This window comes from Triturus cristatus, chromosome 12, assembly GCF_964204655.1.
Source record: "Triturus cristatus chromosome 12, aTriCri1.1, whole genome shotgun sequence".
Classification (NCBI taxonomy): domain Eukaryota; kingdom Metazoa; phylum Chordata; class Amphibia; order Caudata; family Salamandridae; genus Triturus; species Triturus cristatus.
This window is the reverse complement of record NC_140595.1, coordinates 532,089,527-532,161,615: the sequence shown is the minus strand read 5'-3', so window position 1 is coordinate 532,161,615 and position 72,089 is coordinate 532,089,527.

Sequence of the window (72,089 nt, the reverse complement as noted above, 5' to 3'; positions counted from 1 at the left end):
AAACATGTCTTTTTTTGGGGACGGCGGTTTATAGGATAGTTCTTACAGCTCGTTGGAAGGATTTAGATCCCCCCAACTTTCAGGTCTGGCTTGCTCGGTTGTTAGGCATGTACAACCAAGAGAGGGTGATTTTTGCCTGTAAAGGCAAGACGGCTAGAGCCTTAGGTAACAAGATTTGGAAACCAATCGAGATTTGGAGTAACAATAATAGATCTTTATAATTGAATTATGTTCAATTCTGTTTAATCATATTTAATGAATTACTCTTCCGAATTCTTTGATTTTCTGCATATAATTTTTGATTTGTGACCATTATCTATGCTGTATGTCATATGTTTTAAAACTGGAATGAATTTTCAATGTAATTTCTAAAGGTTGCAATAAAAAATATAAAAAAAAAAAAAAGGAAATTCCAGCTTTTCGGTTATAAATGGTTTCTACTGGATTAAATTGTGTCAATTGGATTTCGGACACTGAATTTAAACGCCCAGTTATAAAAAGGGAAATTCTACTGGTTAAGGAAAATCCAAAACAATACATTTCATTAGACACAAATAACCAGTTTGTAGATCCAACTGGAATCAAAGGAAAATGTATCCATAGTTGTTCAATAGATGTCCAAAACAGATGTGCTGCAATTACATCTGGCAAAAGCCAAATGCAATCGCTAAACAGTTTTATTCCACCGGGAAAGGAAATATGGCATATTAAAGGATCTTGTTGGATTCAAGAGGTGAACAGGTACCCACTGTGCTCAGTGAGAGGAAAAGTCAAAACAGACTGAGGTCTTTCGCAAGATGACAAGTCAGAAGAAAGTTTTGCAAAAACAAAAAATGATCAACTCTAGTAAACTTCACTAAAATAACTTCTGTTCCTCTAAATGAAACTAATCAAATGTATAATTTAATTCACCAACAAATTATCTCCCTGTTGCTATTGCTACTAAAGTATTTAACAGTTTTCGTTCAATAAAGCAAGGCTCATTCTAACCAAGCAAACAATGAATGCAATGAGCTAGCACTGTCTCATTAACTTCCACAGAACAGTCTTGCATCCAAACAAAGCATTAGAAAACCACACATGGGTCCTACACTGCGTCAATATTCAGTATCGCTGACTAGGACCATGCGCACAACACCACTAACCATTAAGAAGTAACACACACAAAACACCCAATAGAACGCAGAGAAAAAAAACACTCACATTACCAACTCAGCAGTGATATGTCGTATAGTCAGGGATCGCCATGCGCACACAGACAAGAGCAGTAACGTAGATCGCTACCAATAGATGTGGTAAGCTCTCCGGCCACATCCATCAAATGCCATAACTCTCAAAGGAACACTTCTTAAGACAAATGGAAAGAAGTGGAGGTGGCACCAGGTATGAAGTCACAGTCACGTGAAAATGGATTGGTTCACTGTGGTACTTTATTCTCCTTCATATAACATGTAAAAACAGCCAACGCGTTTCGTTCCGTTTAAAGGAACTTCATCAGGGCAGAAAGTAAATCCAAAGGTGAACGCTCTGTGTAAGTTTTTTCGTAAATATCTGAAGAAAATAAAGATCCGGAATGGCAAGAGTCAATCAGAAATGTAATTCCGAAAGCGACCTTATGTTCGAAAGCTTCTCTGTACGTTATCCAGAAAAAAATAAGTGTCAAAGGTTGACGAAGTCTAATATGTTGACGGCGTTACGATTGACGCCTCACGATCACAGATTAGGCACCCACAGTCCAAAGGAGAAGCCATGCGCACACAGACAAGAGCAGTAACGTAGATCGCTACCAATAGATGTGGTAAGCTCTCCGGCCACATCCATCAAATGCCATAACTCTCAAAGGAACACTTCTTAAGACACACTAGCTAGAAACACCAACAAGATCCCAACCACATCACTGACTATATAAACTAGATCAGAAGGTACCAGGCCTCTGTTAGTGCTGCAAAGTCTTGCTAGTAGCAGCATCTACACTGATATCTTACATCTGTAGGCAGGATATGTAAGTTGCACCACCTGCCAGGAGCACAGAGCAATTTTCCCAAGTGCGGCCGGTACAGGTAAGAGTGGTGAGGCGGGAAGTCGACAGATGACGGAATAGGGAAAATAAAATACATAAATAAAACCACTTACCTTACGCTCGCCGCATTGCTGAGTCAGCGATGTGCCAAGCACAAGGTGTTTTAAATCTTATTTTCCCTGTCTTGTCGTCTGTCGACTCCCCCTCCCTCGCCCTACCGCTCTAACCTGTAACAGCCAGACTGAACTTTCCTTTAGGAATGCACTCTTCCAAGCGGACCATCCCTATCCCCTATCAAATTATGTACGCCTCTAGGACTGATCTGTCCATGTCAAGTTTGTTTTTGCTGTAAGACTTGCTGTTTCCTGTCAGGTGCTGACTGTCCTAATATTGTTACTTTCCAGTCAGATGGTTTCTGGTCTACCTGCGGATGAAGGATGTATTGTAAATATACCAGAGCATCTCACCTTCTTCGACCTGCTGCTGCTTTCTGACTAAAGTTCAGCTCCAATCCAGTCAGCTAAAGTTCTGTACCAGTCCTGCAACAGTCAGTTTTGCTCCAGTTCTGCCTCTGGCATGTACTACAAGCTCCAGTACCGTTTTTTTTAACTACAATATTTGGCAAGGCAAGAAGAGTCTTGAGTCTTGAAGTTGCCACTCTGTACCTTCGATTTCTTTTGGCCTTTGGGCTTTTTTTATCCAGTGATGTTTGCACTGCTTTTCAGAGGGAATCCTCTCTGTAGAGAAATGGCATGTACAATGCTGAGCCACGAGTACCGTTTACCCGCAATCGTCGCAACACTTGCCTGAACCACACATCTGCCTTAAGCACCATATGCGTGGTTAAGGCAGGTAGCGGTCTAGTGTTCTGATGGTCAGAGAGAGGAACAGGAAGCCCCAAAAGCGGACAGGTAAGTGGGGCTGGGTTTGGGGGGTCATTTTTAGGGGAGGGGGTCGGTTTTAGGGCTCAGGGCGGTGGGCGGCAGGGTAGTTTTTTGAAGGGCACTACGGACGGGGGAAGGTTTGAGGTACATTTAAAGGCTGGGTTGGCTCACAGAGGGAGCATCCCCAACACAGGTGGCAAGAGCAGTGCGGTCCTCTCACACATGCAAAGAACAGGTGCAGCGCATGCAGCAGCAGTTGTAGCATCCCTAACAGAGGGAGCAGGCACACCACAGGTGGCAAGAGAGGGGAAGAGGTGTGGCGCCGCGGCCAGAGCGACTGACTCCCGAATCTGGGGATCACGGTTCGATCCCCGACGCCGGCGGCAGGTTAGCTCAGCACCATGTGACTCTGGGCAATAGCTTGCTTAATCTTCCCAATGGCCCACAGCGCCTAGAGACGCGGGTGAATGTTCGCGCTTTACAAATGTGGGTTATTATTATTATTAGTCCTCTCACACATGCAGAAAACATGTACACAGCATGCAGCAGCAGTACACATAACCCTAACACAGGAAGCAGGCACACTTGGCAAGAGCAGTGCAGTCATTTCACACAGAGTATAGGTACAGTTTGGACTGCAGCAGAGCAAGCATCCGTAACACGGGGAGCAGGCACAGCACAGGTGGTAAGACCAGAGCGGTCCTCTCACACATGCAAAGAACTGGTGCAGTACATACAGCAGCAGTGCAACCCTCCCTAACACAGGGAGCAGGCACAGCACAGGTGCAGCTAATGCAGCAACAGTGCAAATTTGCGTATCCTTAAGCATCTGTGAGTTTGCACATTGGTATCCTCAAATAAAGAACATGGCACAGTATTGGAATAGTGAAACAAGTACAAGAGGTAGTATACCAGCAGAAAAGGGAGCCTGCATTACAGCTCTAGAGATTGCACACCGTGGGTAATGCCTCATGGAATCCTTTGTCCAGCTCTTAAGAGATTACCTGGAATACAGTGTGCATCTTTCAACGGCTCAACTAGAGCACTGCTTCTACTGTTAGAGGCTATGAGTGGGGTATTGTGTCCTTTTCTGGAGGCCAGACCCAGGGTATTGTGTCTATCTTTGGATGGCTCCTCTGGGTTACCGCCCTGAACATGAGGACCCGTCTAAGGTACTGAATCCAGACCTCAGTGCCTCAACAGGAGCACTGCTGCCTCTTTAAGGTGCCAACGTGGCTATATTGTGAACCCATCAGGAGAGCCCTTCTGGTGCATTTGGTTGTACTGTGGCCACATCTAGAGTGCTTTGTCTAGCCCTGGAGGCTACCTCTGGACCCATATGCCACTTTTGGGAAGTATTTAGTCTGCAGAACAAGTCTGGTGCATTGTCTCCAGTTCTGGAGGCCTTATCTGGTGTGTGTTTATTTGGTATTGAAAGCTCCATTTCACAATAAGCAAAAGAAAAACAAAAAAATGAGGCGACTAATCCAGGCTTGTCTCAAAACTCTTTCTTTGAGGTCCCCCGACTCCACAGCCAATCACTCTAAAGCAAACCCTAACTTCCGGCTCACTATGTAACTTTACCCACACAACTAACTCATCTCTTCATCTCTCTCTCTCTCTCTCTCTAAACTCTCCCTACTCCACAGTCAATCGTGAATCCTAACATCCTTCTCACCATGGAACTTTACTCACTGTACTCGTCTCTTCATCTGTTTCTCTATAAACTCTCCTTACTCCGCAGCTAATCACATTAAAGCGATGATCAATCCACAGTAGTTGCTGCACGGGACTCATCTGCGCATGCGTAGAAATACACACTCTTCACTACTACTGGAGAATTCTCCCCGTGGGACATCTTCCTTTCAAATAAGAGTCCCTGCATCATCCGGCCTGGGGACGTGTTCCATAAAAGACACTTAGAAGCTGGAAATCACGTCAAACTCATCTTGATTATGTACTGAAAATGCATGAGCATGTTATGCAAAACCAAATCATTTCAATCTGTCTCAGGCAATTTTTGCATTTCATAATTTAAGCCCCACTTGTAATCGGTCTATTTTTAAACCAACTTAGAATTCAGTTTTTAAAAAAAGGTTTTGAATGGCACACTGAACTTTGAGGCATTTCTAGGTCTGGTGTAACAGCACAACCTGCTTCTTTAATGATATTAAAATGTAAACAGAACGGGTCTGGCTCCCCCCAGAGGATTATGACCCTCTCACCTTCCAGGTTCCTATTAATGTCACATTCAGTTCTTTGTCTCCTGTAGGCATTCTAGTCACAAAGCAATATTTTGTTATTTTGTCCAGATTTTGGAAAAGCCAATAGAGCGGGGTTTTATTGTGATGAATAGCAGTTGTGAATGTTACGCACGTAAACAACCTTTGTGAATGCCCGTGTTTACATGCTTTGGCACATTAAAGGCTTTGCAAATGCTTGATCTTTCGAGTAATCAAGTAATTGTTCAGTCCAGCAAAGTGATCTATCTGCCTGTCTAATATGTAACACCCGCCTTCTCATTCTTACTCAGAGCTTGAACACGAGCATGGTGAATGCTGTGTGATGCTCTCCTGCAATATGCTGTATTTTCACCATTATGTGATGGGCAACATCACACGTGAGTTGGCACCTCTCACATGTACGTTTACTCCCCACAACACTGGGTGTAAACACAGCTTTATCCCTTCGTGTGTCTCCATAAACATCCCCAGCAGATAAAAAATGGCAGAAATCCTCTTTACCCATCAATGGGATTGGAAACGTGGTAATCTTCTAACTGGGCACGACGGACGAGTCGATAAACGTCACTCCGTTTTATTACGCAATGAGGTCAGCGGAGAGAGCGTAATCCTGGCCCAACTGTTCCAGGAAATGGCAGGCCCGGCAAGTCTCACCGAAGGCATTAGACTGATGGAACAAGCTCAAATCTGAGCATTACTGGCTGCACTGACAGCACAACACTCTGGAATATGACAGGCACTGCACAACGGGGATGAGTGTGTGCAGGCCCGGTTCTAGCGGGTGGGCCAGGCCCACCCAAACATGAACCTGGCCCACCCAAACAGGAGCCTTGGCCCTTGCAGTGAGGGCTTGAAGGCAGGCGCGCAAAGCACACGTCGTGAGTGTCAGCCCGGGCCGAGACAGCTTCCCTGGCGCGCGCACACACAGTTTTAGAGATTATTGCAGCCGCACCCGAGTATTTCACAGGTCTTTAAAAGACCATTTACATGTTAAGGAGACTCGGTTTATTTTTTCACCCCTTCATCTCCACACGGCAAAGGCGACTATGTTCTGCTGCGTGGATATTTCTTTTTCTATGCAGGGCAAGAGAAAAGAAGTTTGTTTATTCCTATTCACCTTTCCTGACCCCTGCAGCTGCATATCAGATCAGGCTGTGACACAAAGTTTGACTAATGAAGTAGGTAAGAGAATGTGTTACTATTTGTTTTTCTTTTTAAAATCTGCACAGGCCCAGCAGGACACATAATTCGTGAGTGCTTCAGTTTAACAGTTTTTATCATTATCATGGCCGATGCAGGACAATAATAAGACAATAAAAGATGCCCAGATAACGCTGGTGATTAATGATCCTGCTGGAGAGCAATCATTTGTCTGTTAGTAGTTTTTAAATGCAGATGAACTGTATTTAATGTGGAAGCTCAGTGGGTTACTGCCTTTGTCACAGAGATCATTGTGTTACTTGCAGTTCAGAAGTTACAATCCTAACATAGGACAGTGACCAATGAACTGTCATCAAAGAGCTGCGTACAAACCTGAATGGTATAGTTAGAACTTCGCTTTCTATTTTTGTGATATACTTAGAACTTTCCCAGTCTTTCATTATTCTAATGTTGCTAAAATGAGTATGTTTGGGCAGATATACATTTTTATCAGTAAAGCTGACCCCCATGGAATACTCTTTAAATCCTATGGTTGTGTTTCCCCAGACCAAACCCTCTTAAAATATACTGCCCACCAGTATGGATGACATGTGATTCATACACCTTGTAATCCTCATTGGCTTATGTGACATTCCCGTAGACTGATTTACATACTTGTATGATTCATTCTCTCTGTATAATGTGTGCATGGTGTAAAGTACTGACACACACTACACTGATATGAGTTGCGCTATACAACAAATGAAATGCATATGAGAGAGGGACTACGTAAAGATGAGGGGCACTGTTGGAGGGTGGCAGTAGGGGAATCCAAGGAAGAGGTCATGGGGTGGAGGGGGGAGCTAGGGAGAGATGAGGGGCACTGCTGGAGGGTGGCAGTGAGGGAGTATGAGGATGAGGAGGGGGATGGGCTACAGAGAGATGAAGGGCACTAGTGGAGGGTGGCAGTGAGGGAATCCGAGGAGGAGGTCAATAGGGGGGCCATGGAGGGATGAGGGGCACTGTTGGAAGGTGGTAGTGAAGGTTATTTACAGAGAAAGAAGTTATTGGTGTGCTGCCAAAAAAGACTTTCGCATCAGCGCTGAAGCTGGCCCTGTCATGGCCTTTCTGTATTTGTTTATTTAGTTAGCAGTCGGGTCATAAGGGCTACTGTGGAACATACTTTAAAGTGCGTGCTAATTATATTTACCGCTATATTCAATGTTTTAAGTTTGAAGGTGATATTAATAGGAAAAATGAAAGTGGAGCCCAATGGTGCCTGATATGGGGCTGGGGCCCAAGGTCAGCTGTGAGATAAGGTGCACTGGAGAGGAGTAGTGGATAATCAAGCCTGTAAGGGAGTGCGTTGCAGAGTCCGGGGTCAGGTGGAGGTAGTAATGAAGAGGTATTCTCCCTGAAGACTCGCACAGAGGGAGTCCGAGAAGTGTCACTTGCCTGATACTCCCACCTCAGAAACCTCCTCTTCCCATCAAAGGAATATTACATGGAAAAAACACTTTTTGAGAGTGATAATATTTAGAAAGAGATTTGGAAAAGAGTGCGTTTTACTGGGCCTTGTAAGACTAAGAAGAGATAAAGGAGGGCCCTGAAGCAGGCCTGCCTAGACATATTTGCGACAAATCGAGCCCGCAGTGGCCCACCCAAAATGCACCCTTGGCCCACCCAAATAAAAATTCCTGGAGCCGGGCCTGAGTGAGTGTCAAACCAGGGAGCAGGTACAATGACATGCAGGGATCGTAGCTACCATTGGTGCAGAAGGTGCAGTGGCACCAGGGCCCAGAGCCCTGAGGGGCACACAGTGCTTAATTTGAAGAAAAAAAACAGAAGGGCTGGGGGTCTCATCAGGATGCCACTGCAGCTTTCGCCATCTATTGCCCTGCCAGCGCTCCAATCACCTACCAACACGTCTTCTAAACATCACAGTACTACAAGTATCACAATTCTGACTATACCAGACGCATAAAGCTATAAAAATGGCTTGAGTGGCAAGTATTAGTTAGATTAATGTATATATAACTAATAAATAACTAAGGTTTTGCTCAACTCTAAATTATGAAAAATGCGCCACCATGTGGCAGATTGTCATAAGCACTGGTGTTGACAATTAAGTGCTGGTGCTAGCACCGGAAACCACTGGCTCAAATTAAGCTCTGGGGGCACCCTGAATCCCTGATATTAGATCTATTAACTTACATAGTCAAAACGGTCATTTTCCTTGCTTGCACCAGGGCCCATGGCATCCTTGCTAAGCTACTGATTACATGCAAAGTTACCTGGGACAAATCATGGCAGGCAGTAGGCACTGGAGGGTGGGAAAGAAGGGAGGCACATGCATGGAAACAAAGAATCTGAACTACACAATTAGAAGGAGTAAGACAAAAGCGATCTGGGTACAGATCTATCATGGATGTGGCACAATGTTACACTCTGCTTCGCAGCTCACACTTAAGTCAGAACACCCAGAGCAAATTGGGCCAGTCTGGCGTATCGCAATAAATGCGGGATTCTCAGTGCAGTGCCTGTGCAGTGCATTAGTGAAAGACGGACTGGTGGTTTGCAGTGGCGTAGCTAGAGCTTTTGCCGCCCGGGCTGTCCCTGAGTTTGCAGCCAATTGACGGCCGGAATAGGTAAGAGCGGGGGGTGGGGGTGGAGGCGACAGATGACGGCGAGAGGGGGAGGCAACAGACGACGACGAGGGAGAATACAATTTTAAAAAAAGAAACCTTATTTTGCACTTGCCGCCACCTCCAAAAAAGTGCTGACCCTTCACCCCCTAGCTATGCCAGTGGTGGCTTGAAGCAGCGAGTCTGCTGTTTTCTGTGCAGTCAACAACTGGTCAGACTTTAATAGAGGGACAATGTTCCCCCTGCAGATGGGTACAGTGAGTGATTGAACCTGCCACTCCAACAATATAATTTCTTAATCTTGTGACTGTATTACAGAAACAAATTCAAAGAGCGCCAAAGCACTGCAAGGATATAGTGCCTTGCCATTGAGAAAAAAAATTAAATGCAGTTTAAAGGAAAAAGGTTGTGCTACAGGAGTGGATTTCAATTCCCGCACCAAAAGAAATGTCCAGCAATAGGACAACAATGCAAAGAATGCAAAGGATACAATCATTTTGCAAGCGTTTGCAGATTTAAAAAAGAAAATAAAGAGAGTTGGAAACAAGTTAACCCTATTAAAAAATAAATTGGAAGCACAACATACATAAGACATATGGAAGAGATTGAAGGAGAATCTGAGGAAGAGTTTGAGCAATCAGAAAAATTATATATGATGCAAGAAAGTGACCTAATACAAGAAAGTAGCATTTGTCAACAAATTAATATGATTAAAAGAGAAAATATTTAAAAAACTACGTCTATAAATGTATTAGTTGGGTCACAAGAAGTCCCTTTTGTGTTGGACAGTGGTGCAACATGTAACATAATGTGCATAACTGAATATATGAAAATGAAAAAACAACCTATACTGACACCATCAAATGTTAGTGTTTTTCAATGGGGTGCCAAAAGTCCAGTTCTATGCTTAGGAAAATTTGAAGAAATCGTAAAATATGGAAATACAACAAGTAAAGAAGATATACATGTGTTGCAAGGTGAAGTTCCAGGTCCCTGTTTACTAAGCAATGTAACTGCTCAACTAATGGGTTTATTGACAATGAACTGTAATATTTCAACGGATCATCCAATTTTAAAGAAATACCACAAAATATTTGAAGGATTAGGTAAATTTAAAGGAAAGGAAATGATTTTGCACATAAATGAAGCGATAAAACCAACAGCACAAACGCATAGAAGGGTGCCAATTCACATGCAAGGAAAAGTTGAAAAAGAAATAAAGTCACTACTTGAGCAACACATAATTGAAGAGGTAACAGGCCCAACACCTTGGGTAAGCCCTATTGTTATTGTGCCCCAAAAAGATACAGATGACATCAGAATATGTGTGGTCATGAGGATCCCTAATACCGCTATTGAAAGAGAACGTTATCTAGGCCCCCATTTGAATGACATGATAAGTACCATAAATGGAGCAACAGTGTTTTCAAAACTTGACTTATGTAAAGGATATCATCAGTTAATAACTGATAATCAATCAAGATATATAACAACATTTTCAACACACATGGGATTATTTAGGTACAAGCGGTTGAATTTTAGAATTTGTTCTGCAGCAGAAATTTTTCAGGAAACTATAAAGAATGTTATAAGACCAATACAAAATTGTATGAATTACAGTGATGATATTTTGGTTTTTGGAAAAACACAAGGGGAACATGATAAAGCATTGGAGAAAGTGTGTCAACAGCTTGAAGAAGCTGGATTAACTTTGAATGGAAACAAATGTGAAATAAATAAGAATGAATTAACATTCTTTGGTCATATATTTTCAGAAAAGGAGATGAGACCAGATCCTATCAAAATAATAGCCTTGAATGCAGAATGAGACCGAAAGATGTAGCAGAATTGAGATCTTTTCTTGGAATGGCAAGTTATTGTGCAAGATACATAAACATTTTTGCAACCATAGGTTCACCTCTAAGAGAATTAACAAAGAAAGGAAAAACATTTCAATGGAATACTGACTGTGAACAAGCATTTGAAAAAATAAAGATGGAAATAACAAACACAGCAAATTTAAAATATTTTGACCCACACCTGGGTACAGAACTAATAGTGGATGCCAGTCCTGTAGGCTTAGGTGAGATATTAGTACAGCATAAATCTGGAAGGGAAAGTGCAAGATGTGTAATCTCACATGCTAGCAAAAGTTTATCCGAAATAGAACAAAGATATTCGCAGCCCGAGAAAGAAAGTTTAGCTGTTGTTTGGGCATGTGAACATTTTCATGATTTTATTTATGGAAAGTCATTTGTGTTCATCACTGTCATCAAGCACTAGTTTCTATTTTTGGAAATCCTAGAACTAAAAAGCCTCCAAGAATTGAAAGATGGGGAATGAGGCTCATGGATTATGATTTTAAGATTATCCATAAACCAGGAAAAGAACATAATCCTGCAGATTATTTATCCAGGCATCCATCTAAAGCAATAGATAAACATCAGCTAGAAGTGGAAGAATAGATACATTTTATAGTAAGATCAGCAGTTCCAGGAATTGTTAAGGAAAGTGAACTAATTGAAGAAACAAAAAGAGATAGTACCCTCCAAGAAGTAAAAAAAATCTTGCATGAAAAAAATGGAGATTGATAACCAATGCAAGTCAATTTCAGAGAAATGTAAAAAAAAAATGATATACTAGCATTTAAAAACATAAATTCTGAACTATCTGTAACTTCATCAGGAATATTACTCAGAGGAACTAAAATAATAATACCAGAGAGTCTTCAACGTCGTGTGATTGATTTAGCTCAAGAAAGCCATCGAGGTGTCTCAGCAACCAAAAAAATTCTAAGAGAAAAGTTATGGTTTCCAAGGCTAGATAAACAGGTAGAAGACATTATTCAATCATGTCATGTCTGTCAATGCACAGTAAAAGAAAAATGAGTTGAAGAATAACATATGTCAGATCTACCAGATGCTGTGTGGTCAAATTTAGCAGCAGATTTTTATGGGCCATTAGACTCTGGACATTATTTACTAGCAATAGTAGATGAATATTCTCGTTTTCCAATTGTAAAACTAATATCTTCTACTTCCACTTCAACGGCACTTCCAGTACTGGATGAAATATTCTCAACATGGGGAATAGCTAATATATTGAAGGCAGACAATGGGCCACCATTCAGCGGAGAAGAATTTGGAAAATGTATGAACTATTTAGGAATAATACACAGAAAAGTAACTCCAATTCGGCCTAGAGCAAATGGAATGGTAGAAAGATTGATGGCAACTATTAAAAAAGCGGTACAAAGAGCGAAACTTTCACAAATTTCTATAAATCAAGCATTATGTCAAATCTTAAGAGATTTTAGGAATACTCCTCATCCATCAACTGGGAAATGCCCTTCAGATTTAATGTTTGGGCAGTGAATGCGAACCCGTTTACCAGAGTTACCCTCAATTCCTCCAAAGGTACACAATGAAGTCCTGGAAAAGAACAAAGAAGCAAAAAAAAAAAATTTAATACTACGCAGAAAAAGGAAAAACATGTCAAAGTCAAGATTATCAAGTTGGTGACTTGGTATTAGTTCGACGACAACAAGTAAAAAAATCACAAACCATATTTCACCCTCCACCTTTGGAAATTACAAGAATACAAGGTACAGCAATGACTGCAGAAAATGATAATAGAACAATAACAAGAAATAAGTCTTTCTTTAGAAAAGTTACACCAAATGTTGAACAAGGAATTATACAATCAAATGACCAACAAGATGAATGGATACAGAGAAAATCAGAAAGAATTTCAAAAAGACCGAAAAGACTAATTGAACAATGTTGATCTATTTACTTATCTATGTTGTTTTTTATTTTTTTTATTTTTCTTTGTTTTAGGGGGGAGGGGGTAGAATGTAATAATGTGTAAATGACATTATGATGTCAGTAGTTCCAAAAGAATGTTAAGGCTTAAGAAATGCACAAGGGGCATTCAACTGATGTACTAGGATGGACATGGAGGCTGATTTACAAGCTTCATTAAAAGATACTTCTAAACTATATTTATTGTGTCTGGAGGACTCTTTTACAGTCACCCTGCTCATTTCATCATCCTGTCAGATCCAGCATGGCTTCCTGCACGAGTGACCCGCGTCATCATTCCACTAGCAGGTGACCCCCTCAGCCTTTATGTTACTCCCCAGTAAAGGCCTAGAGTAATGGATCATGAAGCTCCATGCAAAGGGGAACTTTTTTTTACCATGACTGACCATCACCCCCACGACTGTGCAATGATGCACCTAACAACTGACAGTAGCATATGATAGTCGTGAGTTACATGCCTTTTTACCAGTACCTGAAACGGTCGCCTACTGGCTCTCCCTGGTGAATTCACAGTGTGCAGCGACTGTCCACGTCATTTTCCTTGAATGTGAGGTTTGTGTGTGAAGAGTGCCTTGTCTGGTTTAGCAGGCCTCATCAGCACAACTGTGAGGGCTGTTGCAAGATTCGCAACCTCATACCGAGGAGCTGCCCCAGATCATGGAATCACTGTCATGGCCAAGCATGAAAACGAAGAACACAAGAGCAAATTACCAAATTGACCCTGTCCTCCTTCTGTTTCACCATAAGAAAGAGAGGCCGCTCGCGACCATTGTCCCATGGAGCTAGAAGCCCTTTGTGGAAGACTGTGACATTTTGACAGGTCTGTATAGAATAGGACACGTTACAATGCAAACATTTACAACGCATGCCTTTACAACGCGTTTTTTACATCGCAACATCCATTACAATGCATGATTTTACAACGCATGCCATCACAATGCATTTTTAGAAACTACATTTACAACGCATTCCAATACAATGCATACCATTACAACGCATACCATTACAATGCATAATACCTTTAGGGCAACAGTAGGGTAAGTGTTGGATAGTGTAGGGGTAAAAATTACTATTCCAACTCCAGTGAGTGCAACAGTAGGGTAAGTGTTGGATAGTGTAGGGTTAAAAATTACTATTCCCCATTACTTACCTTATAATGCGTTGTAATGGCATGTGTTGTAGTGACATACGTTGTAATGGCCTGCGTTGTAGTGACATGCGTTATAATATATATTCAAGCAACAAGGGTACCCAAAAAAGTCAACCAGGGACCTTGGGAATTGTTTATTTTAAGCAACAGTGGTCCCTAGATTAAGAAATGATGAAAAAATGAATAAATATAGACTCAGTCGGTACTATATTGATTGGACTTGTCCAGCCGGACAGAGGTCTGATGTTTGCACACACAAATGCATAAAGTGGGACACAAGCCTGTATCCTACTATACCAACAAAATACAAAACGCAAAAGAAGGGGGGCTCAGGCAAAGGTTATAGTGTGTTACAGAAGTATCACAGTTTTTGAAACAAATCACAGCGTACACCTTTACATTTTTCAAATATAGAATCTTTGACGTATAAGGTGTTTAAAAGTGTTGACAGCATTTCGATCCATGTGGCTAGTGCGTGGATCATCATCAGGACAATGAATAAATGCCTGAATTAATAGTGCCTTAGTTTACCTGGGGTAATACACAATAAGGGAGGAAGAGAGAAGGGAGGAAAATTCAAACATAAAAGAATTAGGGGGGGGTTGTTCCTTCATGATTACACGAAAACATTAAAGCCAGTATGTAGGGCATTAAAACGCACAGTACAAAATTGGTATGCATTTCAGAGAAACAGTGACTTAACAATAAAGTTAATACATGTCAATATACCGCGTTGTATGTAAATCAGCGAATGAGTGACTTGTCATTACAGTGGAAATTGTGAATATATCGACAAACAGGTAACGTAAATCAGGTGACATATGATTCAGCAGGTTGCGATCGCTCTGTGATATAAATAACGGTCTTGGTGGTTGCGAAATTAGGCGCAGTGACACGGTAGTCATAAGGGTGACAAGATACGGACTTACTGAGTGCAGTAGCGAACGCGGAAATTATCCAATGATACATTGCATATTGCTAAAATTATCGCGTGGTAGACTTGCAGTGAAGGAAAATCAGGGCTCAGAGGTTCAGGGTGAAGTGGCGGAGCAATCAATGAAGCGATGTAAAGCAATTACTTGTGCGGGGCAGTCGCAGTGAGGGTATGCAGACACGCAAGGCAACTGGGGCTCAGGACGGAGTTAGGCATAACGCCTGAGAGCGTGAGGCTGACGAAAAACCAGTGGCTTACCGATTACTCCTGTAAAAATAGGACCGGAACGGGGGCATCAGTGTGCTCGTAAAAGTATCTGTGATAGAGGGAAATGGAAATGGTTGTTAAAGGGCTAGTGTGTCCATGAATTAACGGAGGATTGGTTTACAGACAGTGAGGCAACTCACCTGTTTGGTTGGTTTAGAGATTAACGAGTGGTATGGAGGAGCCACAGCTTGATGGCCTGAAAAAAGTGAGAAGGGCTTTGGTAATGGGTACTGGGTATGCAGAGCTGAAAATAAGCGGGGGTGCGTCGATGTTATGTTAGGCTTTATGTAATGTACTCCACTGTATGTTGCCTCGTGCTGCTTCACGTTCCATAGAACATGGAACGTGGAGCGAGCAAGAGGTTGTGGGACAGTTATTGCCTGGACGTGAGACTGACCGGTTTACTCACTGTACTCGCAAGCTTCATTCAATAAATGCCTTATTCCATCAACCCAGCTGTCACTACTTAACAAAATTGGCGACGACCTGGATCTTTGGAACCACGCTACACAAGGAGAAGATATTTTTTTACAAAAAAATAAACAACGAAGATATTTGAAATTGAAAATGAAGCAGTTGCTGAGCGCTACCACATCGTTGAATATGGAGCTGATTGAATAAGAGGACTGGTAATTATGAGCATCGGGCGTATTCGTGGTAAGCACATCTACATTAATACTTTGAAGATTGTACCTCTAAGCAGCTTCCGTTGTTGCATCGAACTCCTAAGTTCAAAAACTGCCATTGCTTAGCAATGTTGAGCCCTCGCTCGTGGCCATCCTCTCAGAGCTCCTCGCGCGTAACGTTCTGCTAGGAATAAAAGAACGTAGGGCGTCATAGTGTCCATGCGCAAACAGGAAACAGCGCGTCATCACATCAACGCACAGCGGCCATTTTGAAGTGGGAAGGTCGCGTTATAAAAAAAAAAGAATCCACTAGTCCTTTCTATGTTTAAGCGATCAACATAATTACTGGAGAAACGCTTCAGAAACGCTTTGATACCGGTCAGTCAGCGCTACGGATCGTTTCACTTCACTGTTTCTGGTAAACTGAACTGTCATTGTTTGCTCTGTCTACAATTCTGGTAAAGTTATATTCAGACCATTTTAACATTCTTGATTGTTTTTGGGTTTTAACATCCTTTTTGTTGGGATTGGAGTGGTGAAGTATGGACAGTACTTAAAACCATATCACTGAACTAGTCCACTCAGTTTCTTTTATATTATTGTGCCTGTTATTCCAAGCGAGACTTTAACATTTCTATACTGAATATCACATTTTTTTATTCTGTTCTGCCATGAGTCAACAAACATTTTCTCTCAGCCATCTTCAAGCCTTTTGGTCCTGTGGTAAATATTTCATTACCGGTACTATTTTTTATGCGGTAAAGTCTAGTAAGAATAACTCAGTAAATATAAGAGGCAGAATCCGTGGTATTAGAGGTTCTAAAAGGCTTTATTCCTATACAAAGGAATACAATTCGAATTGCAGGCTTCTATTCCATCACCACGAAAGTTCAGGAAGGAAGGGCATACATTATTGACAGATAATTAGTTTTATAGGAAATGCACTACAGTGAAACAGATGCAAGAGGCGTAACAGCTGATAATACAGATAAAATGTGCATACGTAACTAATAGAGGCGGACATATGGGCGTAATTTAATAAACGTCATTATACATGATGTCACAAGTGGGTGGATCCATAAGAGAATCCTGTAGTGTCAGCAGAAATATTTGGCAGAGATGCGTGCGCAGCCGCATGACGTGTGATTGACGTGCAACTAGAGGGTGAAGGGGACTTGACATTTAGCTCTACATGTGGAGACAGAAGTCTGGGGGTCATGTCAACCTAATCCCAAATCATATCTAATATCCTATGTTTAAAGAACTGTGTTATCCAAGAGGAAAGGTCTCTAGGATAGAATCTATTCTATACTGACTGTTAATGCGTGTACAAGCGTCTAAGTGTCTACATGAGATGCGAGGGGGTAGGAATATTCCATGGTAACAGGGGCTATGAATTACTTGCATGAGGACAGCGAGGCCTGGCCCTTTGCACGGTAGCTGGAGGAATGTTTACCTAAACTACTAGACAGGAATGCATCGGATGAGGAGCGGAGCAGATAATCTTGAAGGTGAAATACAGTTTTTGGCAGGCAACAGGCTGGATCAGGCACCGTTAGCCGCGCAGGAAGTAGGACAAAGTTCATGGATACAGATGCAGGCTCAGACTGGAGCTTTCAGAGGCAGAAGGCAGGAAAAGGCTTGATGACAGAATTCTGGGCCTACTCGCCTGAATCTGTAAAATGTGGAAAGTGAACCACATAAAGTCGGTGGCCTTTCATACTTAGGAATGGAATATCTGACCCATTCATGGCGGATCTGAAAGAGGACATGTTGACGGTGGACGCACATATATTTGCGTCTTCAAAACTGGAACTGGAGGGAACATACATGTACTTATAGCATGCACATGGAGCCGTTGGGGTCTACGATAGGGGACATAACTGATCACAAAATTCATATTTCCTCATTCCCTCCTTGTCCCCTACGGACCCTCAGGAGATATCGATCTTCATCAATCCATCGATCTGTTCATATAGCATCATTTGTTCTTCTTTCTTCTTCCGGGATCTCGAACGAAAACTTGGATGTGGGATACACGATGTGGCACACAGACCACAAATTGCTGGCCCACATTGTAGACATAAGCAGCAACTGAATAGTATGAGGAAGCCAATACCTAGGAAGGATAGGATTCTCCATCCCCAGGCTGACAGCACGCTCCAAAACCAACCGGACCAAGTCCAGGTGCCTGGACTCTGGTGTATCTGGCTTACAATCTTATGAAGGCGAGTTATGGCTTTATATACTGACGGCGAATTTTCTGGTATGAAAACGCTGCAACTTGATCCGATGACCCTACAAGCTCCGCCCCTATCGGCCAGGATGACGTCAAGGACAAGACGATTTTGAAGCACAACAATCCGCATAGCAGACTGCTCTTCTGTTAAATTGCCTAAGGCGGAAGTAGTCTCGTTCACTACTGCTTCAAGGGTTCTGGTTAATCTACGTATCAGCTTACTATTAGTAACTGTACCTATATAGGGAAAGAAACCTTTATTGAAATCTGTGTATTGCTCCCATGCTGTTTCAGTGTAATCGACAATTGGGAGATCTCTCTGCTGTCTATTGTGTACTAAATGGGTATTTCTATGATAATCAGGAGGAGCTAGGAAAACAGGTGGCAGAAGGAATGCTATGTAACAGGTACCATCCCAGTCTAGAGGTAGACGTATATATGCGGTCTGGCCACATATGAAGTAGGAATGACGGGAAGCTCTAAATGTAGACTTGCCTTGATCACTGAATTTTATTACAGTGGTGCATTTACTATGGCCCATGTGTATGGAACCATTCTTTCTTACACATAATTCCCCTTTTACTGGGAATACCGACATGGCGGGCAAGATTGGTGTAGCTTCAGATTCAACGTTCAGGATCATGAGGTTAAGTGTAAAATTACCTAATCCATATACTTCATTTTCTAGATCAGTTCCTGTTCTCTTGGGAAGTCCCTCCTTGTTAGGGTAGCAGACTTTAAGCAAAACTAGGTTCAGGTTTCCCCATACCCAGTTGTCTTGATAAACTGCGGAATTTGAATCTAGGGAATTAATCAAACTAAACCATGCTCCACAGGAGCCATTGTGCGTGAACGGATAGGGAAAGAGGGGCAAAACTCCCTTATAGTTCTGATAGGGAGGGAGTCGGCCACATATCCAACAATTTGTGGCATTGCTGGTCTGATGGGAATGATGTAACATACTAATGAATGTGTTATTGCGCAGCGCAAATCTATAGGACAACTCATGCGGAGGTAATTCGCTAAAAGAATGTTCTGCAGTTACATTGTAAGCACGCTTAAGAATAGGGTAATACATGTGCAATAGTATGCTGGAAATAATGATCAGAAGACTTAGAAAAAACAAAATTAATAATGTTACTATGCAGTGACTACGAAGTGATTTACAATACGCATGCTTTTTAAGCTGTATCTGTTGATTTCTTTCTCTATTCCGGTCTAGAGGATACATGTCAGAGACAAATTCAACCGATTCACCTTGGAGAGGACTTAAACAATCAAATTTTCTGACTTGCTAGACCTTAACTTCAGTTTATAAAGTTCAGTGTTTGTTAATTCAGCCAAGGGGAGCTTTGAGTCTGTCTGTGAGGGAATGCAGGGCTGAGCGTTCACACTAGATGGTAGTCCATAAAATTTCTTGATATGACTCGAGTGCAACCACCCTTTACGTCCCTCGATCTTCACGGCTGTCCTTGTAGTTAGTAGAACAAGCTTCGGCGACTTCCACCTAGGCTCCAGTTGGGTCTTCCGGTCGAAATTCCGGACCAGAACCAGGTCACCAGGAACCACGTCATGGGGCTTCACCTCAGTATTATCGGGAAAAGCTGCAGCTACCTGTGAACGACAAGATTGTAGTGCAGACATCAAGGAAGCCAGGTAATCTGTCAGCATATTACAGTCAACATCAGTGATTTTGCGAGGTATAGGCGTCCCCCACATATTTGGTGGTCTACCGAAGATCACCTCGTACGGGGATAGCCCTGTTCGAGAATGTGCTACCATCCTCATGTAAAAGAGCGCAACTGGTAAGGCTTCTATCCAATCGACACCTTTTTCTCTACATATTTTGGACAATCTAATTTTCAGAGTTTGATTATGGCGTTCCACGAGACCTGCTGCCTCGGGATGTCGGACACAGTGGAATTTCCATTGGTAGCCTAACAAAAGGGAAACGTGTTTCATTAGTTCGGATGAGAACGGCTGGCCGTTATCTGAGTAGACAACACGTGGTAAACCGTACCGTGGGAAGAATTCTCGAACTAACTGTTTGGCAGTAGTCGGGGCAGTGTAATCTGAAACCGGGTAGGCTTCTGTCCAACGAGAAAGAGCACAGACAACTACAAGAACATATTTGAATCCTCGACATCGTTCCATCTGGATATAATCCATCTGGAGGACTTCAAAAGCATGATCGGGAGGTTGAAATCCACCCTGCTCTACGGGGATACTTTTACCTGGATTAAACTGACAACATATCATACAGGTACGTACTTTCTGTTTAGCTGCGGCTCGTAAATGTTTGTTAAACCAGATGTGTTGAATGCTGTCTAGCATAGCTTTTTCTCCTAGGTGCGCTGGACTATGTATAGTGTTAATGATGACTTGAACCATGGAGTCGGGAAGAAACCATATAGATTTTTCCTTCGTCATCCATCCTTGATCTGTTTGGATCCCTCCTAATTCAGTCCATTTCTTTATTTCTTCTGGTGTAGCATGTGTCTGTATGTCAATTACCTCAAGGGCGGGATCCTTAACTGTCATGCAATGTGTTGGTGTCGGAACTATTGTCTTTGTCGCGTCAGTTGTATGAGTCTGATTCTGAGCAGTCTGTTTAGCTGTTCTGTCAGCTAGGTCATTACCCTGAGAAATGATATCGGTAACTTTTGTATGGGCTTTGCATTTCATAATCGATATTGCAGTAGGTAGATGAATCGCGTCTAATAGGGCTTGAATGAGGGGTCCGTGTTGGATGTGGGCACCGTGAGAAGTTAAATAACCTCTCTCTCGCCACAGTACGCCGAAGTCATGGACGACTCCGAATGCATAACGTGAATCTGTGTATATGTTGACTTTCTTATTTTTGGCTTTAATACAGGCTTGTGTCAGAGCGATGAGCTCTGCTGCTTGTGCTGACAAAGTGTTAATACAATTTGTTTCAATGACTTCAGTGTCTGTTGTGACTGCATAAGCGGCCACTAACTCTCCTGTACTTGTTCTCATACATGACCCATCTACATACAATGTCAAGTCTGGATCTGACAAAGGGATATCTGTCAAGTCTTGTCTGGGTTTCGTCGTGATAGTAATGACTTCGACACAATCATGTGCCAATGGATCTGTTCCGCCCACTGGTAACAGTGTGGCAGGATTTAACGTATTACAACGTCTGATTTCTATGTGTGGCTGAAACAATGTCAATTCGTAACCGGTGAGTCTCGCTATAGTCAAGTGTTGTGTTTGTGTGCGGTTCAAGAGAACCTCTACTGCGTGTGGTACTTGTACTGTCAATTGATGTCCTAACACTATGGCATCGCTTTGTCTGATTGCTAAAGCTGTTGCTGCCACCGATTTCAGGCACGCAGGAAGAGCCTGAGCTACTGGATCTAATGTACTAGAGAAATAAGCACATGGTTTGTGTGATCCTGCTTGTTCCTGAGTGAGTACTGACAGGGCAGTACCGTCGCGTTCTGTAACAAAGAGTGTAAACTGTTTACTGTAACATGGTGTTGCTAAAACGGGTGCTTGACATAAAGCTTTCTTTAAGCTTTCAAAGGCGTGTGTATGTTCTTGAGTCCAAGGGAGGACAGTCCATGTGGCTGCCTCCTGTGTTGTCAACTGGATGAGTGGTTTTGCTAGAAATGCATATTGAGGGATCCACTGCCTACAGTATGAAGTGAGGCCTATAAAAGCCCGCACCTCCTTTTGTGTCTTGGGTGGTGACATATTAGCAATTAACTGGATGCGGTCGGGTGTAAGCTGCCTTCCCTCCTTGGACAGCGAGTGCCCAAGGTAAACAACTCGCTGGACACAGAATTGCAGCTTAGAAGGGGACACCTTGTGCCCCTTGTCGGCCAGAAATTTTAAAACCGTCAGTGACGCTGTTTCACATTCAGGTTCGCTTCGGGCGGTGATCAGCAGATCATCGACATATTGAAGCAAGGCAGTGTTAACTGGCATGTGGATACTGTCAAGTTCTCGTTTCAGTGCTTGGCTATAGATGCTGGGGCTTTCTGTAAATCCTTGAGGTGCGCGTGTGAATTTAAAACTTCGTCCGTTTAAACTGAATCCGAACAGATATTGACTTTCCGGATCGATTGGGACGCTAAAGAAAGCATTCTTAAGATCAATTACAGTGAAAAACGTTGCTTCTGAGTCAATAGCGGTGAGTAATGAAGAGATATCTGGGACCACAGGGTATTGTGGTACAATGCATTTATTTAATTCGCGCAGATCAATAACTAATCGATATACTGGTGGTGCTTTTGGATCCGTTCTTTTAAGAATCGGAATTATCGGGGAATTACATACATTGGAGTCGGTTTCGACAACCACTCCTTGTGCAATGAGCTCGTCAATGATTTGCAGCAAAGCCACTACAGCATCTGGTGGTAACTTGTATTGTCGCATTCGTGGTAGTACTACTCCTGTTTTTAGTGTGACACGATATGGTGTAATATTCATGCAACCAACATCAGTGGGGCCTTGTGCCCATAAATGTGTAGGTAAATTCTGCAGTCGGTGATCCATGTCTCTGGACACGTAGTGACCTTTAAAGTCACGTAAAAATAGTCGTACTCCTTCCGGAGAACAACATATTATGGCTCCTAGAGCTTTCAATGTTTTTATACCTAACAAGTTTTCTGGACATGATTTAGTAAGCAATAAATCTGTAGTACGTGTCAATGGACCGACCGTAAGTGGAAGAGGTTGTGTTACGTCATTGATTATAGGTTTTCCTGAGAATCCAAGGGAAATATTTTGTGAGCCTGAGAGGGGTGCCCCTGGAACTTCACTGCGTCTTATAGTTGTTCTGCTTGCCCCTGTATCAAGTAAAAACTTTCTGTCTTCCCCTAATAGTTCACTATGTACATAAGGTCCCTCTTGGTCTACAGGAACCTCTATAAGGGGTAAGCCAACTTCCCTCTCTAGGCTATTTCATGTGTATCGCTGATAATCGGGATAATCTGCTTGTGCATACTGATACATCTGTTGTGTCGTTGCTTGTGTTGCAGCAATAGGCTGCACTTGTGGTGGTGCTACGGTCTGTTGTGGAGCTGCCTGTTGCGGAGCTAATTGTTGCGGAGCTAACCTAGGTTGTGCATGCTGAGGGATTTGTTGTTGATTCTGATCCTGTCTAGGTGGTCGTGGTCTCTCCTGGGTTCTACCTGTGGCAATATTATGTTTCAGGACTGGACAATCGTGTATATAATGACCTTGTTGTTTACAATAGTTGCATGTCCCTTTCGTAGGACCTGCGGAATCACCCTTTTGATGACCATCAGCTGGAACTGACTGTGCAACAAGCATTTTCATTTTTGTATCTTTCATACGTCTTTGTTCATGTTCTTGTTCTTCTCTAATTCTATTGTGGTGATATTGTAACATCTGTAACATCTGTGATGGGGTATTACCTTGCCAGGTACTTTCGAATTTCAATACTCTATTCTTCACTTGTAGCAGAGAATTTTCAACTAATTTTGTCACAAACAGATGTGGATATGACTCACTACTGGCTTTTATGCCACTATTTATACCAAAACATTTTTCAAATCGGGAATAGAAATCACTAGTGTCTTCATCTGGCTTTTGTTTACAGGCTGATATTGCACCCCAGTCTTCCTTTTTCGTAGTTAATAAACGTGGCAGTACCTGCACTAGTAATCCTGGTAGTGCTGTAGTCTTTTCCCCAAGCCCTGCTCCTGCAGCTCGGGCCCTTTCTTCGTTTTCTAATGCTATCCAATCTATCTTTTGGTCTCCCACCTCCCATTCCTTTTCTTTGAGTTTCTCATAAACACCGGCGGGTAATAGGACTTTTAATATTTTCATAATGTCGGGGTAGGTATACTCTCCCATGAGTAACATGTCTTTTATTTCACGGTGGAAACCTGCTGGATCCTTGTCATGGCTGGGTACTACTTTCTTCATTTCTAATAATTCCAATTTAGTTATAGGCGTGTACACAAACACGCGTGTAAAGTTATTACCGTCACCTCTGATTGGGTGTACTTCGCGTAACGGGTTCTGTCTATCTATGTGATACATTTTTCTTCCCATGCTGGGAACTGGAACGTGTTCTGGGCATACGAAAGTTAAATATTGGTTTCGAAATTCTAGAATTTCTTTAATCAAATCAGTACCTGACCCTCTCCATATATTCGTGAGTAGTTCTGTCAATATGTCAGGTAAGGGTCCTGGATCGGAGTGTTGGCTTTTATATAATATAAGGAGGTGTTGAATCATGTATATACTAGCTAAACGCTGTTCGTATGGGTCAAGATTCAGAAACGTGTGTGCAAGTACATCATCATTGTATTCGCTGGGACTGCCAGCCCATTGTACTGCTGACCTGGCTAATTCTTGTTCGTCCATGGAATCGAGCATGTGGTACCCCCTTCGATCTCGGAGTAATTTATCAGCGGCTTGGAATAGGTGTTCGGGGGATCTTGTATTTAACATAGGGGTTTGAAAATGTCTATTATATTCTGGACGTATCGGACGTATCGGATCATTGAAGCCTCTAGTATTATTATGGGGTCTTCCTCTACCTACATAAGCTATCGTTTCTAATTGTTCTGATTCTTGCTCCTCCTCTTCCTCTGATTCAACTCTGTCTGCTTCTCGTCTTTCTTTATGTATTCGTTCTACTTCCTTGCGGATCTTTCGATACATGGCTATTATACACGCCTGTCTATCATGTTTCTCTTCTGATATGTTCTGACCCCATTTGGCAAGTCTTTGCATAGTATCGTGATCTGCCCCAGGCCTGTCTTGATTCCTAATTACGCAATTTATGAAAAAACGGAGTAGTTGTCTTTGTACATCCACTTTCTGGTATTCCATAGCTTCGTTAATACTTTCTGGACCTCGCCCTGTTTGGACAAAGCGATATATATTGTCTAGGTGTTCAACCATTCCTGGTATCGTCATTAAATATAATGTAGCTCGTCGTATACGTAGTGATGATATGAGCAATTTGTCCTGTCTACCTGGTACTGGGTCGTATCTACAATCCACAAGCTGTTCTTTAAACATGTCGGATGTTGCTAGTTGGGGTGTACGTTGGAGTGCTAAATCTCTAAGGGTCTGTTTATTTCGCTGCGGTGTGGCAAACATGTCCGTCGTACCTCCTGTAGCACCATCTGAGGTGCTGGGCAAGAAAGGATTCGTTGGACGTAGGATAGAGATTGTAGATGCGGGAAAAACTGTAGAAACGGACGGACCTGTGGGAACTTGTGTAGGAGTTTGTAGTTGCGGGGATACAGACGGATGCTCTTGGTGTTGAACACCATCGGCAAGCGGTGTGTGTGGTATGGCATTAGCATACTCGGGAGCTACGTCATCTAAATAGGAGGAAAGAAAAACGTCCTTTGCTGTTTTGGGATGTGTTTTGGGATGTGCTTTTATCGGGAGCAATGGAGGAGTTAAGTCTTTTGGTATTTCCGGGGTAGCCTTAGGTAACCCTTCGGCCAGAAGAGGATACATACCATTCATAAGAGTGTTTCTTTGTCTTTCTACCTGTTCTGATTTTACTCGGGTACCTTCCTCAATTAATAGATTTTCTCGAGTTTTATTTGAATTCTCTCTACCTTTCTCTTCCTGTCTGAGCGCTTTTTCTGTTCGTCTATATGATTCTTTACGCCATAATTCAATGGCATCTTTCTGTGACTGTCTGGCTTTCTTTTTCCATAATTCTTCTTCTACTCTCATGATGCAATCTGCATCCCAGGTCCCCGCTGCGGGCCACCTCTGACTCTCTGGTAACTCTTTGGTGTAGTCCACCCATAAATCAAGAAATAATACGGCATCTAGGCCATGCTTATGATACATAAAATATCCTGGAGTGTCCCTAGGTGGGATGGGAACAGCTTCTTCGAGTACCCCTTTTCTAGTTTTGATCTGTCTTAATTTCGAAAAGAGCGGCATTTTTTAGATGGTTGCTAGAACACACTTTATACAGTAAACACAATAATGAACAATCATTCACACCACAATATATAGAACGTATTAAAACATTTAACACTTAACAGTTTTTAACGAACGATGATAACTAATAGAAAACTAGTTACTGACATAATACTGACACTAGATAATACTTATTTATATGCAAGACATACTAGATATACTGCTAAACAGTACAGATACACTGCTGAAACAGTGCAGACCGGATTTGTGTACCCAAACCCGTCTTGACCGGCACAGACTATGTGCACGTTAAATGCCTCCCCGGTAATGGTACTCACCGGGTAGCTCGGAACGGAAGGCCTCGGAACGGAACTGAAACTGGACCGGACTGGACTCGACTCGACTGGACTCGGAACTTCGGAACCTGGTGGGCCTCTGTATACCTCGGATCTTGCTCTCTCAGCTAGGCTCTGGTCGGGATACTTCGCACTTCTCACCGCCTCGTCTGGGTGTTGATCGCAGCCTCAGTCGCCTCCGCTTGGCCGGAGGGAGATACAGGAAATCTTGCAGGTACGCGTTTTTGTCCGTTCAGCTGTGGCAGGAGACCGGGCCTGCAACGCACCGCCGGCGCTTGAGATGAGAAAGTGTCCCTATTCGGGCGCCAATTTATGTGGTAAATATTTCATTACCGGTACTATTTTTTATGCGGTAAAGTCTAGTAAGAATAACTCAGTAAATATAAGAGGCAGAATCCGTGGTATTAGAGGTTCTAAAAGGCTTTATTCCTATACAAAGGAATACAATTCGAATTGCAGGCTTCTATTCCATCACCACGAAAGTTCAGGAAGGAAGGGCATACATTATTGACAGATAATTAGTTTTATAGGAAATGCACTACAGTGAAACAGATGCAAGAGGCGTAACAGCTGATAATACAGATAAAATGTGCATACGTAACTAATAGAGGCGGACATATGGGCGTAATTTAATAAACGTCATTATACATGATGTCACAAGTGGGTGGATCCATAAGAGAATCCTGTAGTGTCAGCAGAAATATTTGGCAGAGATGCGTGCGCAGCCGCATGACGTGTGATTGACGTGCAACTAGAGGGTGAAGGGGACTTGACATTTAGCTCTACATGTGGAGACAGAAGTCTGGGGGTCATGTCAACCTAATCCCAAATCATATCTAATATCCTATGTTTAAAGAACTGTGTTATCCAAGAGGAAAGGTCTCTAGGATAGAATCTATTCTATACTGACTGTTAATGCGTGTACAAGCGTCTAAGTGTCTACATGAGATGCGAGGGGGTAGGAATATTCCATGGTAACAGGGGCTATGAATTACTTGCATGAGGACAGCGAGGCCTGGCCCTTTGCACGGTAGCTGGAGGAATGTTTACCTAAACTACTAGACAGGAATGCATCGGATGAGGAGCGGAGCAGATAATCTTGAAGGTGAAATACAGTTTTTGGCAGGCAACAGGCTGGATCAGGCACCGTTAGCCGCGCAGGAAGTAGGACAAAGTTCATGGATACAGATGCAGGCTCAGACTGGAGCTTTCAGAGGCAGAAGGCAGGAAAAGGCTTGATGACAGAATTCTGGGCCTACTCGCCTGAATCTGTAAAATGTGGAAAGTGAACCACATAAAGTCGGTGGCCTTTCATACTTAGGAATGGAATATCTGACCCATTCATGGCGGATCTGAAAGAGGACATGTTGACGGTGGACGCACATATATTTGCGTCTTCAAAACTGGAACTGGAGGGAACATACATGTACTTATAGCATGCACATGGAGCCGTTGGGGTCTACGATAGGGGACATAACTGATCACAAAATTCATATTTCCTCACTTTGGTTCCGAACCTTCTCTCAAATCGACTGAATGGAAGGAATATTTTTTAAATTACATTGAAACTGTAGATTCAGATGGAAAAATGGCTGCTCAACACAAAAAGCGGATTCTTTTACACTCTTTGGGTCCTCATGGTTTGAAAACATATAATCAAATGAACAAACCTATAGTTGGTGGTGGCGACAGTAATGTATTTAAAGTAGCACTTGCCAATTTAGATAAGTATTTTGCTCCAAAAGTCTGTATTGGTATAACTCGCTACAAATTTTTCCAGATTCCAGAGGAAACAACTTAAAAATGAATCTGTTGATGATTACGTTGGAGAGTTAAAGAAATTAGCTGTTTATTGTGCTTTTGGGGTATTATTGGAAGATTTAGTGCGTGACCAAGTCGTTATGCATGCTTCTAACCCAGCCATTCAAGAACGTTTGTGGATAAATGGCGATGCGTGTCTAAATGACATTCTCTCTATTGTCCGCAAGGCTGAAACCTCCAGCAGGTGTGCTAATGCTTTAAAAACAGATTAGGCTGTAAAAGAAACAGTGGCAAAAATCAAACCTAGTTCTAAAAAAATGTTTACATTAAAACTAAATCTGACGTAGGGAACAAGTATAAACCTAATAATGAACCTCCCAAATGTTACAGGTGTGGTAGTTTAGAACATTTAGCTTTTGCAAAGTCTTGCCCTGCTAGGAAAGTTAGATGTAGTGCATGTGGTATTTATAGTCATTACACAAAATCCTGCAGGAGAAAGACGAAATCAGTTAAATGTATTCAAGATGAACCCGAATAGGACAGTGATTTAAGCCGCAATGATGATCAAATTTCTGATTGTTCTATTGCAGTCAAAAAGAAATTGATGTTAAATATTAGAGATGGATGCCTTATAATTGAAAACAAACCTGAGTGTTGGATCCACATAGGTCGTGTGCATGTTAAGATGTATGCTGATTCTGGTTCACCCTATTCAATCGTGAATGAAGAAGTATGGCAGAAACAGTTTACGGGTAAAGTTGGTTCAAAACTATTTCCCTCTGATATAGACCCTGAAGGGTACGGTGGAGAAAAAATCGACATACTAGGGTATCGTTGGTTTAAGTTTGAATTAAAAAATCATCACGCTTATGGTAAATTGTATATTTCGAAAAAAGGACCATCCGTGGTCGGGTGGAAAGACCAAAAGAATTTACATATAATTCTTAATCCTAACTCTGATGATCAAGTTTTAGTAATGGATGAAGGCATCAGAATTGGTGAAAAACTGTTAAAAAAATTTCCCTCAGTTTAAAAAAAACATTGGTAAACTTAAGGGTTTTGAACATAAAATAATTCTTAAGGAAAATGCTCTTCCCAAAATTCACAAGGTCAGGAGTGTTCCTATTTCCTTAAGGGATGATGTAGCTAAAGAACTAGATAGACTCATCTCTGCTGACATAATAGAACCCGTTGAAGCTTCCAAATGGGTTTCTCCCTTAGTCGTTGTTAAACGCAGCAATGGCAAAATTGAGACTATGTGTTGATTTTCGCAATCTCAATGAAAACATAGTTATTGATCAATTTCCTTTGCCCAAAATAAATGAAATGTTAGCTTTATTGGATGGTGCAAAAGTGTTTTCCACAGTTGATTTATCTGCGGCTTACCGTCAGATCCCATTACACAAAGACAGCAAAAAGCTCACCACTTTTGTCACACCACAGGGGTGTTTCCAATTTAAAAGGATGCCCTTTGGGCTAGCATCAGCTGCTGCTGTTTTTGAGCGCTTAATGCATCATCTGTTTTCAAATATTAAAAACACAAAATTGTTTCAGGATGATATTTTAATTTTTGGAAAAGACAAAGCAGACCATGACAAAACTCTACAGGAAGGGTTGTCCATTTTGGAGTCTAAGGATTTGACTATAGAGTATTCTAAATGTACGTTTGCAAGTGATAGTGTTTCTTATTTAGGACACATTATTGATAGCAAAGGAATTAGACCTAAGCCGAATCTCGTTGACTCTATTAGGTCTGCCCCCGCGCCAAATTGCAAGGACGATGTGAGATCATTCATTGGTCTTGCTGAATTCTGCTCCAAATACATCCAACATTTCTCATCTAGAACATACAATATCAGACAGTTGTTAAAGAGCAGAAACAAGTTTGATTGGTCCCTAGATTGTCAACGTGATTTTGAAGACATTAAAGATTGCGTTTCCAGAATTGCCTCTTTAAAAAGTTTCAACCCTGAAGCCAACAGCATAATAACCACTGATGCTAGCATTAAAGGTTTGGGCGCTGTCCTTTCACAGATTGATGCCCAAGGAGAAGAACATATAATAGCATATGCCTCGAGATCCTTATCACCTACTAAGGAAAAATACTCAATGACTGAAAAAAAAACACTAGCCTGTGTTTGGGCCGTTGATCATTTCAGAGCTTTCGTATGGGGAAAACAGTTCACCTTGCGTTGCGACCATAAGCCTCTCCTTAAAGTTCTTACTACTGAAGGCACAATAAATACGTCTGCCAGAGTTGCCCGATTAGCAATCAGGCTACAGGACTATTGTCACAAAATTGAATATATTCCTGGAAAAAGAAATTGCATGGCTGATTTCTTATATAGGATGCCTAAACAACTTGATGAGTGTGAAGATGAAATTTGGAACTCTTTCCAGATTGCTTTTGTTCAAGATTATGGTAACAGTGGTATTGCTAAAAAGAAATGGGATGAAGAATATATGAAAGATAGTGCATTGTGCGATGTCAAATCTTGTCTTACTCAATCTTGGCCCAGGAAAGTAGGTACTAACCACCCTTTGAAACCCTTTTGGGAAGTCAGATTTGAGTTAAGTGTTCATGGTGATAATGTCTGGATAAGTGAAAGAGTTATTCCGTCTAAAACCTTACACTCTCCTATTATTGCTTTATGTCACGAGGGCCATTTTGGCATCGTTCGTTCTAAACAAACTGTTAAAGCTTCATTTTGGTGGCCAAACATGGATGCTGAAATTGACTTGTTCGTTCGCAACTGTGATGTATGTAAGTTTGCTGATAAGTCTCTTCTTTTGTGTAAACCTCCTTTAGGTATTATGTCAAGACCCAGTTCTCCATGGGAACATACGGCAATTGACATCATGGGTCCTATTGGCAGTGAACAAAAGTTTATTCTGGTCTTAATGGATTTATTTTCTAGATGGCCCATTGTCAAAATAGTTTCCAGGGCTGATACTGACTCTGTTCTTAAATTTATTGACAAGTCTTTTCTATTAGAAGGTATTCCTCCTTCTGTCCTTCTGAGTGATAATGGTGTTCAATTCACATCAAACAGGGCTAAGGAATACTTTGACAAACTTTGCATAAAACACAAAACCACAGCTCTTTATAACCCAAACAGCAATGGAGTGGTTGAGCGTTTCAACAGAGTTATTAAAAACACAATCCAAATGGCTGCCAAACAAGGTGATTGGGAAACACAAGTCAAAAAATGGTATGGGCCTATAGAGTATCAATTTCTGATGCCACTGGTTATCCGCCTTTTGTTTTGATGCATGGCAGGAATCCCACTACTAAATTTGCTCCTGGTTGGTAATTCAAACACAGCATTGTGCATTGGTCTGAAGAGGACGTCAGAGAAAAAGCTGTCGCTCGTCAAACTAAAAGGAAGGATTGGTACGATTGCAAACACAATACTAAAGATTCTGACATAATGATTGGGCAGTGGGTCAGAGTTAAAAAACCTGGCAAAATCCCTAAAGAAGTTATCAAGTTTTTTGAACCATTGCAAGTCATTGAAATCATGAATAATGCTGTTCGTCTTTCAGATGGGAAAGAGTGGAATCTTAAAAGAATTGCTAAGTGTGCTGCACCTTCGTCTGACACAAATATGGTTCCTGCGTTGTTTGATCTAGAGGATTGTGTTGACAAGGATTGTGCTGGCGACAACATCAATGTAAACACGGATGAATCTACAAATGTAGATTCTTCAACTAGTGTTCTCAGTGATGCTCCCAGTACTTTAGTACAATCCTCTAGTACTTCTGATCAGTGCGGCGAGGGTGTTATGTCCTTTTCTGATACCACTCCTTGTAAGCGGGAGAGAAGACCTCCTGTTTGGTTAAAGGATTATATTTCTGTAAATTTTCCATTGTAACTGTAACTGATACAAGCTTTGTTGTAATGTGTATTCAGTTTTTTTTCTTGTTTCTTATTTTTTTTTCTTTCCTCTTTCTCTCTTTTCTTTCTTATTCCGTATGCTTTTATTTTTGTTTTCAAGAAAAGGGGATGAGTTATGTTAGGCTTTATGTAATGTACTCCACTGTATGTTGCCTCATGCTGCTTCACGTTCCATAGAACATGGAACGTGGAGCGAGCAAGAGGTTGTGGGACAGTTATTGCCTGGACGTGAGACTGACCGGTTTACTCTCTGTACTCGCAAGCTTCATTCAATAAATACCTTATTCCATCAACCCAGCTGTCATTACTTAACAGTGGATTACTCCATCTTACCGTAAAAGCTTGAGAACGAGCCGAGGATCGGGGCTTCTGTTTCCGGCGGTGCGGGGGAGAAGGAGGTTACTGGCAGTAGTGGTTTAAGTGTGCCAGAGGAGACGGTGATTGGCTCCAACCCGTCATGTGATCAGGAGTGATAGAAACAGAGAAAGGTGCCCGGTGAAAGAAGCAGCAGCCATGTTGGAGAGGGCGAGTGAAGGCCAAATGGTGTATGAGCAGCAGTAGTTAATGATGCTTATCAATACGGCGGTGCAGGTCAATGTACAATCATTAAGCAGACATGAAGGTCCAATAATGAATGAGAGATAATGCAGTGACAGACAATAAATTACAATCTAGCACAATGAAGGCTGAGTATACATATGATGAAATCTTTTCAGGTCAGTAATCTTGGAGCAGACGTGGATTTACAGTAGTGAATGGAAGCTGATGCAGTGACAGAGAAATATTGCAATGTGACAAAATGCAGGGTTAGAATTATTCGGAAAAAAGCATTGGCAGGCAGCATTGGAATTTAGTTATTGAGCCAGTGACAGGTAATCAAGGTAACCTAGATGAGCGTAGTCCAATCCTCTAGGCGATTCAATCCTGTGTTAAGACTATTAGTTTTCAAAATCCATTTGAGTTCTTCTTTATTTAGCAATTTTGAGATGTCACCACCTCTAGGTGGTAGTTTGACCGCAGTAATGACAGTCCAGCGGATATCGTCTTCCGAGTGTCCAGTTTTGATAAAGTGTTCCAAAACGGGAGCATTAGGAGTCTTGCATCTTATCCTGCGTCTGTGTTGGCAAATTCGAATACGGATTTTCTGGGTAGTCTGTCCAATGTATATTCGCTTTCATGGACAAAAAATTGCATAGACAACATTGCATGTATTACAATTTGTGAAGGTTTTGAGTTCAGTTTTGACATTTTCAAATATGAATTCTTTACACTCAATCGTGAGGTTGCATACTATACAGTTACCACATTTTGCGTGACCCTTCAGAGGTGTTAGTGAGCAAAGGTCATTCAGAGTACTAAGTGGTTTCTTACTGGGAAGAGCTGCACGGACCAAATGGTCTTTGATATTCTTGTTTTTTCTAAAGGCGAACATTGGTCACTCTAGGTTAAGGGTGCCAGCGTTCTAGACAGGCTAGTTTTTTATGATGAACTTCGTATAGCATTTGAGACTGGGGAGAAGGTAGTTACGCATACCAAACGGGTCAAAGAGGGGTTATTTTTGGCTTCTAGTAGGGCCTCGCGGGGGCAGTACCATGCTCTTTTCATAGCGTTCCGAATAAGTCTGCGTGGGTATCCCCTACTAGTCAGCTTGGTACATAGCGTTTTGGCTTCAAGAAAGTAGTTTTCCTTCAAGAAACAGTTCCTCCTGATACGGAGAAACTGCGAGTATGGTAGAGAATCTCGAAGTGCCCAAGGGTGGTGGCTGTCGTATCTCAGTAAAGTATTTAGTTCAATGGGTTTGCGAAATAGACTGGTTAGAAGTCTGCCATCACTATGTTTGATATTGAGGTCAAGAAACGAGATGGAAGCTTTGTCATGTGTTAAAGTGAAACTTAGCCCACCACAATTATTATTTAACCAATGGAGAAATGATTCCAGTGTGGAGTCTGTGTCCTGCCAAATCATAAAAATGTAATCTATATTAGGCCTGGGCAAAGCACTACGCTACGCTCGCGTAGTTTGCGAAGTTCGCGCTACTTCGCACTACGCGAACTGCCCGTAGCACAGTGCGAACACGCGTAGCGTAGTGTTGCGTAGTGCTGCGGTCATTTTTTGCTTGCTCGCGGTCCTCAACGTCAAGTTGGCGACCGCGAGCAAGCAAAATGACATGCTGGCGAGACTTTTTCCTTGTTCGCGATCGCGAGCATGGAAAATAAACCTCCTGGTGAGATTCCCAACGCGAGGAGGTCAGGTTTCTCATTGCGAGGAGTTACGTATGCTCGCGACCGCTCGCGATGAGAAACTACCAGTTCGCGTTGAGAAAGCTGCCGCTCGAGTAAAAATCTACTCGAGCAGCAGAAAACTACAGCTCGCACTGTGCAAGATGCCATTTTCAATGATTGCACAGTGCCGGTTGCTTGTCCGCACTGTGCAATCATTGAAAACAACATCTTGCACAGTGCGAACATGTTACTACGCAGTTCGCGAAGTGCTACGCGTAGCTCGCGTAGTGCGAACTTCACTTTGCGTAGCTTCGCGAAGTGCTACTTCGCGAACTACGCCCACCCTTAATCTATATACCTCTTCTATTTAGAAATGCATGTGCTGAAGGGGTTGGTATGTGACAGAATGTGATTAGTCTCAAGTGAGTCCATGTATAGAATGGCCAGATTGGGGGCAAAAACAGCCCCCATGGAAGTCTCTTTCACTTGATGGTTAAACTGGTCTTCAAATAAAAATAAATTCCTATTAAAAACACACCTCTAAGAGTTGAAGTATGAAATTGGTGGGGACTGTGTGAGGTCGTGGTCTTTTATTAAGGACGAGTTCCATCACAAGTAAGGAGTCTACCTGAGGAATATTAGTATATAAGGACTCCACGTCCAGAGTGCACAATGTGTCAGTGTTTGGATTGAAGGGATGATTTTCAATGAAGTTTATCATTGACATGCTGTTGCGGTTATAGCATTCAGTATGCGGGACAAACTCTCTAATGAAGTAGTCAATGAATTGACCCAGTGGCTCCAGTACTGAGCCGCAGCCAGAAACAATGGGACGGCCAGGGGGATTCTCCAGTCTGCTTGGGCAGGGTATAGATGACCGGTATCCGTGGTGACTTAGTATTGAGGAATTGGTGCTCATGTTTACTAAGGAAACCAAGTTCCAGATCATCGTTGGTAATTTGCTGAATCAAGGTCTGCAGTTCTTTAGTGAGGTTGGTCGGTAGCTTGCAATAATGGTTGGTGTTAGCTAGTTGTCAGTTGATTTCCTCTCTATAGGAGTTAATTTCTTGTAGCACTATGTCACCACCTTTGTCGGCTGGTTTAATCACCAGATTGGTGTTTTGGCGTAAGGTGGTAATGGCTGTCTTTTCTTCTCTGGAGATGTTGTAATTGATGAAGTGATGTGAGTTGGCCAAATGTGCCACCTCTTTGAGGACCAATTTCTCAAAAGTAATGATCTCACTGGGGATCATACTTGAAAAAGGGGAGAAAGTGGATGGTGGTCGCAGTGGTGTGTTGGGCGTTTTGGGGGGGGCTTGGATTCTGCAAGAAATAACTGTGCAGTCGTATCCTACTGAAAAACCGTAATAGTTCCGTTTGTAGGTCTAGGAAGTCAGGGTATGTCGTGGGGACAAAAGATAGTTCCTTACTCAATATTGAGACCTCGTGGCTGGATAAGGCATGTGTGGAAAGATTAAAGATGGGGATAGTCAAGTTAGTGTCAGGATGGTTACTGTCCATCGTGGAGGCTACCATTGGTAGAACTTTTGGCGTGTCTGGCGTTCTCCTGGGGGGTTGTACCAATGTGGTTGTTGTTTCACGCATCCTTTCTTTGGGGGATCTGATTGGCCTCTCCCTAAAAAATGGGTATTCGGGTTTCTTGTGGAGGTGCTACTGCCTTCTCCTGCGTCTGAATTGTCTGAGGATTCGGCTGAGGTATCCGAAAAATCAACTAAATTATTACGCCTGTTGAAGCGTCCCCGCGGTCTAGAATTTTGGGGAGTGTTATAAGACCTATTTATGTAGAAGTCTTTGTTCAAATATGGGCAGGCATGTTCTTGTGAAAAGGCCTTTATAACTTTGTTTGACTTTTTGTTTTGTTCTATTCGATGGAACTCTCTATGGTTTTCTCAATTTGTTCTATTAGTTTTTTGGCTTCTGGTACGGTGTTAGTGTCTTTAATCTGTTTCTCAATGTCGTTGATTATATCGGTTAGTTTTTTCAGTTCCTCAGTGGCAGTGTCAATGTCCAACACCATCCAGTGTCTGGAGCAAGTGGTGCCTATGTAACTGAAATTTGTGACGTATTTCAGGTTATCTGTAAAGACACCGGGGATATTTCTAACTTGTAGGCCAACGGGAATACTATTACTTTTAAGATACTCAGTGAGCATGCGTATCATTAACTCTAGGCGAACATATTTCTTTTTTTGTTTCTCTAGTTCTTCTGAGAGATTGGTGCTGTTACTACCTGGGGTATCATCTGAACTGGTAAAGAGTGAAGGGCCTTCCAAGGACAGCACCAATCTCTCAGAAGAACTAGAGAAACAAAAAAAGAAATATGCTCGCCTAGAGTTAATGATACGCATGCTCACTGAGTATCTTAAAAGTAATAGTATTCCCGTTGGCCTACAAGTTAGAAATATCCCCGGTGTCTTTACAGATAACCTGAAATACGTCACAAATTTCAGTTACATAGGCACCACTTGCTCCAGACACTGGATGGTGTTGGACATTGACACTGCCACTGAGGAACTGAAAAAACGTCCCCTGACACCATGGAGCATCTTTGGCTTTGATGGCACTGTTTTGGACATATATGAATAATTCCACCACTTCTCCATGACCGGCACTTTGAATATGACTACCCAACAGTCGGTGTGGTGACAACAGAGTCTCACCAGGTCACCGGTACTGCTAAACAGCCAACCTAGAACACAAGATCGCGTGTTTTTTTGGCAGAATGCTCTGAGCTGATCACAATTACCGTACCTGCATCACATTTACAATAGCAAGCACACAGGTGAATAGTGTGCACACTGAGTGTGGGCTCACTGCACATTGACAAGTCAGATTGGGCCTCAAATAGGTTAGAAAAGTATTTAACTGTGAAGTTATCACAACTTATTAACCTGCTAAAGCAAATAGTGAACAGATGATGAAGTCATCAATGATGTCATGAGTGTTGTTATATGTGAGGTCATAAGCAGTGCATGGCAAGGGTGCAAGTTATTGTTACATCGGTTAACTATAACTGTTGAATTTAAGTCGTTTTTTGAGTTTAAAATGGGACATTTTATTTGAAATTTTACCCTTAACTTTAATGCCACTTTAAATGTTGTTTTTCCAGTGAATTTTTGAGGATTTTAAGGTTAAGTAAATATTATGTCCATACCTATAATGTCACTTTAAGCTTTCATTTTTTCAGTGAAATTCTGGGGGGTTTCGTAAATTTAAGTAAGATATTATTACCATACCTAACTTTGCATGGCACAGGGTTAGCATAAGGGGCTGGCCTGCATTTAAGCCTTGCATCCAACTCCCCAACCCCCTGTGGCAGGCCAATCCCAACAGACATTAAAAAAAAAAATCCAATCCCGCTGGAATCTTGCAGGTGTAAGGGGGACGTAGTTGGTCTGGTGGGCCAGTGCTGGCTCCCACAGGATTCCTGAGGTATCACGGGGCACCAAAAAATAGGGTTTTTTTGTTTAATTTGACGTGCAGGGGTAGGTCCTTCTGGGGCACCCCACAAGGCCCAGGGGGTCAGAGTAGCCCTACTCTGTCCCAGTGTCCTGTAATGCTGGCTGCAAAATGTTTGTTCAGGTTGCAGCCTGCCAGTCGGAGAGCTAGCTCCTGTGGGACTAAGGAGCTTCTCAAACCCCCGGGAGAGAGTCAGCCGACAAGAAAGAAAGCCATCTTAGTCTCTGATTTTTTTGATTAAGTTGTGTGTCTGTGGGACTCCCGTGAGCTTCCCATGAACACAACCGTCCAGATATCTGTAATTTTTTTAAACTAAATTTCTCAAAAAATATTGAACAAATTTCCACCAAATCACAAACTACGCTTTCTGGGTAATAGTCTAGCTTTCTGCAGAATTTGGTGTAAGTCTGTTCAGCCATGTTGACTGTAGAGCTGTTCAAAACTCCCTATGGAAATTGCATAGGGAAATTGCGTTTTAGGAACACCCCCTTTTTCAAGGCCCCTGCTTGATCGCTCACCCCCAAATTTCCAGGAAGGAGCTGAAGTGGATGATCATTTGTTTTTTTAAGTTTCGTGAATATTTGTCAAATGATGCCCAAGTTATTAGCAAAACAAAAAAATGCATTTCCTATGGTAACTACACAGTGACTCCCCAAGCCTGGCCTCCATTTTTAAAATTGTTCTCTGGTACTTGGTGAGGGTGGTGGGAGGAAGTTTTCCAGTGCTTAGTCCTCGCTCGGCACAGCAAATTCTTGAATGCTGCCGTTCAGGGCTCACTCTCAGGACACCTCATTGATTTGAATGTGATGTCATGTATAATGTAACACACTTATCTAAAGGTCCTGGGAGGGAATTTCCAGCTCCACTTATGTCCGTTCCAAGCTTCTGTCAGTAAGTAGGGCAATGGGAGTGGCTGAGGGTGGCTATCATGCACCCAACCCTTCCTTGGCCATATTCAATGGCCCAATCCACTTGTTCTGGAAGCAAGGAGGGAGAGATGTGGAAGAGAGGAGGAAAAGAGGGTGAAAGGAGCAGCCAAGCTCTACCCATTCTTCTTCACGACAAAATCTCCCACCCCAACAACAGAAACAAATTAACCTGGAGGTGCGCATATGAAGAGGAGGGACTAGGAACAATCCTACTTCCTCCTCTTCCAAAACCGGCTTACTGATTTAGTTTCACACAGCTCCCTCCTATCACTATGCTTGTCTAAGAGAAGCATTGTGAGAGGAAGGAGCAGTGTATCTGTGTCACAGCAAGTTATCGGATGCTGTTTGGATTTCTTCTTAGGCTAAGAAAAAAACAAAATAGCATCTGGCTCTGTTCTGGGGCTCAGAGAAACAATTCTATTGCCAAGTAATGAGCCAGATGTTCTTTGGATTTTTTCTTATTTTAGGAAAAAGAATCCAAACGTCATCTGGCTTCTTGTTATGGCATCAACATACACTTCTTTGCCACAGCAAGGAGCCTGACACTGTTTGGATTTTTAAAATCGAAAGAGAGTGTGGCTCCTTTCTGGGGCAAAGACATTTAAGTGTATGTAGTTCATTCACATGTAGCAATTCTTCTTTGTTTAAAAGGCCACAATGCTAAGAAACAGAAATCTAGCTGTGTTTGAAAATGTTTTTTCACTGTGCACCAAAAATTTACCACTTGCTGATGGAAATTCTCGTTAACAGAAATTAGGGGTGTTAGAAGATGGTTCTGACCGTCTGGGCCGCCAGTATTTTTCACTTTTTGAACACCTAATTTTTGAGCTTTTACGGTGGAGAGCCTCATAACTTGGGACTCACCCACAGTGAACTCATTATGAAAGAGACTGCATGTGGATTTTACCGGTGTCCCCCTGCTGAGAGTAGGCCGCTGCGCTGCAGCCGGAGTAGGGAGCACCGGACTGGTTACATGCAGACATGTGTGTACATGTGTGTGCACAAGTGTAGGGGCTGCGCGGGGGAGATTCCTGTTGTGCGCATGCCCAGGAGCAAGTACAGATAGAAGGGTGTGGCAGGAATTATGCAGAGTTGGGTAGTGACATGGAATAGGCTTTATACTGTGGGAAGACACATGTAAGGGAAAGTCAGTGTGCTTTACTGTTTTCACTGAAGCAACACTCCATTATTCTCCTATGAAGATGGGGACACCATGGGGTAGTTTCACTTCCCTAGGGCCTACCAATTCCAGACACCCACCAAAAGAGACGCGGGACTGGCCTAAAGATGTTTGTTTATTTATTTTTTATTCTATTCCCCCCTAGTGACACCCCCCAATCAGCCCCCCTTATATACCCCAACAACTCCCCCTCGGGCCCCCGCCCCCACCCATGAAACATGCCAGCTGCCACTGATGTAAATACATATTGGCCCTCTCTGCTGTAAATTAGCATACACTGGGTTAGTTTTTACTGTTCTTTTTGTCCAGATACCCGAGGTTGGACCCTTCAACATCCATTGTCTTTTCGTATACAATCCTTGCAAAACTGCACACCAGATTCACCAACAACCTCTTTGCACGTGCATGATCTGTGGAGTATGTCCCTCATAAATAATCATGGGGAGTTCATTTACTTAGGTAACTGTGTGTTGTCTGACAATTGTACATCAAAAGGGGGAACGGGTGCACACCAGTTAATCATTATAAACCTTCTTTATCCAATAGTCCGGTATGCGTGCTAACTAGGCAGGTGCCTTGCCCTAGTGGCACTGAATAAATCGACAAAACTGTGTGGAGGGACATTTCACTCCAAGCCCAGTCGCACAGCAAATTGCTGAATCGCATAATTATGCAATCTCATCCTTCGTTTAATTCCATTTTCCTCGATACTATATTCCAATTTGTTCATGTATTCTTTTTCACTTATATCTTTATTCCACATGTAGGGTGACATGCTGTTTTCTGTTGAACAAGCTTCCAATGCTCAAAATGTGCCCATCCGGGCCTCTCTTAAGAACACGATAAAGATGACGAAAACGCATGTTTCATCCAAAGTAATTTTCTTTATTGTAACCCAATGCATTTCGGGCCTGTGATATATGTGAATCTTTAGATTTGTGGAGTAATGGTGGTTATTTATTTGATAATTTCAGTTACCCCTGAAGAAGGGCTTGTGAGGCCCGAAATGCATCGAAAAGCTTTGTTTTTAAAGCTTAACTAAATTAAGATTATACATATCATTGAAAAGCTAACCTGGGACATTGTTCCAGGCTTAAGCTCATGTCACTGCCAGGGTGAAGGCCCCAGCACAGTGGATAATGGGTGACTCACCAAATTTGATTCGAAGGTTAAGGTCATTCCTGTATCGTTTTAATATTTTTATGGATCCATCTACCTACCTTCTTCAGATATGATTGAATGTTAGGAAAGATGGATAAGATGTTTTAAAGATACATTTCTCTAATTTAGCATACAGTTCATTTATCAGTAGTCTGAGCAAAACGTTAGTTACACATATGTTATCCGTGTTGTCCCAAATTGTCAGAAAAGAGTAGTATATCACCAAAATAGATTGCAATGCAGGTGTCTGGGTTGTCTCAAAACTATCGTTAATAAAATGCTGGAAAGTAGCAGAGGTGTAACATAAACCGAAAGGCAAGATGAGGTACTCAAAGGGCCATATTGTGACATGAAAGCTGTCTTTCATTCGCCTCCTCCTTTAAAACAAATCAGATTATATGCCCCTCGTAAATCAACTTTCGGAAAGATTTTCTCAGTTTTGATTTGATCCAAAAATACAGAGGTAAAAGGAAAATGGTCATGGGACCCTGACGGTCATGAGCTCACTGCATAGTCTATGCAAGGACAATAGTCCCAATTTGGTTTTTGGATGAAAATTATTGGTGCTCCAGCAGGGGACCTTGCATGATGTTTGAATCACTTCCTTAAGTTGACATCTAAAACTGCAGCTTCTTTAGGAGTCTGTGCATAGATTCTGCTGTATTGAACCTTTGCTAAAAGAATTAAATTATTAGCACAGAGTATTTGTGGGAATATATTTTTTGCAAATTTTTTACTAAAAACACCACTAAACTCTCTGTAGGTGGCAGGACGAAACTGCTTTAGGCTCTAAACAATTTAAAGGCTGGCTATGCTGTAATCCCTTTCTTGGACATCTTTCGATGATGACCAGCAAACATAGCCACATTGCTGACAAGCATTAACTATAATAATTATGTGAGAAGAATAGTGTCCTTTTTCTGTGCTACAGAAAAAAACATGAACCCTGACTGCATCAGCATAAAACATTGGAAATAAATCAAAGAGCACCTAAAATTAGAATTTGGTGCTAATTAAAACATATGTTCAACTTACTATTTAATTGTATCAATCACCATATTACTCTGTGGAAAGATTGGCATTTTGGATGAAGGATTGAACTGCATTACACTTGTGGGTAGCACATGAGTGATGAGCAGTTCAATGTCATTTTGAAAGATATTTTAATATTTTATTTTAATTTTCTTCAATGTCAGAGTGATATTTGTAAATTTAATAAATCACATAGAGCAACTGACTCCTGGGTATGAAGGCATGCATGTATACAGACATTACCGATATACATAGTTTGTTGTGTTTTTATCATAACAGCGTATGTAATATTTATCTTTCTTTAGGAGCACTTTACAGTTAACGTTTACTCCCCCACTCACGTGGAGTAAAAAGAGATACCCTGTTCCATTAAATAAGAGGGGGAGAGGACCATGAGACCAGAGGAAGCTGCTGCTCAGCGAGGATAATAAGGCACTAGGTTCAGTGGACATAGCCCTGAAAAACCTACAAACTGCACTGGAATGTAAAACTTATCACTGTAGTTTGAATTCTTGGAATGGCTAAACCTGCAGCAGTGAACAACAAGAATATTGTTTCAAAAATATTGAGTTGCATGAATATCATGTCAAAAATATTATCAACCCAAAAAGTTTGCGGAACAGAATATGAAAGATAAGAACAAAAATATTGTTGTATATAATATTGTTTACGTTAATATTTGTAGAAGTTGTATTTCATATTTTTCATTTGCTTTTATAGATAGACAGATAGATAGACAGATACATAGATAGATAGATAGACAGACAGACAGATAGACAGACAGACAGACAGACAGACAGACAGACAGACAGACAGACAGACAGACAGACAGACAGACAGACAGACAGATAGACAGACAGACAGACAGACAGATAGACAGACAGACAGACAGACAGACAGACAGACAGACAGACAGACAGACAGACAGACAGACAGACAGACAGACAGACAGACAGACAGACAGACAGACAGACAGATAGATAGATAGATAGATAGATAGATAGATAGATAGATAGATAGATAGATAGATAGATAGATAGATACCACAGTTCTTCTACATCTGTGACCCAGCAGCAATGGTGCTCGTACAGGTGAGGGGCCAGCCAAAATTCCATTGTGTACTCCAAACAGGAAGGAGACGGCACTCCGGTGCAATACATCCAGAACAGGCTCGCAAAAATTTATTTTACTATTACCACCATGTAAAAACAGCCCTGTGTGTGTGTGTGTGTGTGTGTGTGTGTGTGTGTGTGTATATATATATATATATATATATATATATATATATATATATATTATATATAGAGCCTGCAGATTTGGCATCAACACCACCTCTGTTACTGCTAAATTTTGTAACAAACCCATAATACTGCAACACAAATACACATGCAGGACTGAATTTGCGATGTATAGCCTTCAATGCAGCTGCAACTTGAAATACTTTGGCAGCACCAAGCTCCAAGTGCATGTAAGGATATTGCAACATCTGAGGGCTATTGTTAACAACGACCCCAGTTACCCTGTGGCTAGACACTTCAAAGAGGCGCACAATAACAACCTAGAGCACCTCCAATACTTTGTGATCAACAGTGTACCCATGTCAAGGCGAGGTGGTAACCGGGAGAAAAAGCTCAGGCAGCTCGAAACCCGTTACATCCTCGAGCTTGACACTAAGGCACCTTATGTCGCGATCACACGAACACCACAAACAGCGGCAGTGAACTACATAACCCAGAAAACCCTGGGACAGGCCGGAAGGACTCGCGTCATCCAAGTACGCGTTCACCGATCCATAAAGGACCTCCTCCACTAGGAGGAGGCGCTTGACAATCTTGCCCCAGTTTCCGGTTTGGAGCTCGCACAGAGCGAAGACCCAGAGTGCCGTGTGAGATACTCCCCCTCCCCGTAGTACCCGGATCACGGACAACGGAAACGTTCCTCAACGACTCCACTGAGAAAAGACGCTACGTGGGACGACAGAGTCCAAGCAGCAGACGCCGCGACGGACACCGACAGATCCCCGAAGCACAACGGACATCAGGTAAACCCGCACTGGAGTACACGAAACTCCTCCTTGATCTTGAGTCATTCCCGCTGTGAAGGAACAGCGAGGAGACATCAGGCTACACGCTTGTTAGGCTTTCCACGCTCGCGCTGTGCAGGAACAGCGGTTGGGCGCTCGGTGGGGAGAAACATTACTCCTCGCATTATTGTTTGCTCCGCGGTGAAGGAACCGGGGAACAGTGCATTGTGGTTGTGGGCACTCGCTGGTATACTGGGTGTTAGGAGGAGGACAAGACGCCGGATTGTAGGGGGCTGGAGAGTCCTCCCTTGTCCTCCGTTCCTGAGCCCATACCAGCGCTCCTTGCAGCCTCCGGACACTCATTCTTTTGGGACATTGGCATCCTTTTTGGGGAGACTGTTGAGGCGGGACACCTGCGAGGGAGTAGGGTTCTAAACACCAGGCGAATCCCTTTCCGTGAAGACTGGAAGACATCCTTCATAAGAACAGTGAGTTAGCGAGAGTGGCGGAAAGGGTGTGGGAGACTCCTTCACCTATAGTGCTTCCTGACTCATTGTTTGCTTTCTCATCCATAGTATCCGTGCCAGACCCCGCCTAGAATTCGTCCCTGCATTCCCTGCCTCAGATCCGAAGACAGGCCTTGGACCCAGGCCATTGTCCCTTCTCCTCCCTTTTCTCCCCGCCGCTTTCCCGCACCACTCTGGTTTTATCCCTTGGTAGGTGTCAGTGGAGGGGAGAAGAAGGGGGATATACATCTCCTACATCGTTCCTGCTGGCTGGCTCAGGTTAGTGGGTTATGTAATACTGCTGACACGCTGACGCTCTCGCGACACCTTATGGGCTTAATAGCAGTGAGGATCTGTACAACTACCTGTGAATTTACCTTCATTTTCTATTTGTACACTGCGCTGTCACCTTGTGTATCACCTTTACATCTTACTGCCTCATTTGGACAGACTGCTGCCCTCCTCGCTGTCACTTTCTGTCATTCCATGATTTATGCCTTATCTACTGAGATGTTATGCCTTTAGCTCTCACTATATGTTGTTTCTCGCTGCATTCGAGTACAGCATGTCTTGTATCTTTACTTTACCTTAATCACCTCTTGCGCTTGGGTTTACTATTATTTCTGGTTTTCCCTCTCTTTCTCCCACTATGGAGTTATTGTCAGCACATTAGGCAGTCCTTTTGCTTTTCTGCTATTATACACCCGGCTGGGTTCTGATCTCTGTTCCTTTATGAATATTGTCTCTAGTTGGTTTTACTTCGGTATTTCCACTTTGTTTTAATTTTATGCCGCATTTCACCAATTGTCACTTTTTAGCTTGTTGCACCACCCTACACTGTTATATTCACTACACCTTATGGTAATGTGGTAGCTTCACGTGTTGGTTCACCACCGTGAACACACTTTGACATTAAGCTATACTCCCACTTTTTGTCGTTTATTGGTCCACTTCATTACTGATAGTTTGCCCCTGTTTCTTCTCCTAATTTTTTGGTTTGCGGGCTATTATTCTGCGTGGAGAATAGCGATTGTTGCTGCTCTTGCACGCTTGCCTTTCATTTATCTACCCCTATGGGTTCCCGATGTGTTTGTGATGACAGCTATCCCTGTTATCGCCGCAGCACTATGCTGTCAGTAGGTGTTATTCCACACTTTACTATGAGATCAGCACATTGCATCTCACCTGTAGCATTACTTTTCCTTCGACCGTCCATTGCTCACGCGTGGAAGAGCAAGAGACCTGCGGCGTGCTCTTCTCTCTCTCGTTTCCCTGTCTGATTCTCCTTTCTTTTTCCTTCTTGAGGTTTCTTTCCTCTGTCTTCTTTCTTCTATGTTCTTTCTTCACAATACATTGCCTCCTTTGTCTTTTCTTTCTTTCAATTCTCCCGGCTTCACCCTGGCATCATTCAGGCATTTGTCAAGAGTAACTTTACTTTGACTAGGGGCATTACCGTGTTATTATTATACCAGTTGCTTTGTTTTCCGGCAATTTTTGTGTCATTGCAGTAATTGATTACTTTCCGCACTGTCACTGCCATATTGCTATACTCCTTTTCTGTTCTACTATGCTATTACAGTAAGTCATGTCTTGCAATGTCACTGCCATTTATGTCAATTACCGTAAAGCACTTGCACTCGTGATGTCACTAACGTTAGCAACACACCCTTTTCACCTGCCTTTATATTTTGCTACCAGCACGTAGTGTGTCCTATGTTATCAAGGCCGCAGGTCGGTGGCCAAAACGCATAATGTGGACCTGTTTATGCATTAAATAAACCTACAATGGACCTGTTTATCCATTAAATAAACCTACAATTGTACCTGATGCTGTGCCCGTGTGCTTCTTGCTGCCTGCATCTGCTATGGGATTTGTTGTGTATATATATATATTATCTACTGGCGGTCGCCAGTAGATAGTTATAGTTAGGACCGTGTTTCCATAGGAAATCCGCAACATTCTATTTGGAAAAACTTTGGTGCCGGTTGACGAATCCTTGCGAATTTTTCAAAACTAATGGGGCGCTACGCTCCGCTCCTACCCTGAAAGTCTCGGGGGGATTCGTCAAGCGGGGGCTGAGAAAAAAGGGGGGTCCCAAAACGCGTTTTCCCCATGCATTTTCCCATAGGACCTTTAGTCCGAGCTACAGCCCGAACGGCTGAACAGAATTACTTGAAATTGGGCAGAGAGGTAGTCCTCAGGTCAGGGATGTGCCTTTTGCAGGTCTGGTGTAAATCTATTCAGTAGGTCCTGAGAAAATAGCATTTAAATCAATATATATATCTGTAAGCGCGCTCCGCGCAAAAATTAAAAATAAATACATAACTTAGCATTTAAAAAAACGTACAAATTCACTGAAAAAACCATAGGTTTCACACACGTTATAGTTAGGAATTAGCATTTAAAAAACCTTGCAAATTCAATTAAAAAACCATAGGTTTCACACAAGTTATAGTTAGCTGTACATTTCACTCGTAAAAAACCAATGAAATTCCACGTTATAGTTAGATCAGGTAACTATAACTTGCGCGACCGCAATGCACAATGTGTCATTTCAGATGTCATCATTGATGTCATGAGTGATGTCACTGACCATGTCATAAGTGATGTAATATGTGACGTCATCAGCAGTTTATTGTGGACGCGCAAGTTATAGTTACCTGATCTAACTATAACGTGGAATTTCATTGGTTTTTTACGAGTGAAATGTACAGCTAACTATAACTTGTGTGAAACCTATGGTTTTTTAAGTGAATTTGCAAGGTTTTTTAAATGCTAATTCCTAACTATAACGTGTGTGAAACCTATGGTTTTTTCAGTGAATATATATATATATATATATATATATATATATATATTATCTACTGGCGGTCGCCAGTAGATAGTTATAGTTAGGATCGTGTTTCCATAGGAAATCCGCAACATTCTATTTGGAAGAACTTTGGCGCCGATTGACGAATCCTCGCAAAATTTTCAAAATAGGTGGGGCGCTCTGCTCCTTCCCTGAAAGTCTCGGGGGGATTCGTCAAGCGGGGGCTGAGAAAAAGGGGAGGTCCCAAAACGCGTTTTCCCCATGCATTTTTCCATAGGACCTTTAGTCCAAGCTACAGCCCGAACGGCTGAACAGAATTACTTGAAATTTGGCAGAGAGGTAGTCCTCAGGTCAGGGATGTGCCTTTTGCAGGTCTGGTGTAAATCTGTTCAGTATTTCCTGATAAAATAGCATTTAAAAGCATATATATATCTATAAGCGCGCACCGTGCGCGTACGGTAAAACTTACTTACGGTACGCGCACGGTGAAAAACCTGAAAAAAAATAAATAAATACATAACTTAGCATTTAAAAAAACGTACAGATTCACTGAAAAAACCATAGGTTTCACACACGTTATAGTTAGGAATTAGCATTTAAAAAACCTTGCAAATTCACTTAAAAAACCATAGGTTGCACACATGTTATAGTTAGCTGGACATTTCACTCGTGAAAAACCATTGAAATTCCCCCGTTATAGTTAGTGCAGGCAACTATAACTCACGCGACCGCAATCCTCTGCTGATGACGTCAGATATTACATCACTGTATTTAGACACTTATTTACCCATGTCTTCTTCCATTAATTTTTAGCTATACATATATTACAAATTTTTTTTCTTCCAGAAAGACACATATGTCATCAGTGATGTAATATCTGACGTCATCAGCAGAGGATTGCGGTCGCGTGAGTTATAGTTGCCTGCACTAACTATAACGGGGGAATTTCAATGGTTTTTCACGAGTGAAATGTCCAGCTAACTATAACATGTGTGAAACCTATGGTTTTTTAAGTGAATATATATATATATATAGATATATATATATATTTATATAGATATATATAGATATATATATATATAAATATATATATATAGATAGATAGATAGATAGATAGATAGATAGATGTTTATATACTATGTGTTAGTATTTTTCATGTATTTTTTTGTAAATGTTATCATTTTTAATATGTAATGAAATGTTTTTAAATGTAACTAGTAGTTTATAATTAAGTGGTCGGTTGGTGGGTCTGTAGGGCAATAGGGTGGGATGTTATTTAAATTATAAATTATTGTTTTGTATTTTAAATTAATTTATGTCAAAAAATATTTCTTTGGTAATTAATTATGTATATATATTTTTTTTCATTTATTGTTATTTGTATTTATTGCAGTGTATTTTCTGATTTAGAATGTGCATTTTTAATTTTGTATAATTTAATTACTAATTTATGATTTAGGAGTGGGGGTGTAGGGGAATAGGGTGGGAAGTTAATAAAAAAATGATTAGGAATTAGAATGGTTTATGTAACTCTTGCTAAACCCCACACTTTCCCTGCTTTTGCTTTCCATGGAGTAGGAACAGTAAATCTAACCCTTCCAAAGTCCAGTACTTTCCCTGACTTTGCCTACGTTGGAGTGGGAATAGTAAATCTAACCTCTCAAAAGTCCAACACTTTCACTGACTTTGCGTACGTGGGGGTAGAAATAGTAAATCTAACCCCTCCCAAGTCCAACACTTTCGCAACTGTTGCTTAGATTGGAGTGGGAATAGTACATCTAAACACTGCAAAGTCCAACACCTTCAATACTTTTGCTAACATTGCAATGAGAACAGTTAATTTAAACTCTTCAGTGTCCAACACTTTGCCTGATTTTGCTTACTGTGGAGTGTAAATAGTAAATCTAATCCCTCCAATTCCTCACACTTTCCCTATTGCTACTTAGACTGGAGCGGGAATAGTATATCTAACCCCCTCCAAAGTCCAACATTTCCATTACTGTTGTTTACATTGATGTGGGAATAGTAAATCTAAGCCCTCCAAATCCCAATGCGTTTCCTTCTTTTGCTTACTTTGGAGTGGGAATAGTGAATCAAGTCAATCTGACTCTTTTTAGGTCTAACAATTTTTATATTGTTTTGTTTGCTATTTTCTTATATTGTTTATTTTTTTTTAAATATTTATCTTATACAACTTAAATGCTATATATAAAAGTGCTTTATTATTTGAATATGGGTGGGGTGTGTGAGTCTGTGCATAGATGTGTGAGTGGATGATTCACTGGGTGTATGGGCTCAAGAGTGCATCTGTGAAGGGCTGTATGGGTGGGTGAGTGTGTGTATGGGTGATGAGGTACTCAACGGGCTATATTGTGACATGAAAGCTGTCTTTCATTTGTCTCCTCCTTTAAAACAAATCAAATTATATGCCCCTCGTAAATCAAATCTTTTACCACTCCAGGCACAATATTACAGTTTTGGATTGGTATTGCTTTGACTTATACTGGTCCTCCCTTGTGTCTGTACAAAGTTAAACCTCTCTGACAAGCTATAATGACAGCAATACACATGTCAGGGGTTGCTTTTATCTATTCCTGGTTGGCTTGGATGGTATTTTACCAATGCACTATTTTTTAAAGTTGGGATCAAGGGACTCTCGTGAGAGTCTCTCAAACCGAACTGTCTAGATATACAAATATTTTTCAACCTTAATTTCTCAAAAATGACGGAACACATTTTCACCAAATCACAAAAAACACAATCTGTGGACCAAGATTTAGCTTCATGCCAAATTTGGTGTGATTCCGTTCAGCAGTTTTCTTTTCCGTAGCCCATCCTAAAGAGGTCAATGGAAAATGCATGGGGATTTTATGTTTTGGGACTCCCCCTGATTTCTCTGCCCCGGCCACCTATCTCAAATCAGTTATTTTCTGCTTGGCTAAAGAAACACACACTCCAAAGTTGCTGCTGTATGTTAATTTATTTTGTCTCGATGTGTGACAGCAATGGGGAAACCCTAACTCATTTCGGCGTAAAACCACCTTGTTCACAGGTAAAGAGTGCAACCCCACCACCAATCAAATGTGTTAAAAACTGCCATAAACAACAACAAAGGGTTAGTGGAGAACTGCACACAAATAAAGCAAGTATACATGGTGGCCATTTTGTAGTGTCCACTTCATATAGCATAAAATCTAAGAAATATATTTAATAACACAGTCAAAGGCAACCCATAACAACGTAAGTGGTAAGTTTTATGTGTGTATGATTCAAAACAGTATCCAATTGACTTTGCTTTACAATATTAAATATCAGTGTCAAAAACCTGTGGTCGTGGTTGCATCATACATTGCATAAATAAAAGAGAACAAGTATGCCTATATACTTGGAACTTCTTCATGGCAAACACAAATTCAGGTCATGAAGGAATATATTCTTTGTGCATAATTGACAGCCAAATTAAATGCTAGAAAAAATTGGGAAAACGAATGCTCCCATACATACATGTACAATACTTCCCAGGTGGGCAAATAAACATTTGTAGGTGTATGTAATTTACACATTGTGCCCCGGTGGGCAATATCTGCATCTACATGTATAAACTCCATTCAAAAACAATATAAATCAAAAACAATCAAAAAGGTAAATCATACCTCAAGAAGAAGCTCTTACCTCATTTTCACAAATTCCACTAGCTCTGTGTAAGAAAAGAAAAAAGATTTAACCCATTTGAAAGCACGATTGTACAAGGGATATGAGAAAAAAGGGGGAGAAGACATAACATAACGTGCCTTTGTAAAGTGCACATTCACCCATGGGTATCTTGCCGCTGAATAACAGATGTTTATTGGTTATTGAGACAGCAGGTAATAAGTAAAAAAAGTATTTCACATATACCCAGAATTGGCAAAAACCTTAACCTAAGTGACAGTTCAATTCCTCGTCAATATTGAGCCCATTAGGGGCCTTAATGTCTAGTTCCCGAATGTACCTGGATTCCAAGCGTCTCAAGGACCCTATTCTGTCATCTCCTCTCTTGGTGTAAGGTATTCTGTCAATGACAAACAATTTAAGAGATTTACTGTTGCCCTCATGTAACTGTGTGAAATGCCTAGCCATAGGATAATGTTTATCATCATGATTGATGGCTCTAAGATGTTCCAAAATCTGTGTCTTCAGTGGGTGCCTTGTGCTCTAACATACCATTTCTCACATGGGCAAACTAACACGTAAATGACAAAATCAGAGGTGCTACTCAGATGTTTATCAATATTTCTCTCGACATCTCGGCGTACTGAATAGTATTTGCTAATGGTTTTAATGTTTCTACAAGCTTTACAGCGTTTGCACGTAAATAAACTCACTCTGATACTGTCTGAGGGGTAGATCTTGCTGATGGCATTCTTACTCAATCTGTCCTTCAAGTTCCTACCTCTTCTAAATGTCACTTTCGGATGTCCACCAATAACATCAACCAGACTTTCCTCACTCATTCAAATTCACCAATGTTTCCTAAAAATGCGTCTAATCTCGCTCTCCTTCTGATTGTGGATAGTAATAAATCTCAAGGTACTTGAATTAGAGACTGAAGTGAGTGGCCTGGAGATTAGCAGCTCTTCTCTACGGACCTTTTGTTCGCTTCCGAAGGCAGAATGTAAGCTATATTGCAGATAACCCCTCTCTTTGTACCTTCCAAACATAATGGTGTATTCCTACTCGAAGGCTTCCTCAGTAATGCAATTATGGTGAACCCATAGGAGTTCACCGTAAGAAAGACTAGGTATCAGTGTTCTGGAGTGACAAATACTATGTATCAGTGTTCTGGGGTGACTGCTCTGGGAATGACAAAAAGTATTGCCAGAAGAGGCTTTTCTTAACAATCTACTAGTAACCCTATTATTCACAACTTCTACTTTAACATCCAAGAACTCAATGGCAGTTCTAGTTATATGTCTGGTAAATATTAAGTTTAGGTTGTTGTCACTAAGCTTTTCCATAAATGTTGTGGCTTTAAGGTAGTTCCTTTCCGTACTACAAACAATTCATCAATATGACGCATCCAAATGACAACACGTGTATTGAATTTTTCCAAGGCACTGACCTCCTGATCTTACCCCCAACTAATGAAACAGCTGGCGAAACACAGGGCAAAACAAGTGCCATCACTGTGCCCTGGACCTATCTGAAAAACTTGTCATCAAATACAAAGATGTTATGCAGGCAAAACCAAATCATTTCAATAATCATTTCAGTTTGAAACAAGAAAGACAAATATCTCCCTTTCAGGAAATGCCTGCATGCCAGAATCCCATCCTCATATCCTATACTGGTGTAAAGACTACATCTAGTGTTAGTAATGGATAATCATCCACCCAATGTATGCGCTCAATACAGTCAAGAAAATCACGACTGTCCTGAAGGTAGCGCAGTGACAAAAGGACGAAGGAAGTAACAAATATATTTTGAAGTATTCTTTAACAAAGAGGAGACGATAGGCCTAACCGGTGGACTTATAGCATCCTTGTGTGTCTTTGGGAGTAAACAGAGAAAGTGAATTCTAGAGTGCACTTTTCCCATTCAATCAGTCCCGGGTCTCTCCATTCAATTTGTCATAATATGAATGATTGGATTCCATTATCACATTTTTCTGTACTGTTTCTTAGCATTGTCTATTGTTCAATTGACTGTAACCTTCCTTCAGAAACATGTCTTTGAACAAAATAACCACATTGCCACCTTTATCTCATTGTCTGAGGACAATACTAGTATCAGTCTGCAGGTTCCTAATGGCCTGCCTTTCATTGTGGCTAGCTTTTCTCCTTGCCATTTCTTTTTCTTCAACAATGTTATGAAGTTTTGTACAACAATGACTTCAAAAGTATTGATTGCATCATTCTATTCTATTCTATTGGATTTATAGAGCGCATGGATGCCCAAAGGCTTCTCAAAGCTAAAAACCACGGGGAAGAGTGGGAATGAAGGTGGATTTGGCCCTGACTTCACTAGGACAAATCCTATCCGACTCAATACCCATCTGCTGTAGATTCAGACATTTGTCACCCGTACTCCCACTATTGGGGTCCAATTGTGTCAATGGAAACAGTACATCAATGTCACTGATGCTGAGGTTACTTATGCTGCCACCCCAATGTTTAAAGGTATGATGATCACACTTTAGTGTGTACCACTTGTGAAATATTAGTTTTCTGGTTAAGTTATAAAGATCAATGCAGCTCTGAGCATACTAAAATGCATTCAAGGGACAGAAGGGTAACCCTAACTTCAAAACATTTAATTCAGTATCAGATAATGATTGATCAAATACATTTACCACATTTGTTGTTAGCTCAATTACTGTCCAGATTCTTTTCTACTTGTTGTTGTTCCCATGGTAGCATGCTTTTTGTTGTGCTTTCCTCTTCTTGTTTTTTGCCTTCTCTGCCTTTGTCTCTTCCAGTTCCATCTCTCCCTTTTTCCAAGTCCTTTTGCTGTTGTTGTTGATTTTTCTCCTGGTTTATCAGTCTGAATTCTTCTAAAAAAAATGATTCTTATGGTGCTTTGTTCTAACTGTCCTGTGTCACCTTCTTCCAACACCTTACCTTTACTGTATTCAATAATTGGTACACTGCCTGTACCAATTCATTCCTTTTCAGATGAAGAGATTAAGCCATTTTTCTGTAAAATTCTATTGTCTTTTTTTAGATCATCATATTTTTTGCTAAAAGTGAGCACTCTCCCCATTTGTCTTAAATCAAATTCAAAGCACCAAGTTCCCACCCCTCCCAGCCCTACAACAGTGGTGCACGTGCGGGTGTGAAAACGCGAACAATCTCAAAGCAGTCCTTTTTTCCTTCGCAAAAAGAAACACACACTCCAAAGTTACTGGTGTAACTTAATTTATTCCATCTTGATGTGTGTTGGCAACAGCAGCTGGCTGTAAGCCAGGCCCTGCAGCCAATCCCATGCCGCATGCAACGAAGTGCGCAGTGTCGGGGTTGGCTGCCTGTGAGGGTTTTGATGCATAGCCTGGCCGCAGGTCTGGCCCTGCAGCAACCCTATATCACCCACATCCTTAGGCCGTACACGGATAAGGTTGGCTTTTCGTATGGTAATAAAATATCAATTTACATTTTTTAAAAACCTAGGAAGTCATTGAAAAAACAAAGGTTAAAGTAACATTATAGTTAGATGCGATATAAAGATCTGTTTTTATTTTTTTTTAAACCTTAGAAATTGACTGAGAAAACCAAACGTTAAAGTGACGTCATAGTCAGGTGACTATGTCAGTCACAACATTAATGTTTTGAAGAAAAAAAACACAGACATTAACCAGTTTAACCAGTTATAGTTAGCAGAGCTAACTGTAACATGTGCCACCTCCATGCTTCTGACCTGACATCACTCATCAGATGTTCTACGACATCAATGATGATAACTCAAAAGATATCATTAGTGACATAATTGAGGACATCATCAAGCTTCTTTCGTACATATACTCTATAAACCAGTATGGCTTTAGATGCCTGAAAGTAAGAACAAAATAGCTCAGAAAATTATGAAGCATCAGTAATGCCATCGCAGATCCAACTCCTTAATGTGTAGCAAGCATGTGTTATGTGCAACATTGATCCAATACCAGACATTTCACAGGTAGCCTTGTTCAAATTAACAATCAACCACAGATATGTGGGAAATCCTCAATGCACACTTGGCTCAATATGCATATACCTGTGCAGAGAAAGCCAAGTTCCTCAAGATCAGCGTGGGTGGAACTCAAGAAGATTTACTCCACGGAGTTACCCAAAACTCCATGAGACTGTCGCGATCACGCGAACACCGGCAATAAACTACAGTACCCAGAAAACCCATAAAGGACCGCCTCCTCTAAGAGGAGGCGCTTGACAATCTTGCCCCCAGTTCCGGGTTGCTGCCGCAACCAAAGCAGCCGCGAGTGCCATGTGCGTACTCACCCCCGACTTCCCCGAAGCGGAGAAACCGGACACCTTTCCTCGAGAGACCGCCACCGACAGAAGACTCCACGCTGGACTTCAACGGACCAACGGAAGACTCCACGCTGGACTTCAACGGACCGACGGAAGAACTCACGCTTGACGTCAACGGATCCCCGAGGCAGCACGACAGCGACAGGTAACCTGTACTGGTGCAGACAGTGCCCCTCTGGTTCCGGAGCGCTCCCGCTGTGCAGGAACAGTGGAGGAGCGCCTGTGTTCACAGCGCCTTTTCGCTCCTTGTGGTTCGGAGCGCTCCCGCTGTGCAGGAACAGCGGTTGAGCACTTTTAAGGGGAGCGACTTATCTCCTCAAAACTTGGGTGCCCCCGCTGTGAAGGAACAGCGGAATAGCACCTTGTTTTTCTCCTAACAGACTGGGAACCCTAGGTGCTAGGAGGGGGACAAGACGCAGGATTGTAGGGTGCCGGAGTGCCCTCCCTTGTCCTCCTTTCTGGCATTTTCCCCAACTGCGTACTTCTCAGCGCATCTATGGTTTTGGGACTTCTACCCTTTTTGAAGTGGCAACACGTGTGAAGTCTGTTGAGGCTGGACACCGACGGGGAATTCGGACCCTCGCCCAAGGCGGAATCCTTCTGCATACTGACTGGAAGAACATCCTCCCTGATAACAGTGAGTTCACGATAGTGGGGTTAGGGTGGGTGATAATTCCATTAACGATAGTGCCTCGTGACTCGTTTTCTGTTTTCTTGTCCGTAGTGCCCCGTGCAAGACCCCACCTCGAACTCGTCCCTGACCTCCCGTCCATACAGACATTGACCTGCCCACGACTCCTGCCATTCTCCTTTGTTCCCCCCTTTCTCCCAACCGCTTTCCCGCACTGCTCTGGTTTTCTTCCATTGGTGGGCGTCAGCGGAGGGGAGAAGAAGGGGGATATTCATCTCACGCATCGTTCCTGCTGGCTGGCTCAGGTTAGTGGGTTGTGTGATACTGCTGACACTCTGACGCATCCTCGACAGATTGTCAAGCCCAAGATAGCATCCCAGCCCGAACGATGGATACCAGCGTTGTTCTTGCTTCTCTTCTGGAGAGACTCACGGCTCTTCAGGTAGAGGTACATGCCTCCCGCGCTGAAAACCGAGACCTAAAAAACGAATTAGGTACCCTACGTAGGGAAGTAGCGGGTTTATCACGCCAAGGCAAACCCGAATCTAGAGGAGCGGGTGGTTACATAAAGGAATGGACGCTCCCTCCTCCTGGTATGGGGCATAAACCAGACCCGCCTAAAGGGGTTGGAGACATTCCTCAATCAATGTAGGTTGCATTTCCTTTGTAAGCCTGCGGTTTTCCAGGATGAGGCCGCAAAAACAGCGTTCACGATGTCCTACATGGGAGGAAACGCAGCCAGTTGGACCATACCCTTGATGGAAAGGAACGACCCCGTGTTACATCACTTCTCCGACTTCTGCGTAGAAATGAGGAAGTTGTTTGATCGAAAATCTCACATGCTTACATTGGACAAAGAGTTGATGACCCTGAAGCAAGGATCTCCTTACGTACATCACCACCTTCAATCGCTTAGTGGTGGAGACAGATTGGCCTCAGGAAAAGCGCACCTCCCTTTTTATCAAGGGTTGAGAGGAGAGTTAAAAGACGTTCTTTCCCAGGTGGTACAACTCCCTCCCACCTGTGAGGAATTCATTACGCTCACGGTCCAATTGGAGCATCGTCTCCAAAAACGGAAGGGAGACCGAAGTAGGGGTGAAAACCGCTTTTCCTATGTACGACCTAGGCTATCCCCAGACGACTCTCCAAAACCTGCAGATCCCTCTGAACCGATGCAGATTGGAGGAATCAAGGGACCATTAACGAACGATGAACGGGACAGAAGGGGGAAGATGAGACTGTGCCTCTACTGCGGTAAGAGCGGGCATTTTATACGGGAATGCCGAACAAGAACGCGACTCCCGGAGAAAACCAGCAACCCCAGAATGCAAGTCTCCTCTGTGCACCAGGAAGAGACATCGGAAAACTAGCACACCCGAGTCAGGAGGAGATCCCTGGACCGGGTGGGAAACAAGCAGCGATCTCCCCTGCCGTTGCTAATACCATCCAACCTGCTGTGGCGCATCTCAACGTAGGGATTACCCTCTGGATTTGCCCCGAAATCCCCTTGGACATACCTGCGATGTTGGATTCGGGTGCGACAGGGAATTACATGACATGGACCTAAAATATGCCAATACCATTGGGGTCCCACAAGAGAAGAAGAAACACCCAGAGGAAGTCAAAGCCGTGGACGGCACTGCACTGTCCTCTGGACCTGTCTTATTTCAGACGACCCCTCTTCTCATGAAATTCGGTAGTGACCACTACGAATATATTCGTTTCGATCTCATTCACGCACCACACTTCAGGCTCATATTGGGTATGCCCTGGCTAACCTTGCATGATCCCGTCATTCATTGGGCCGCACGTACCGTCTCCTTGACATCCGCATACTGCATGGAACATTGCACTAACCAAGCCATTTGTCAGATTGGGGAGGAGAAGACACAAGCAAGCCTTCTGGCTTCCGGGTGCGCGGAGACAGGTTTCTGCTGTTCCATCACCTTACCTGACGTCTACCACAACTACCTCCAAGTGTTTGACAAACAGAAGGCCACGCGCCTCCCTCCGCATCGCTCCTACGATTGTCGAATCGACCTGGTTCCCGGAGCTGCAATACCGTGCAGTAGGGTATACGCTCTCACGGAGCCTGAAACAAAGTAATTACAACAATACCCTGCTGACAACGTGGCCTCCGGATTCATAAGGCACTCTTCTTCACCCGCTTCATCCCCTCTTTTTTTTATACCGAAGAAGGACTGCGATGAGCTTCGTCCGTGTATCGACTTCAGAGCCATAAACCGAGTCACCATCAAAAATCGATATCCCCTGCCCTTAATACCAGTGCTATTGGACCAACTCAAGGGAGCAAGATGGTTTACTAAACTCGATTTAAGAGGGGCTTATCACCTGGTCCGCGTACAAAAGGGGGATGAGTGGAAGACAGCCTTTAGAACCAAATTCGGTTTATATGAGTACATGGTGATGCCGTTTGGGCTGTGTAACACCCCGGCAGCCTTTCAGTATTTCATGGACGAGGTGCTTCGAGGCTTCCTGGAAACATTTTGCGTGGTGTATATCGACGATATTTTGGTATATTCCACCACTCTAGAGGACCATGTGCAACACGTGACAGCGGTATTGGACAGACTACAACAACATTCCTTATTCGCAAAATTGGAAAAATGTTTGTTTCACGCAGACGAGGTCGCCTTTCTAGGTTACATCATTAACTCCCGGGGGTTTCAGATGGATCATGGCAAGGTACAGGCGATCACAGAATGGAAGGCACCCCACAACGTCAAGGCGGTACAGAGATTCCTAGGATTCGCTAATTATTACCGGCGATTCATCAAAGACTTCTCGAGAATACTCACCCCCATATCAAAGTTACTGAGGAAGAATACTCCTTTTCGATGGGGAACAGAAGCTGAACAAGCCTTCCAGGCCCTGAAAGATAGGTTTACACAAGCTCCTATCTTAAGGCACCCGGATATACAACTCCCGTTTATTGTTGAGATGGATGCATCGCAATACGCCATTGGAGGGGTACTCTCCCAACGACATCCTGAAACAGGACAGCTCCATCCCGTGGCCTATTATTCTAAAAAGCTATCCCCTTGTGAGATAAATTATTCCGTCATTGACAAGGAGTTATTGGCAATTAAACGAGCTTGTGAGGAATGGAGACATTACCTTTTGGGAGCCCGACACACAGTCGAGATCTTCACAGACCATCTCAATCTCTTATTCCTTAAAACGGCGAAAGCTCTGACGCCCAGACAACTGCGATGGACGCTTTTTTTTGCTGATTTTGATTTCGTTATCAAATACCGCCCGGGACCTCAGCATGGGAAGGCAGATGCACTGTCCAGGGTTGAAGAACCCGAATGTAATATTGAAACGGAAGAGAAGGAACCACCTTTTATCCTCCCAGACAAGACGGTACCCGTCAAGACAATCGCTCAGATCACCTCACAAGAGTTCTTGGAAGACCTGAGAGTAGCCGTGGCAGAAGTAGACGCACAAGACTGGATATCAGAATGCCCTGACAGAAGAAACGAAAAGGACAGTCTTCTGTATCACTCCCACGCTTTGTATATTCCAGACCCTCTTTTACAAAAAAGAGTGCTTACTTGGACGCACGAGGCGCCTTTGGGGGGTCATCTGGGTATTTACAAGACCATCTCTTGCCTAGAGAGATCCTATTGGTGGCCTACATTGAGAAAAGACACTCATGAGTATGTGAAAACCTGTTCAGTTTGCGCTCAAAGTAAGGCGATTCATAGAAGACCTACGGGGTTCCTACGGACCATTCCTATTCCCCTTCGACCATGGTACACCATCTCGATGGATTTCATCGTCGAAATGCCCCCCTGCGAAGGATATACAGTAATACTGGTACTGGTGGATCATCTGACAAAGATGGGGCATTTCGTCCCTTTGAAAAAACTCCCCTCTTCTGCAGAGCTAGCTCTTGTTTTTCTTCAGCACATTGTCAGGGCACATGGAATTCCTAGTGTTATAATCACGGACAGGGGATCCCAGTTCACGTCCCGGTTCTGGAAAGCTCTATGTGAATCACTCGCTATTGACGCACGAACAACTACGAGCTTCCATACACAAACCGATGGAAAAACAGAACGCTTAAACCAGACCCTTGAGCAATACTTGCGATGTTTCACATTACAGAATACCATACATTGGTTCCCCTTACTATGGATGGCAGAATTCGCGTATAATAACGCTGAGCATTCCACGTTGGGCTGTTCACCGTTCTTTTGCCTTTACGGACATCATCCCAACATGCTCCCCTTTGACTGGCCCGTGCGCTCCAAGCTTCCCAGCATCCAGGAACATCATGCTCACCTCCGAGCAGTATTGATAGACGCCAAACACAGTTTGGCTTCAGCCCAGGCAGCGCACAAAAAATGGGCCGACCGGAGGAGGGAGGAGGAACCTAAGTATAAAGTGGGCAACAAGGTATGGCTGTCTACACGTAATCTCCAGCTTAAAGGGGTCGATAAGTTGAAGCCCAGATACATAGGACCCTATAGCATAGAGAAAGTCGTGAACCCTGTGGCCATGAGATTGTCCCTTCCCATCGCTTGGCACATACATCCCGTATTACATGTGTCGTTGTTACAACCCTGCCCTGTCAACATGAGACTCCCAGACAGACCGCAACCCATAGACATAGACGGTCAGGAAGAGTATGCAGTTCAGGAACTGCTGGACTCTAGAATCGTGAGAGGGCGGGTCCAGTATTTAGTGGATTGGAAAGGCTTTGGGGTGGAGGACAGGACCTGGGAACCGGCACACAATCTCCATTGCCCCGACTTGGTGGACTCATTCCACAGGGCGCATCCTGGGAAGCCGGGACGACCGCCGGGACGGCGGTCCTTGAGAGGGGGTTCTGTCACGATCACGCGAACACCGGCAATAAACTACAGTACCCAGAAAACCCTGGGACAGGCCGGAAGGACTCGCGTCATCAAAGTACGCGTTCCCATATCCCATAAAGGACCGCCGCCTCTAAGAGGAGGCGCTTGACAATCTTGCCCCCAGTTCCGGGTTGCTGTCGCAACGAAAGCAGCCGCGAGTGCCGTGTGCGTACTCACCCCCGACATCCCCGAAGCGGAGAAACCGGACACCTTTCCTCGAGAGACCGCCACCGACAGAAGACTCCACGCTGGACTTCAACGGACCGACGGAAGACTCCACGCTGGACTTCAACGGACCGATGGAAGAACTCGCGCTTGAAGTCAACGGATCCCCGAGGCAGCACGACAGCGACAGGTAACCTGTACTGGTGCAGACAGTGCCCCTCTGGTTCTGGAGCGCTCCCGCTGTGCAGGAACAGTGGAGGAGCGCCTGTGTTCACAGCGCCTTTTCGCTCCTTGTGGTTTGGAGCGCTCCCGCTGTGCAGGAACAGCGGTTGAGTGCTTTTAAGGGGAGCGACTTATCTCCTCATATCTTGGGTGCCCCCGCTGTGACGGAACAGCGGAATAGCACCTTGTTTTTCTCCTAACAGACTGGGAACCCTAGGTGCTAGGAGGGGGACAAGACGCAGGATTGTAGGGGGCCGGAGTGCCCTCCTTTCTGGCATTTTCCCCAACTGCGTACTTCTCAGTGCATCTATGGTTTTGGGACTTCTACCCTTTTTGAAGTGGCAACACGTGTGAGGTCTGTTGAGGCTGGACACCGACGGGGAATTCAGACCCTCGCCCAAGGCGGAATCCTTCTGCATACTGACTGGAAGAACATCCTCCCTGATAACAGTGAGTTCACGATAGTGGGGTTAGGGTGGGTGATAATTCCATTAACGATAGTGCCTCGTGACTCGTTTTCTGTTTTCTTGTCCGTAGTGCCCCGTGCAAGACCCCGCCTCGAACTCGTCCCTGACCTCCCATCCATACAGACATTGACCTGCCCACGACTCCTGCCATTCTCCTTTGTTCCCCCCTTTCTCCCAGCCGCTTTCCCGCACTGCTCTGGTTTTCTTCCATTGGTGGGCGTCAGTGGAGGGGAGAAGAAGGGGGATATTCATCTCACGCATCGTTCCTGCTGGCTGGCTCAGGTTAGTGGGTTGTGTGATACTGCTGACACTCTGACGCATCCTCGACAGAGACTCCGCGAAGTTCTGAGAGCAGCAGAGTTGTGGCACGTTGCACTGATTTTTAGTGCTGTGAGCTTGTCTCACACAGTAAAATCAGCATGAACTGTACCCCACGGCACGCCAGAGGGTGCTGCTTCTTTCTGCTGCTCCAGTAGATTTTTTACTCGGGAGGCAGCTTTCTCAATGCAAGCGGCAGCTTTATCAACGCGAGCGGTAGCGACCTGCAGCAACCGCTCGCATCGAGAAATCTTATTGGGAGGCAGTCTAGCACATGATTTTCTCGCTCATACTCGCCAACCTACCATTGGCGAGCCGCGTGTAGGAAAAACCTCCGCCACGCTGTAGTTGGTGGAGTTTTTCATGGGCAAAACTCAAAAAATCCACTGGATGAGAGGAGTCTACCGCCCATTCCTACTCAAGATAATCAATGTCTGTTCCAAAATTAATGCCCTACTACAGACAACTTTTATCTGCCTCAAATGCCTTACAATCACCGAACCTACATTGAGAAATTACATTAATATGAGTAGAAAAGTGATTACTGTAAACAGTGATTACTCTATGGAGAGAGTTTACTCTGTGCCACATTGTTTGCAGACAGTGAAACTCTCATGAGAAATACCCCACAGAGTATTAAAAAGTATCTACTAAGAACAGTGTTCACTTTATGCCATACGGATCAAAAAAGACACTATTCGCTTAAAATAACCAAGGTATGAAGGGGCTAAAGATCATACTACTTTTAGCTTTCATACTGAAATGAAATGAAATTTAATTAGGTTTTTGTATAGCGCATATTTGCCTTGGCGTCTTAGCGCTTGCTGCCATTAAATTAAACACGGAGAGGAACTTAAACATTTAGGGGATACATGTGAATAACCAAGTTTTTAGTCCCTTTCGAAACTGTAGCAAATCACTTTGCATTCTAAGATGCAAAGGCATAGTATTCCAGAATTTAGGGGCCAGATACCGAAAACTTCTGCCACCCCACTTCAGCGTCCTTACTCTTGGAACCAGAAGCAGGTGGGCAGATGCAGAGCGTAGACTTCTCAATGGAGTGTATCGCTTGCAGTATTGGCCTATCTGCGAAGGTCCTAATCCATGCAGACTCTTATGTAGCACACACATTGATTTAAAATGAATCATAGGGGATATGGGTAGCCAGTGTAGTTGTTCTCGAGTAATTTGGCTAATGGAACTAAATTTAGGTAGATCCAATAGTAGCCGGGCCACCACATTCTGCAAGGTCTGGAGTTTTTGGATCACGCTTTTCTTTGATCCAATATAGAGTGAATTGCAGTAATCAGTTTTTGACAGAATCAATGCCGTGACAACCATTTTCCTTAAGGACATAGGGATAAAAGGAAGAATCTTCCTAAGAATTTTAAGAGTATAAAAACAGGAAGAGGTAATACTATTTACCTGGTCAGTTAAGGAAAGATGGTCGTCAATCAAGACTCCAAGATTTTTTGACCTTCTTCACAGGCTGGGGGCAAGATCCTGCTGTCGCGGGCCACCAATTTAAGTTTCAAAAAGATGCGTCCCCTCCAAACATAACTACTTCCGTCTTCCCGGTATTCAGTTTTAAACAATTTTTCTGCATCCAGCAAATAATCTGGCTCATGCAGAGCTTGAAACGTTCCGCCACTGTCTCAGGATTTGTGGCTAAAGAGATGATAATTTGTGTATCATCTGCGTAACAAATGGCCTTGAAACCGACGGAGCGAATAAGTTTAGCCGGAGGGGAGACGTATATGTTAAACAGGGTGGGTGAAAGTGCCGATCCCTGGGGCACCCCGCATGGCATTACAAAGTGAGGGGATGTATGTTCATCTAGAAGCACAGCTTGTTTCCTGGTATTCAAGTAGGAGCAAAGAATGTCTGCGGCTTTGTCCTTTATCCCTATATCCGCCAAACGCTGAAGAAGTATATGATGATCCACCGTATCAAACGCGGCGGATAAATCAAGCATTACCAACATAGCCTTTCCACCCTGGTCTAGTTGTAACCGTAGACTTTCGGTGGCTGCAATTAAAGCAGATTCAGTACTATGCTGTGGCCTAAAGCCATGTTGTGCTATATCTAATTTATTGTTAAGTTCTATAAAGGACCAGAGTTCCTCATTTAGTACCTTTTCAAGTACTTTAGAAGGAAATTGCAAACTGGTGATGGGACGATAGTTAGCAGCTTCAAGGGGATCAAGGGTAGGTTTTTTTAAAATAGGTTTGATCGAGGAATTTTTCCATTCCACTGGAAAATGCCCAGATGTAAGAATATTGTTCAAAAGGGGTGTCAAGATTTTTGCTATGGTGTGGGGACCATATGAAGAACCATAACAGGACATGGATCCAGAGGAGAGCCTGATTTTATTGCCAGGATAGTTTTTTCAACTCTGTCCTGTGTAAGGGAGGAAAAGTTTCTTAAAGAAACTTTTATGTCAGGTTCATCCATCTTGGACTCGGCTTGACTAGCGTCATTTACAACAGTGGAGAATTCTTCGTAAACTTTAACCACTTTTTCATAAAAAAATGTGGCAAGTTTATCACAGAATTGTTTTGTTGTCTTTACTGATTTTCCATTACCAAAAGTAGCCAGTTTAGTGACTGTCTTGAATAATTTACCTGGAATATTTTTAGCGGCCATAATTTCCTCTGCAAAGTATCTCGATTTTGCCTCAAATAAGGCTTCTTTGTATACTGTTAGCACTTCTCTATAACATATGTTCCCGGGTTCGGAAAATTCCTTCCTCCAGAGTCGTTCTTTGGCTCTGCAAGTTTAAAAAAAAAAAAATTAGGTTAGAGTTATACCAGGGGGCGAAGTCCGTTTGGTAATTGCCCGTATCCGAATTTACGGGGCTAGCCTTTGAACCGCTTGGTCAATCCAGTGGTAATAAAGTGCTGCTGCTTGGTCCGAATCAGTGTTAGTGTCGAAGTCCATTTCAGGTCTTTGTGAATGCAAAAAAGCTTCAAGATCGGGACTGTTTATTTGTTTCCAGGCACGTGTGACCCCTGTTCTCTTTGGCCCTACAGTTCTGTCTTGGAGTCCCTTTATAGAAATTCCGAAAAACACAGCACTATGATCGGTCCAAAGCAGAAATAGTGTTTTAGTAAATTTTATCTGACAATGGTTAGTAAAAATGCCATCCAGGGTATGGTTAGCCATATGTGTATGGCTAGTGACAATTTGCTTCAGACCTAAGCTAAGGAATCTATCCAATAGCTCCCTTTTTTTTTTGTTTTTGTTTTTTGTCCTCATTTGCCTGCCCCACAGTCACCATGAGAAACACCACTCCCCTTAGATGTCGTCTGGAACTAGATGTTATTCCATACCAAACCCAGACATCAAGCGAGTGTAAACCGGCGAGAGACGTTCTCCAGGATGATGTTGTGGGAGGGAAGGGAAATATCTGCGAGGGCTCACAACCCCTCATTACTCCATCTAAACTTGATAAGCCTTTCGGAAGGGACCACCAAGGCACCTGGAGTATGATGGCATAATCATCCCGGGGGAAAAAAAAAAAAAAACCCCGGAGGCTCAACAGAACCAATTATTTCCACTGGACCAACAAGTTCCAAAAAGAGAGGTTACGTTGATGACATGTTCAGGCCATATCCACCTTTGATGTATCATATAAAGACTCTAGCCAGCCTGCGTGTGATGGTGCCTTCTGGTCTACCCAGAATTTACAAATCTGCCGTCTAGCCAGCAGAATTGCATAAAACAAAAAGTTCTTTGCCTGGCCTATGATATTATCATCCACCCCAAATATAATTAACGGCAGAGTAATAGGTATAGGCTTCTTAAGGGGGGGAGAAAGTTAAAAAGTCCTCATAAGTCTCAGCGTTTCTTATATTATATAAATTAGCCTTCAAAGGGTTTCAGGTTGGGAGATGTCGTGTGGACCTTTCTAGAGAGTCTGGTTCTATAGGTGGAAGGATAGGATGGACAGGAAAGGTTAATCCACCATGATTGGGCTGCAGTTTATATCCTGGAATGTCAACGCCTTGCGGGTGAGAGCCAGAAGACATAGAATCTTACAATATTTAAAAGACTCTCCCGCGCAGGTAATTGTCATCCAGGAGACACATCTATTAAAATATGAGGTTAAGGATATGCTGAAAAACTTGAAGTGGGTGGACAAATTCATATGCACGGACCATAATGCCAACATACGAGGGATACTTATAATATTTAAAAAGCAGATCTGTGCCCAAATCATGGATCAGAAAGAAGATCTTAGTGGTAGATGGCTATTGGTAAAAGTGCAGTTGGAAGGGCTAGTGTATACTCTAGTGGGTTATTACGGCCCGAACCAAGATGACCCGTCATTTCTGAATAAAATTCAGAATCACCTGATCTCATGCCAAGACCCCATTGTTTGAGTGGGAGATTTTAATATTGTCTTAAATCCCAAGCTGGACAAATCGTTTAATTCAAGAGCAATAACTCCCTCCAAATCTAGGCAAACTCTTATAGCTATTTTGTTGAATCTGGGGTTGGTGGATGAATGGAGGCAGAGAGCGGGTAATAATCCAGGGGTTTCCTTTCATAACTACAAGTACAAACACAAGTCAAGAATTGACTACGCCTTTTTCAGTCATAAGCTGAAGGACGATTTGAAGGATATAACATATATTCCCTCTCACCTCTCTGACCATTCTGCCATTGTTTTTACCCTGTCACACCATCAGCAGAGCAGGCAAAACTCTTGGTCCTTCGATCGGACGATTCTGCTTGAAGAAGATGAAATCTGCTTCCTTGTTGCTGAGGTATGCATATTTCTGGACATCAATATAAACTCAGCTTCAATAGCCATTGTATGGGAAGCATTGAAAGCCTTCCTAAGAGGCTGTATAACAAACAGAGCCTCTTATAGATGTAAGGCCTATAGAACAGCAGTCACCAACATAGAGCAGGAACTCAGGGAGATAGAGCTGAAATTTGGGTCACTCTCGGCAGAGGACCAGGAGAAGCGGGCAGCGCTGAAGGTAAAGCTTGAAAACCTACTTCAGGAAAGAGTGGCCAAGAGATGGGAGGCAAGTAAGCTCTCACATTTTGAATATGGAGAGGTGGCTGGTAAAATCTTGGCTTGGAAAATATAAACAGACCAGGCCAAGAAATATATTAAGGAAATAAAATTGGTAGGGGAAGCCAAGACCAGATCCACCACCACAGAAATAGGGATCGCCTTTCAGGAGTTCTTTCAAAACATCTACAAGGAAGATATTGTTGATGACCAAGTGGCTAGGGAGGCTAGGGAGGCTAGGGAGGTATGGTTAGACCAGGCCCACCTCCCTACCTTTTCGTCAGACCAGCGCAACCACTTGGAGACCAAAATAACAGAGGTCGAAGTTAGTAACACCATCAAACAACTGAAGCATTCCAGGGGAGGTGTTTAGTGTTTTGGGTTCAGTTATAGTTCCATCTTTGACTGCCCTCTTTAACGCTATATTCTTAGATGGCATGGCCCCGCCAGAATCGTGGAATGAGGCTACGATTGTGCTGATCCCTAAACCTGGCAAGGACCCGGCCGATTGCGGGTCCTATAGACCAATCTCACTCCTAAACAATGACTATAAGATCTTTGCGGCCATTCTTGCGGGAAGGTTGGAGAGTGAGATTGGTTCAATAATCCATCAGGACCAGAAGGGATTTATAAGAGGGCGACAGCTAGCAGATCTTACCCACGACCTGGTTGGAGCAATAGATATAGCCACCTCATTCTGTCTCCCATTGGCCACCTTTACCCTGGATGCCACCAAAGCTTTTGATAGGGTCAATTGGCCCTACCTGGCCGCGGTGCTGAAAAGGTTTAATTTAGGCGATAACTTTTGCCGTGCCATCTCGCTTCTTTACAATGACCCAAGGGCTAGACTTCTGGTCAATGGGGTTCTCACTGAACAATTTAAAATCACGAGGGGTACCAGACAGGGTTGTCCGCTTTCTCCCCTCCTATTTAATATGTATATAGAACCCTTAGCTCAAATTTTGAGAGATGATAACAACATTCCCTCTTTCGAGTTTGGAGGATGGGCTAAGCGGATAGGACTCTATGCGGATGATATAATAGTCTATACATCTGACCCTGTGCAGGCTCTCCCCGTTATTATTAAGAGAGCTAAGGAATTCGGGCAGATTTCGGGATATGAAATCAACGAAGGAAAGACTGAGGTAATGACCTGGAACATCCAAAACCCAAAGTTGGCCGTTACTTCATCCATGCGCTACCTGGGAATCAGGATCACCCAGGAGATAGGTAAAATTGCTTATACTAACTTGGAACGGGTTTCACGAGAATGTCGGGCATTATTAAAAGCCTGGGCCTTTCTTCCATTGACAATTCTGGGGAGAGTCAGTCTAGTAAAAATGTCCATCCTTCCCAAGTACACGTTTATTTTTAATACCATCCCTCTAGCTTTTGATCAGAAGCAAATTCAAAAATGTCAACAAGACATAAATTCCTTTGTTTGGAATTATAAAGCTACTAGACTAGCCTGGAAAAAACTGAGAAGGAGGAGGGAGAAGGGGGAGCTCACACTCCCAGACCTACAATACTATGCCTGGGCATTTCAGTTATCATACTCCAGGATGCTGTTGAAGGCTCCATCAAGTGCATCGATTGGTAAAATATTTAAGGCCATGCTGAATGGGGCTGATTTGCCCCTTGATGGTTTTCTTTTTAAATTTGGAGACCGGAAGTTCTTCAAGAAGGTGAGGTTAAAGATCTTACTATCTTTGGCCAATGCGTGGAAATTGATTAGAGAAAGGGTGGGGTTGCCCTATTATTCTAGGTTTGCTCCAATCTGGGACTCGCCGGGGCTTCCTCCGTGTTTGAGGGATAGTCTTGCAACACCTATTAGAGAGGCAGGGATAGTAAGTTGGGGTCAGCTGCTAGTGGAGGGGGCATTGGTGGGTTGGGAGGAGTTATATGAGAAGGTCGGCCCAACACTATCCAGATTTAAATACATCCAGCTAGCCAGCTGGTCCCGGGAATTGATCAGGAAAAAGATACACTTGGGGAGGAGTTGCCTCCTGGAGGAACAGTTGGTGGAGAGACAAGTGGGGGGGAAAGAGGTAGCCTTTTGGTACTGGGCCATTCTGCAGGAGGTGGATGGGGACTTCACTCTACCCGATGTACAGTGGGGAGGGCTTACGGGGATGCAGTGTGAGGATATATGGATAAGATCTTTCACTCTCCTGTATAAACTGGTTAAGCCGGCTTGGTTGAGGCGGAACCACCTGTTTACCCTCCATTGAGCTTACCTATCCCCTCAAAGGATATCTAAATTTCAGCCCGGAAAATCATGTAATAAGTGTAATCTTCCTGCAGCCTCCGACGTCCACATGTTTATGGAATGTCCATTTATCAGCACCTTTTGGGAGGAAGTAAAGATCACTTTGGATCCAATAGCTCCCTTGTATCTGTGTTATCTGATGCTTCCAAGTGAAAATTGAAATCACCCAGCACCGAAAATTGGATTGTCCCATACATGATTCCATTACCCTCATAATGGCTTCAGTGAAAGTGTTCCTGGGTCCGGGTGGCCTATAGACTAACAATCCGTTAAAAACTTCCGTATTAGAGACTTTAAAACTAAACAGAATAGCCTCCTCTTTAAATTGAGGTATAGCTGAGAAAGTTGCTTTGAGGTGGGAGCGATACACAATAGCCAGTCCTCCCCCCCTTTGACCTATCCTGTCGATTCTAAATAGGTCATTGCCCGAAGGTATAGCCACATTTAGATTGGGTTCAGAGGCGCTGTGAGTCCAAGTCTGGGTAAGAAACATTATGTCTGGCATATGAAGTTCTAAAAAATCAGAAAATTCATACTGTGGTGGAAACTTTACAAATAACCCATCTTCTAAAGCAAAAGATGGGCATGTACATAGATTAGTTAGTACCTGGTGTACACAGTCTTTTAAGTTATGTTGAAATTGTCATACTCAGATGATTCTGTCTAATAACTCAAGGCTGCTTACAATATTTAGTATTTAGTATGTAGAATATTTGCCCTCCTGGAAATGTTTTCTGCTTAACCACAAAAACTTGTGTGGAACAGACTGGACACAAGTCATCAACTGTCATCTTAACACAGAGTTACTCTTCAATACAAAGATTTATAACGTGTTCAATACCTCTACACACCTATGATGCATTAGGATCACATACGTTTCGTAAACACTTACACCCATTCTCTGAACACAGGCTGTACAAAACTAGGTACAAAAGTAATATGGTAGTTACCCGCCCCTATGCATACTATAAAACAAACTATCACACTCATAGGAAGATTTTTTCACCCTTGAAACCGTCAAACAATTGCCTAGGGAGGACCGCAAGGAGCGACCGGGCACATACCTGGTCAAACAATGAGAGATAAACGGGGCATTGATGGGATTCACTTTACAATAATGCACAGGGCCTTAAACTATACTCTCTGAGAAATGGTTGAACCTGTGTATGTGTTAAAGAAGAGGATGTGCTGAAGGGAACCTTTGAGCCTCGAGTAACACCTTGGTCATATGGTGCTAGTTGTTTTAGATTTGAATCAGCGGTCACAAAAAGAACCTGCACCAGGGCACCACCTTACCTGGAGCCATGAGTCATCGAACCATTTGCATCTTTTCCCAAAACTGTCTTGCCCAGCAGCCCCTTGTACCCACTGCTTGATTCTTCGAGTTGGAGCTCCAACTCATACAGCTTGTCTGTTGCTTTGGCACGTTGTGTGTGTCAGCTCTGCAATAGGCCGCATTGCTTTCCAGGGTGATACAGATGTGTTGTGAATGCTGAACTGAACTGTTCTATGGCACCCACTAAATGAAACTGAACTGCTTTTGACCCATTAGATTCTTCGAGACTTACTTACCATTTTGAACATTTTTACCCATTTTTAGCTTTTGTGCGACTTCTTTTGTTTCTGTGATTCTGGGCAAATAACTCAATTTCCCCGTGCCTACCCTAAAAAAATGGATGTGTCCTTGTGTAACGTAACTGGTGCTCATGTAAAGCGCTCTAATACCTTTGGGTCTAGTTCTATATAAATCTGCAACAAAAAAACCTCTCCTCTAGGTTCTAGAATGTTGCAAAAAATGCAATTTGGCAATTGCTTGTACCAAATACCACGCTCATTTCTCTGACACCAACACCAGACATTGCTGTTGCTCACGCATCTGTCTCACGGTACACAAGCCCCACACAAATGCCAGTAACACAACATATCCCTTAGTCAATTTACATCTCAGTTCAGAATGTTGATGCATTTTATTTATTTTCTCATCCCCTTTACCCAGAAGCTATTCCTGAGCTGACCGCTTGGTGGCTCACTTCCCCATTTAACAGGAGAGTAGATTATTTTCCTTGTTGTCAGAGTTTACGGTTCACGCAGAACTGGATGGGTTCCAGATGAACAACGATGAAAATCGAGTACTTTATTTGTTTCCCGACGTATTTACAAGTTGTAGGCTTGCAGCAATAAACCGCACGTCACGAGCCTTATCTCAACAACTTGGAACAAATTATTGCTGCCCCAAACCCGCTTAATTCCTCTATTGTGTTATCACTATGAACACAAATTGATTCTTTCTCTGCCCTTAAATGTGAACAGCAGAATTACACTGGCAACAACTGAGTGGGAGATTTCGGTAAGCGATGGCACTTGTAACTTTAAATTCCTTAGACAATGATAGTTAATGTTCATGAAACTTAAAATGGGAGACGCAAACGTGCTTAGTAAAACTTTGTCTCGCTAAGAAGGCTCATGACATTATCTTGATTACATGCAATTTTGTTCAATTTATGTTGCGCTATACAAATCTTAGGACGAGAACTATTTTTTTGTTCATCCATATTTCAGTTAGATATGACATCGTGCTGTTCAGGAAAAAAATAATTTTCGTGTGGGCTAACTCTCAAAGAGAAGTTGTGCATGTACATAATGAAATGCAGGTACTTAAACTGGCTCATGCACAACCGCCCCGTGTATTTTGTGCTCATGAATTGTTGGGTGGTGGAGACGTGGACAAGATGGCGACCGGAGCGGACGCAGATTAGCAAAGCTTCGTATTACGAGCCAGTCGAACACCATACTGACGGCTCCTGCCCTCTGCAGTGAGCAGAGAGTGGCCAGGCTTCTCCCGAGACGGCGGACTTCCCGCGATGA